Below are 72,089 nucleotides of genomic sequence, written 5' to 3'. Positions count from 1 at the left end.
TGTCTGGAGTGGGGCCTGCTCTGATCCGGTGGCGGTACCTCTAGAACCCTGCCCACCTTCTCCCCACAAGCCTAGGCCATGGCCACCCTCATCCCCACTAGAAAGGCATGGCACCAACACCAGCTTCTGCCTCTCCTCGTCCCTTCCCAAGAGGGCCATGTCCTTGTTCATCTGTAACTTTCAATTAACCAGGCACCAGGCTCCGGCTCAGAGGCTGAGCAAATGTTCCAAGGAGGGAAAGAAAATCCAGCCCAACAACTCCAGGAGGACGCTTCCTTTTAATTAAAGTGAGGATCACGGCAGCTCTAAAACCCCTTTCTGATGAAACGTGAAGTTGGCCAGGCAGGTGTCCTTGAGAGCAGCGCTGGGTAGGGCAGGGCGGCAAAGGTGTGGTGAGGGAGCCAGCCTCCCACCTCTGCATCCCTCATTAGACTCCTTCAGGGCTGGGGCCTTCTAGCTGCGCTGAGGAAGGGTGGCTGATGTCACAGGGCCCTGATAATTAGAATCCAGGACCTCCGAGAGGGCTGCCACAGGATGGCACTAGGATGGTCGCTAACATTAGCCGTTAGGGGTGTTACTGAGGGGAGAGCCTGTGCAGGGCAAGTCTGGAAACAAGGCTCTGGGCTTGGCCCGAGCAGAGCTCCAAGCTTCCTTGCTCCTCCTGCTCCCAGGGTCTGCCTGGCTTCTCTGGTTTTCTGTTTGAACAGAATGGAGGGAAGGAAGGACCGTGCTCACTTCTCTTGAGCCCATTTCTCAGAGGCCCGCAAAGGAAGGGTGTACCCAGCCCCAGCCCAGGGGAAAGAAGGCCCTTGCCTTTGTGTCTCACTCACATCATGCCCTGCAGCAGGGCCGGAGGTTCCCACAGGATGGTGAATGGTGGAGATGATGGTGGTTGCAGTCATACAGCCAAGGCCTGTGGAACATAACTACTGCTTCCGGGGGGCATCAATAAGATGGCAGATTTGGCCGCTCGGCCTTTGTGGGTTTGAATCCCAACTCTGCTACTCCCTAGCTGTATCACTGAGGGCAACTTAATTCCCCTCTCTGGGCCTCATCTTCCTCATCTGTAAAACAGAGCTGACCCTGATGCCTGCCTCACAGAGCTGTGTTGTGAGGATTAAATTAGTGAACATGTGTAAAGTGTAAGAACAGTGTCTGCTTTGCCTGCCCTCAATTAATGTCAGCTGTTACTAAGACATTTTACACTTATTCAGATTAACTCAATAATTCATCCCAATACCCAACGTGGTAGTCACTTTCATTATCCCTCTTAGTATATGCAAAAATAGGCACAGAGAGGCTAAGAAATTTGCCCAAGAGCCAGGATTCCAACCCAGGCCCTGTGGCTCCACAGCCCACATGCTTGGCTATCATTTTATTACATATTCTGCTCCTCATTGTGGATGTATAGATGTGGACTTGCAGGCATGGATGGTATTCTGTAGCAAATTTTTACAAGATGGCGAATATTAAGGGAGTGATTGGCAGAGTTGAATGGGCAGGGACTCTGGGATCAAGCCAGCTTGAGCTCAAGCCTCAGTTCTGTTGATTTCTGGGTGTGTTCCTTGGAGCAAGACACTCCTTCCTCATCTGTGAAATAAGACTCATAGTCAGGTCCCTTATGAGGGAGGCAATGGAGTAAGGAGGTGAGGAATGGTCTGCAGGAGGGGTTGTGGGAGGTAAGAAGGAGGAGGGGCACAGGAGAAGGGCCTGTCCCCTGTGGGTTCCAGACCCCTGCCCCTGAACAGGCTGCCTTTCCTCCTCCGCTCCCTGCCCCTGCAGCAGCCAGAGGCAGAGCCCCAAAGCCCCAACCAGCATATCACTCAAAGTGATGAACCCTGGCTTCAGATCCCAGCAAGGGCGCCGCTGGCAGTTGGACGGGGTGCTGCTAAGGACTGCTGGAATGGGAAGGGTCCAGTGAGAACACCTGTCACTGGACCATCTGGGTCCTGTCTGAGGATACTCCCAGGAACACACCTGTACCCAACGCCTCTTCTTCTTCACCAGGCTCCTCCCTGTCTTTCACTTCCTGGCCTGCCCCCTCCAGTCCAGCCTCTATACTGCAGTGGAGGGATTAGTCTAAAATGCAGACCTTATCAGGTTGTTTTCCGGCCTAAACCCTCCCATGGCTCCCCACCATCCAAGCTCTTTGCCTTGACCCATGAAGCCCCATCCACCTGTTCTGAGGTTGTCTGAGTCCCTCTTCCATCCTTTGGCCACTGTACTCTCCCCTCTCAAATGCTAAACTCTTACCACACTGGACATTTGTTTGTGCCATGTTCTTGCACTGCACTGGGGCATTTGATCTTATAGATCCCTCTGCAAGAAGCACCTTTCTCCCCTTCTGGCCACCACCACCCCCAACCAAAACACATCTTCTGGGTTTCCTCCTGTTTATTCTTCAAGGCTGCACTTAACACATTGCTTCCCTGAGGAAGCCCTTTCCATATTCCCCTGACCCAGCTGGGTCAGCTGCCCTGCTTCATGTTCCCACAATCTCCCAAGCTTCCCTCAGGGAGCATTTACCATAGTCTATTGTAATTATTTAAGAGTGTGTCTCTTCCACTGGACATAGGGAACCCCTTGAAGATAAGGACTGATTTTGAGTTGCTTATTATTGAAATTATGATGCTTGAGACAGAGAAGGGGCTAAAGGGTCTGCTGGGTGGGTGGATGGATGGATGGATGGATGAGACCATGACAGGTAGGTGGGTGGGTTGGTGGATGGATGGATGAATGGATGGGTAAGTGGATGAATAGGTGAGTAAGTGGATGGATGGATGGATGGATGGATGGATGGATGGATGGATGGAGGCATGGTAGGTAGGTAGGTGGGTGGGTGAGTTGGTGAATGGATGGGTGGGTGGATGGATGGATGGGTGGATAGGTGGATGGATTGATGGGTAGATGGATAAATGGATGGATGAATGGGAGCACGGCAGGTAGGTGAGTGGGTGGGTGGGTGGATGGATGGATGGGTGGTTGGATGAATGGGAGTTAAGCAGGTAGGTGGGTGGGTGCATGGATGGATGGGTAAGTGAGTAGACAGAGGGAATGATACATTGGTGGATGAATAATAAGAAAACAGATAATAAAATAAATGTTGGAAGAATGGAAGGGTGAGTAGGTGAATGGATGGATAGATGAATTATGGATGAACGCACAGACAGACAGATGGACGGATGCAGTCCTTCCTCAATCGTTAGAGAAAAGCTCCAGTCTTTGGATTTCAAGGTTTGGAAGGTCATTATACCTCTCCCAGCCCTTAACTTTAATGGTCACAATGGCAGTAACATAGTTTTAAATCACGTTTTTAAACATTAAGGTCAAATTTACATAACGTAGTCGGGCGCAGTGGCTCACGCCTGTAATCCCAGCACTTTGGGAGGCCAAGGCGGGCGGATCACTTGAACTCAGGAGTTCAAGACCAGCCTGGCTAACATGGTGAAACCCCGTCTCTACTAAAGATACAAAAATTAGCCGGGCGTGGCGGTAATCCTAGGGGAGGCTGAGGCAGGAGAATCGCGTGAACCCAGAAGATGGAGGTTGCAGTGAGCTGAGATCGCACCACTGCACTCCAGCCTGGGCGACAGAGTGAGAATCCATCAAAAGAAAAACAAAAAAAAATTCATAATGTGAAGTTAACATTTTAAAGTGAACAATCCAGTACATTCACAATGTTGTAAAATCACCACCTCTATCTAGTTCCAAAACATTTTCATCATCCACAGAAGATAAACCCATTAAGCAGTTTCTTCCCATCATCCCCTCCCTCAGCCCCTGGAAACCACTAATCTACCTTCTGTCTCTGAATTTGCCTTTTCTGGACATTTCAAAGAACGCAGTCATGCAATTTGTGACCTTTTGTGTCTGGTTTCTTAAATAAGACTTTTTGTAGGCAATAACAACTAGTTTCTGAGGGCGGAGAGGAATCTGTAAAGTGGGCATATGACACCTCCTGCCTGGTCACTCCTGCTTAGGAGACCAAAGTGCTCCTGGAAGCAGTAGGGGTTGACAAGCAGGTGGGGGAGGACCCCAGGGACGCAGGCTCTCCTGTGCCACCCACTAGCAGGCTTGACAGGGACTGAAGACACACTGACGTCCCTGGTTGCCTACACCTGGCTTAGGGTCTGGCGCACAGTGGAAACTTAGTAAGTAGGAGCTGGAGTGGCCTGCGCTGAGTGGCGTGAGGACGGATTGGCGTGAGGACGGATAAAGATTCCCCCACCTCCTGGCTGTGTCATGGTCCCGGAGGGAGCCTCTCTTTCCCGTGCATCAGTGCCCACAGAGCCTTGCCGTGTGCCAGGAGCCTCAGCAAGCCTCTTCACTTAGTCTCCCCAACAACTCTGCAGAGCGGCTATCAGAAGACCCATTAGCAGAAAGGTGGCCAAGCTAGGTTAAGTGTGTTCCCCAAGTATCCAGCAACTGCCCCTGTGCTCTTTTCACTGCAACATCCTATCCCTTCTCTTCTCTTCCTTCTCTCTGTAGGGTCCCTGCTATCTACACATGATTCAAACCCTGGGGGATTTAGGCCCCTGTGTCTCACCCACAGCACTCTTTTCTTAACCATTTCCTGCTGCCTCCGAGCCCCAGACAGGCTCCCTCTTTCCCGGCATCTCTCTCTGCTCCCCTCTGCAGGCAGCAGTCAAAGGCATCTCCATGGTACAAGTCGGCCATCTGGTGTCTACAGAGTATAGCAGCCACGGAGGGAAATGAAGACTGAGAACTTCCTGCCAGGGCAAGAGCTGGACCTCACCTCACAGCTCAGGGAGGAAGGTACAGGGGATGGGGCCCTAATTTAATCTGGGCTCTCCATCTGTGACTTGCCCTGTGCTAGGTGCTTTACCTGCATTGATCTCAGTTAATTCTCACATTAGTACTACAAGAACTACTCCTTACTGTATGTAGTAGGGGCTCCAAAATACTTGTGATGAAAGGACAAACACACTATGATTCTACTTACATGAGATCCCTAGAGCAGTCTAATTCATAGAGACAGAAAGTAGAATGCTGGTTTCCAGGGCCTGGGTGCGGGGAACAAGGAGTGAGGATTTCATGAGTGCAGAGTTTTAGCTGGGAAAGATGAAGAGTTCTGGAGATGGATGGTGGTGACACTGCACAGCAGTGTGAGTGGACTCAGTGCCACTGAGCCGTGCACCTAAAAATGGTCAAATGGTAAATTTTATGCTATACATATTTTACCTCAGTTTTTAAAATAACTATGTGAGTGAATCAACTAAGAAGAAATGAATAAATGCATACATGAATTGATGAATGCATAATGAAGATAATAATACCATTTATGGAATACTTAGTATGTACCAGTCATTGTGCAAAGTGTGTTTCAACTGAGAAGTGTTTTTATGAAGCCCCAACCCTGGAGGCCCTGCTTGTGGCTTTTGGGATACAGCAGTGAGCTAAGTTGCTACCCCGCTAGAGCTGACATTTTGTGGGCAAGACAGTAAACAAGGGATATTAAGATGTCAGATGGTGGTACGTGCTATAAAGGAAAAAAAAAAGGCAAAGCGAAAAGATGGAGAATGGCTTGGAAGGAGGTGGGAGAGTTCGTTCTGATGGGTGCCATTTCAGTTTCACAGATGAGGCATGGGAGGCTCGGGGGCTCGCCCAGGGTCACACAGCTAGGAAGTGGTCCAGGCAGGAACTGAACCCAGGGCTGTCAGAGCCCAGCCCTGGAGATCCTAACCACGCTGTGACCACGCGAGGGAACGGTGTTGTCTCTTGGCTCACATCCTGAGGCACGCACTTCAACCCTCTGAGGGCCTCAAAGCTGAGTTCCGGGATGTGAGCAGGGTCTCCCTCTCTCATAGCCCGCCGGCTCCTGGAGGCGCAGATGGATCGTGCGTCCAGCAGGTGGCGCCGCGGCCTGTCTCGGGCGCCCCAGCAGAACCAGCCTGCCAGTTGAGTCTGTGCCAGGCTGGAGAGTGGGGTGCGGGCAGGAGGTACCACCTGAAGCGAGGCTGTGTCCGAGGCTTCGGGCAGAGATGTGCTGCTGTCAGTCGGGCAGACCAGCTTTAGAGGCTCAGCCCTGCAGGTCACTTCCAGTTGTGGGACTTCCGCCCGCTGTGAGCTTCCCGCTCTGAATGGAGCCGGGCTGTTCATCCTTCCTCCAGGCTGCAGGAAGACAGCATGAGCCCATGCCTTCATCTCTTCAGGGGTGTTTCCTTGAGAACTTCCTGGATGCCAGGCCCCGCGGCCTCAGCAGGAAATAAAGCCCACAAACCCGCTGCCCTCCCCTCGGGGAGGCTCCATTCCGGTGGGGAGACAGACAGTAACCTAGAGGAACCAAGGGCGCATTTTGCTAGGGAAGGGGACATGGAGCAAATAATGAGACGGAGAAGGCAGATGGGAAGTGTGTGGTCACAGGTTAGACGTGTAGGTGGTCAGGCGCCAAGGAAGACCTGCTGAAAAGCGACCCTGGAGCAAGGGAGGTGAAGGAGGAGCCGCACGGATGCACAGGGAAAGGCACCCAGCAGAAGGAAGCCAAGGGGGTCAGTGGGCCTGGAACGCGCTGAGCCAGAAGAGTGCGGAGGGAGCGAGGGAGGTCACAGCAGGGGCGGGTGGTGCAGGGCTGCGGAGGTCATGGTGGGAGGAATTGGACTTGAACTCTGAAGGGGACAGGAAGCCAGTGGCATGATAACCCCGCATCTCAATAGCTTAAGCAACACAAGTTTGTTTCTTACTAACATTATCTATTAAGAGGGATTGGCCCGAATGGGCGGGGCCCTTCACTTAAGAGATCCAGATGATTTTATGAGGCTGATATTTTCTTACAAGGCATCAGCGTCCCAGCTAGGGGATGAGAGTGGTGAAAAGTGGAGCAGCACAACTAAATGCTTCGGAATGGAAGTGACATTTGTCACCGCCTCTCATATTTCATGCGCCAGAATTTGAGACAGGCCATGCCTCATGTCAAGGGAGAGGGGACGCATAAGCCTCCAGGCACTCAATATAGAGGAAATCAGATTAGTGACGGACAGCACCCTGCTAGTGCTATAATTTCCACCATGAGTCTACATTTCCGGCTCAATTTTACTTTTTTTTTTGAGATGGAGTCTCGCTCTGTCAGCCAGGCTGGAGTGCAGTGGCATGACTCTGCTCACTGCAGACTCTGCCTCCCGGGTTCACGCCATTCTCCTGCCTCAGCCTCCCGAGTAGCTGGGACTACAGGCACCCGCCACCATGCCTGGCTAATTTTTTGTATATTTTTTAATAGAGATGGTGTTTCACTGTGTTAGCCAGGATAGTCTCAATCTCCTAACCTCTTGATCCACCCGCTTTTGCCTCCCAAAGTACTGGGATTACAGATGTGAGCCACTGCACCCAGCTCATTTATTTTTTCTTAGAGAGGAGGTCTCACTGTTATCACCCAGGCTGGAGTGCAGTGCTGTAATCATAGCTCATATTGTGTACAGAGTTGGTTGAAGCTGCAGACCTTCACAGTGAGTGTTACAGCCCTTAAAGATGGCAGAGACCCAAAAGTGAGGGGTAGCAAAGTTTATTATGAAGAGCAAAAGAATAAAGCTTCCACAGCCTGGAAAACGACCCCAGCAGGTCGCCACTGCTGGCTGGGGTGGCCAGCTTTTATTCCCTTATTTGTCCCCTCCCATGTTCCATTTTTGTCCTATCAGAGTGCCCTTTTTTCAATCCTCCCTACGATTGGCTACTTTTAGGATCCTGCTAATTGGTGCGTTTTACAGAACACTTACCAGTGCATTTTACAGAGCACCAATTGGTGTGTTTTACAGAGTGCTGATTGGCACATTTTACAATCCTCTTGCTAGCTACAGAGTGCTGATTGGTGCGTTTTTACAGAGCACTGATTGGTGCATTTTACAATCCTCTTGTAAGACAAAAGTTTTCCAAGTCCCCACTGGACCCAAAAAGTCCAGTTGGCTTCACCTCTCAATATCCACCTCAAATTGCTGGGCTGTGGGGATCCTCCCACCTCAGCCTCCCCAGTGGCTGGGACTACAGGTGTGTGCCATCATGCCCAGCTAGTTTAAATATATATATATAGAGAGAGAGAGAGAGAGAGAGAGAGTCATAAAACCTCCCCCTCTGTATTTGGAGGGCTGGGGAACTACCTCTGCTTCCCAAGGAGAGAGGCTGAGCTGAAATTAGGTGAGGACCCTGAGGAAGGGCTGAATCAGAAACTGGCCCAAGAGTCCCATAGACTTTTTTGATAAACATAGAAATTGACCCTTCTAGACTTAAAGCTTGAAACTTGTATTTGTTTTATCTGAATTCCTTCTTCAGGAAAGGACCTTTAAGCCTCTCAAAAAAGCATCCAAGAACTGAAACTCACCAGATCATTGCACCAGATAGCACACCCCTCATTTGTCATGATGGCTTATTTGGCCTTCCCTAGTTCCTATTTTCTTACACATTGTTACATTTCCTCCCTGCTATATAAAGCCCCAGTTTTAGTCAGGCAGACGGATTTGAGGCTGAGCTCCCATCTCCTGGGCTGCAACACCCGATTAAAGCCTTCTTCCTTGGCAGTATTCACCATCTCAGTGATTGGCTTTCTGTGTGGTGAGCTCATGGTGTGGCTGCAGCAGACTGGGAGTCTCACAACCCCTCCTAAGCAGTTGCCCACCCAATTTTGGCTGGAGGTGAGTTTCAGTCTCTCTCCAGCTTTGCCACAGCCAGTCCCAATCATGTTCCTGATTGCCTTGGAAGAACTGTTTTTGAAATTTGACATCTGCATCCACATAGGTGAGTGTCCTTTGTGGGCCCAGAGAGTGGGATCTGCTCCTCTCAGTTTGGGATTTTTTTTTTTTTTTTTTAATTTTTTTTGAGACAGCATCTCACTCTGTCACCCTTACTAGAGTGCAGTGGCACTATCTCGGCTCACTGCAACTTCTGCCTCCCTAGTTCAAGTGGTTCTCCTGCCTCGGCCTCCTGAGTAGCTGGGAATACAGGCGTGTGCCACCATACCCAGCTAATTTTTGTATTTTTAGTAGAGACAGGGTTTCACCATATTGGCCAGGCTGGTCTCAAACTCCTGACCTCATGATCTGCCCTCCTCGGCCTCCCAAAGTGCTGGGATTACAGGCATGAGCCACTGTGCCTGGCCGGGAAATTTTTAAAAGAATTTCCATTTGCAGTTTGAAGGAGCCCAACTGGGAAAGGCAAGCATCCTGACTGTTTTGGTGTGGACACTTTGGGGGCTTGTCTGTTGCTGTAGCAATTGGATTGTGTTCTGGTGAGTGTGTGTGTGTGTGTGTGTGTGTGTGTGTGTGTGTGTGTCATGGGAAATTAGACTTTGGTAAACTTTATATTCTTTTGTAATACTTTTGGCCCCAATGTTGTTTGGAATTTGGAGTTTGCTGTTGAATGGGAGAGTGAGATGGAGTTCCATGTATCCAGGCTTTTGTGCTGCTGTTCTAAGTAGGGCTGGACTTGGTTAGTATGTGATGCTCTCCCTTGGTGCTGTTTGACCCCAGTGTTCTTTGGAGTCTGGGGAGGTTTGGCTTTTGAAAAGCAAACTGCCATGGAAACTGCTTTACCCAAAACTTGGTTCACAGCCTTCACTGGACTACCTACTGGGGCAAAAAAAGTATAACCATGTAAAACCAGTGAGTTTGTATTGCTACTTCATGGCTAGAGTTCCAAGGTGTTATAAAAACTGTTGAATCTGTGTGCGTGTGTATTCAGGTTAGATGTATTTATGTGTATGTAAGTTACATGTTGTATCTACCAAATTGGCTTATAAATAAAACAGCGCTCAAAAATTAAGAAAATAAATCCACATAAGTTCATATGACTTAAGTAAATGTTTGCTAAACAAGCTGGTTTTAAAATTGTTGGTAAAATGAGGCCTGGCTTGGTGGCCCATGCCTGTAATCCCAGCACTTTGGGAAGCCAAGGTGGGCAGATCACCTAAGGTCAGGAGTTCGAGACCAGCCTGGCCAATATGGTGAAAACCCATCTCTACTAAAAATACAAAAATTAGCTAGGCTTGGTGGCACATGCCTGTAGTCCCACCTACTTGGGAGGTTGAGGCAGGAGAATTGCTTGAACCTTGGAGGTGGAAGTTGCAGTGAGCCAAGGTGGTGCCATTGCACTCCAGCCTGGGCAACAGAGCAAGCCTCTGTCTTTAAAAAAAAAAAAAAAGATTATTGGTAAAATTGAATTGTTAGCATACATTTTTGTCTGGATTTTATATTTGTCTCTGACAGATATTTTGAGGCGTCAGGGTTTGGCATAGAAGCTTATAAAACTATAAACCCAGCCAAAACAAAATGATCTTGGTGCAAATTTTTGATAACTAAAACTAATTATGTTATTGGTTTAATGAAAACAGCTGCATCTTCTGAATTATTGTTGAAAATGCCCATGTAGTTAATTTTAAGATTCTTATTTTGATGAACACCTGATATTCCCAGATTATAAAATGGTTAATAAGGAAATAACTAACTTTAAATGATGGTGCCTAATATCTCAGTTTTCAGAAGTAATCTAGATAAACTGTTAAAAACGAAAGAATTGAGTATATGTAAATGGGATAAAGGTTTTAGATACATTTTTTGTGTAATTAAAAATCTTAAAATTATTTTTGATACGCATTGGATATCTGGGTCATCTTCAATTAAGAAACGGTTATGATATGGGGAAATATGTTTCTAAAATTGTGTAATTGTTATCTATAAAAGGCTAGTATCTGATTGTTCAGGATTTCTTCCTTCCTAGGGTTTCACTACAATTTTAGGGTAAGAATTCTAGTTGACATATAATTCTATATAACATGTACCCAAAAAGATATTATTAGTGAGAAAAAGCATAATTTTGTCTAATTCAGAAGTTATCTAAAATTACTTCAAGTTATGAACTTGAAAATGGTTATTTATGAAACAAGGTAGTAAGAAACCAGTGAGAGAGAGAGGTGTAAAGAAAGTTGAATATGAAGATGTACTTTTGGTCAAAAGGATTATAAAGAAAAGATAATAATTTTGTATGAGAGAGGATCTTATATAGTTAATTTTTCTCCTGGAGTAAAATGACTGTTTTTTAAGAAAAGAAGAATAAGAAGAAAGTCTGGGACTGAACAGAAAGCCCAGTCGTGTCATGGATGGTCTGTGTAAGTCAGATGTAGTTTTTCCCATTTCTCTGTGTGTTTATCTTCATACATATACAGAGAAAACAGAAAGTTGAAGAAGTTTAGATAATAAAATATTCTTTAAAACCTGATAGAGAACTGGAGAAATTTGGCTAATTAACATTTTCATAGTGAAAGCTCTTAGTCTTGATGATAGGGACAGAAGGCAGGGAAATATTAGGTTAAAAAAGGTTAGCAGGGTCCCTGGTGAGGGCTTCACCCTCAAGCCTGGACCCAGGGCACAAAGTGAGAACATCCATTCTTGTTTTCCTGCCCAAATGTTGCCTTTTCCAAAACCACTGTGGCCCTTCTCCCCACATCCTATACCCATAAAAACCCCAGTCTCCTCTGGCAGAGTGGTGCAGCAGAGAAGGAGAGAAGAAGCAACGTGACATTAGTGAGAAGCAGCTTGACTTCAGAGGTGGCTTGACAGTGGTGCCTTGGAGTCCCTGGCCAAACTCCAGGGGAAAACCACCTTTCCATTCCATCCCCTTTCCAGCTTCCCATCCCACTGAGAGCCACTTTCATCAGCAATAACATCCTCAGCATTTACCCTTTTCAATTCATTCCTGCAACCTGATTCCTCCTGGACGCTGGACAAGGACCCTGGTGCATGTGCAAGATGTTGTCACACTGACCCTCCACTGAGTTGTCTTAATACTTGAGCTGTCCATGAATGGCAAAACTAAAAGAGTACACTGTAACACATGGGGCTCTGGGTGTCGCGGGCAATCCCTAGATGCTGCTGCAGGCCTGCACAGAGTTCTGCTCCTGCCAGTTGCCCAGAAGCACTCCTCCTGACCTCTGCACCCGTTCACCTGGTGCTCCCTCTCCCATGAGGGGTTAAGAGCTGTGGGCTGAGTAAGCAAGTCACCCCTTCAGGAATCCCACAAAGGGGTCAAGGGAACTATCTCATTTCATTGATGAAGGTAAAATAAGAAATACTGTAAAGAAATGCATGGACAATTTGACAATTCTTTTGTGCTAGAATACTTAATAGTAATTACTAGTCATGTGTATAGAGTGAATTTCTTGATTGCACAGGATGTACAGTAATATTGGTGAACTTAAGAATACTGAATTTTGTATCAGGAATAAAATACGGGCCAGGCGCGGTGGCTCAAGCCTGTAATCCCAGCACTTTGGGAGGCCGAGGCAGGTGGATCACGAGGTCAGGAGATTGAGACCATCCTGGCTAACATGGTGAAACCCTGTCTCTACTAAAAATACAAAAAAAAATGAGCCAGGCGTGGTGGCGGGTGCCTATAGTCCCAGCTACTCGGAAGGCTGAGGCAGGAGACTGGGGTGAACCCAGGAGGCGGAGCTTTCAGTGAGCGGAGATCCGGCCACTGCACTCCAACCTGGGCGACAGAGGGAGATTCCATCTCAAAAAAAAAAAAAAAAAAAAAAATTCATCATGTGGGGTTTTGGGGCTCTGGGTAACACTGTAACCTCTGGGGTAGACCGAGGGGGGGAAAGGTTGGAAGTAGGTTTCTTAATTTGTTTTTGCTTTTTTTTTTTTTTTTTTTTTTGAGAAGCAGTCTTACTCTGTCCCCCAGGCTAGAAGTGCAGTGGTGCAATCTCAGCTCACTGTAACCTCCGCCACCCAGGTTCAAGCGATTCTCCTGCCTCAGCATCCCGAGTAGCTGGACTTACAGGCATGTGCCACCACACTCGGCTAATTTTTGTATATTTAGTAGAGATGGGGTTTCACTATGTTGTTTGTTGTTCTTTGGATTTTGTCTGTGTATGTGTATATACCATAGATATTTTTTAGCATCTAGTGGAAGGCTTTTATTTGGTTCTGTGAATAGTTATTTTGTTTCATACAAATTTCTAACAAGTTATCATTTATCCTATTTATCTGGAATGCCTAGGCTACCTTTGTTGGGCCCACAGGAATTGATGGAGCACACCAGCCATTTGGAATTTGGTTCGTTTTGCTTAACTCTGATGATGTTGAAATCTATGAGAGCTTTAAAGATCCTGGCAAAAATAAAAGACTTGTTTTTACAAGTTCTGAGCACAGATAGTACATTACATATTTTGTTATTTGGAAAAGTAGGTATGTTTAAATGTAATAAAGGAGGTATGTTTAAAAGTAGTAGAAATGTTTAAGTGATGTTTATTTCCAAGGTAATTCAGTTAAATCAATGATTTGAGTTGGTTTCAGATCTTTTCCTTTAATGAGGAAAAACTGTGATATGGGTACAGTTTTAACATTCAAGAAAGACTGGCTTTGTCCTTAAGGAAATTATATTGGTTGGGATTTCTCTCAAACGAATTGAGTTGTGTTGATCATTATTAAAATTAAGGAACATTCATTTGGATTAAGTAGTAATAACAAATTCTGAGACTTTCTAGTGATCTCTGATCCCAGGCCGTTTATCACTGATGGGCCTTCATGAGCGTAATTGAAAACAAAATACGTGCAGGCGTTGCACTGGTTTGAAGATTTTGGTGGTGAAAGTTACCTAATCAGTTGTCACTACTGTATCTAGAAACCAGTCTTGGAAATGTAGGATGATGCTCTTTTAAACAGCTGAAAAGAAATTATTGTGTACTTGTCCTTACTATGTCCTTGTTTTGTTGTGTGATATTTAAGTGAAAGATTATTTATCCTCTTAGGGAATTGACAAAACTGACATTTGCATTTATCATTTTTTTAATGATGGAGAGAAAAGGTAGCTGTCTTATTTTGCCATAGGACCTATCACTTTTGATGCTTTTGGTCACAGTTTTGTCACTAGAATACTAGCAATTAGATATATGCAGTGAGTAACCTAACTACTTAATACAGTGGTTTGAAGTGCTGCAGGCAGTAACTCCTAAATGCCAAATTTCAGTGTTTTAATTTTTAACGTTAGAATGATAGAACTTTCTGTAATATAAACATTGTATTGGCCAGGCGTGGTGGCGCACGACTGTGATCCCAGCACTTTGGGAGGCCAAGGCAGGAGAATCACGAGGTCAGGAGATCGAGACCATCCTGGATAACACAGTGAAACCTCATCTCTACTAAAAATACAAAAAATTATCTGGGCGTAGTGGCGGGCGCCTGTAATCCCAGCTACTCAAGAGGCTGAGGCAGGAGAATGACGTGAAACCGGGAGGCAGAGCTTGCAGTGAGCCGAGATCCCACCACTGCACTCCAGCCTGGGTGACAGAGCGAGACTCCATCTCAAAAAAAAAAAAAAAAAACATTGTATTAATGAATGCTTGTGCTGTTAAGTTAAAGGGCTTTGACTCTTGGGTCTGAAGAAGGCACCAGCCCCTGCTAAATTCTGGGCATTGACACTAGTTGAAGCCTCATCCTCATATTTGGAAGACGGTAACAGTAAGAATGAACTGTTTTTAACTGTTTTTGTGAGACACAGGCCAGAAATTAAAACTATTCAATCCCTCTAGGCCCAGGGACTATGGCAGAAGAGGTAGGTGTGTGAACTTATAAGGGCTGATTTTGAGGGATAAGATTAATTCAGAGTTTATCTATAAATTAAACATTAATATCAAAAGCTCACTGATGCAAGGCCAGCATCTGGGCCCATGTGTTGGAATAACAGGGTTTTCTTGGAACATTTATCTGTTCTTTAACAGAAAATTGGAAACAGTTATTAAAAGTTGATGGAAACCTTATCTTACGGTCAAACTGATTACAATTAGATTTTTACAAGGTTTTATTAAAATTAGCTTTAACATTAGTAATATACCATACAAAGTAAAATATGGTTTTCTCTTTTGAATAAAATGTTTGTGTAATACTGAGAGATAAAAGATTATGTTGACCTTCTGAGTACGCTGCAGGGAGAAAATGGAGTGGGGAGAGAGATTTAGTTGGCCTCATGCTGTCTTTATTAGGTCTTACTGTTTGGGAAACTAAATTTATCAAAAGGTAAACGTTTTTATTTTATCACTCCACTAAATGAATGACTATTTTTACAGTAACTTGTGATACTATTTTGTGCTTAAAACTTTTGATATTTGGAAGACTTTCTAAGAGCAAACTTTCAAGTTCTAAATTCAGTCTCTTGACCTTAAACTAACTTTCTTGGATATTAGGTTCCCTGAAGTCTGAGATAGACATATTGGGCTTATTTGTTATGTTAGGATTATGCAAGAAGCACTGCCAAATCTGAGATGATATTTAGCTTCCTTTGGGTTATATTTATATAGATGTATTGTTAGTATGTGCTCCAGGATTGTATGAGAGTCCTAAAATTCTGATATGTCTTAATATATGTTGTCAGCAGTAATTATTATTAAGTTTTTTTATGTCACAGAAATAATTGTTTCCTTGTCAACCATGTCTTTAACTATGGCTGCCTGCAGACTTTTGTCATCCACAATTGATGTTTTGCTGTGATCCTTCCCAAAAGAAAAAAAGTAACTTACAATCAGCTATAGTCTCAAGCTTCCTGCTTTGGAGAAGTTCATGAAAAGGACTCTTGAATGCAGGTTTCTGATAACTTTGGAGATTGTGCCACTAGATTACAGAGAAAATTTCCAGGGCACTAACTGAAAGCCTGATGTGCTCATAAAGATTCCCAATCCAATATGAGACAGAGCAGGAGGTGACTGCATGGACTGAACTAATGCAGGTCAGAAACAATTTCTTACGGCTTTTGTTGTTTGAAATATTGCTGATTTTTTTTTGTTTTATTTTTCAGAGTCTGGAGAATCTTTTTCTTCTGAGCTATTTATTTATAGCCTTTAAGTGTATTTATAGCCTTAAAGTGTATATACCTCAAGGGTATTGAATGGAGTATGCTTTTATAAACAGAATTTGAGAGCTATTTCTTTCTCTGCTTAATTTATCCAGAATATGGAAACTCTTCGTGAATATTCTTTATTCATGGTAATGTGTTTGTTTGCATACAATTAATAACATGTTTTCTTTTGTAATGGGACACGGTTGGAGTAACTGGTTATTTTCTCAAGACTTTGACTAAAATGGCCTTGTAAGAGATTCCAGCAAAGCCAGTTTGGGAGAGTCTATATGGACAATGATTCTTGTTGCACTTTGTGGGTTATCAGGCCAAGTATATGGAACTGAAGCTTATTTTGCAGGTAGATTGGTCCTGCTGTGATTTGTCTTTGGTGGAAGTGGGGAACTGGAGAGAGAAAGATTGGGTGTCAGAAGAAAACTCTGTATTAGATTAACCTTTGATTCCTGGGTGGCCACATGGTCACCCGTGGTATGGAGCTGCCTAGGACACCCACCCTCAGAATGAAACAGCCAGAAATACTAAGACCAGATTCCTCATGATTGAGGAATTGATAAATAGAAAGGGGAGACTGAAACCAGCCCAACTGCCCCATAGACTGTTCTTTTGGATAACTATAGAAATTGATCCTTCTGGGCTTAAAGCTTGAAACTTACATTTGTTTTATGTGAGTTCCTTCCTCAGGAAAGGAACTTCTGGCCTCTCAAATAGTATCAAAGAACTGAAACTCACCAGATCACTGTACCAGATAGTACCCCTCATTCTCATGATTGCTTCCTTGCCCCTCCCTACTTCCTGTTTTCTTACACATAGTTATTTCTTCCCCACTATATAAAGCCCCAGTTTTAGTAGGTCAGGGAGATGGATTTGAGGCTGAGCTCCCATCTCCTGGACTGCAGCACCTGATTTTAAAGCCTTCTTCCTTGGCAGTACTCATCATCTCAGTCACTGGCTTTCTTTGTGGCAAACAACAGGACCTACACCAAACCCTTGGTGTTTTGGTAACCAATTGAGGAACCTGATACCAGTGAGCAGCTTCCCCTCCAAGCCAGCTTCCCACCTTAGGGACCCAGGCACCAGGGTGGACGCTTCCACATCCTCTCTCCCCTTATACAGTCATTAGCTCCTGTTTATTTTACCTCCTAAAACACTTCCCAAGTGTATCCATATCTCACAACCCCAACCAGAAACCACCACCCAACTCCCATGACTGCCATCCCTTGCTGCAAAGCAGGTGAGCCTTCCACTGGCCTCTCCACCCACATTGCTGCTGTGGTCTTGTGTCCAGAATTGGTTCCTTCCGGTGGGTTCTTGGTCTTGCTGACTTCAAGAATGAAGCCACAGACCCTTGCAATGAGTGTTACAGTTCTTAAAGATGGCGTGCCCAATTTGTTCCTTCAGATGTTCAGATGTGTCCAGAGTTTCTTCCTTCCAGTAGGTTCATGGTCTGGCTTGACTTAAGGAGTGAAGCCACAGACCTTCGCAGTGAGTGTTACAGCTTTCAAAGGTGGTGCATCCAGAGTTGTTTGTTCCTCCTGGTGGGTTCATGGACTGGCTGACTTCAGGAGCGAAGCCGGAGACCTTCGCAGTGAGTGTTACAGCTCATAAACGTAGTGTGGACCCAAAGAGTGAGCAGCAACAAGATTTATTGTGAAAACCAAAACAACAAAACTTCCAGGGTGTAGAACCAGACCGGGGTAGCCTCTGCTGGCTGGGGGTGGCCAGCTTTTATTCACTTATTTGGCCCCCTTCCACGTCCTGCTGATTGGTTCATTTTACAGAGCGCCAATTGGTTCATTTTACAGAGTGCTGATTGGTCTGTTTTCATAGAGTGCTGATTGGTGCATTTTTACAGAGTGCTGACTGGTGCGTTTACAAACCCTTAGCTAGACACAGAGCGCTGATTGGCGTGTTTACAATCCTTTAGCTAGACAGAAAGTTCTCCAACTCCCCACCCGACCCAGAAGTCCAGCCAGTTTCACTTCTCAGTCTTTTTAAAATGCCACTCTGGCCATGTCATGCCTCTACTTTTTCTCCAGTGGCTCTACACAATACAACCCAGTGCTTTCCCTGGCACCCAAGGCCCTTTAGGATCCAGCCTCTCACCCTCCAGCCTCCCCGCCCATGCTCCAGACCCACCAGTCACCTAGCTTCTCTCTGCTTTCCCGCCTCTGTGCCTTTGCACATGCTATTCCTTCTGCCTGTGGTCGCTTTCCACTGTCTTTAGTGGGAAAACTCCTGCACATTTTCAAGCCCCCAGCTCAAATGCTCTTTCTGTGTGAAGCTCCCCCCGCTGTCGCCTGGCAGAGGGACTGAGCTCCACCAACACCCCCAGCACATCTTCACTGTAGCACCTAGCATGTACTATTGGCATCTGCTTCTGTGCCTGCTGTCCCCAGCACTCTGCTCAGAGATACACCGCACGTTGAGATCCCTTTCCCACACTCACATGCACAGTGGATACAAAGGTTTCCCAAACATCATTTTCCCCTGCTGCTTGCTATGTACACTAATATCTTCTATTATAGTCTATTCTGTTTCTTTTTTAAAAAACATGTTAGTCCATCCATTAAATTCATTTTGCTACAGTTTGAAAAATATTGCCCTGGAACCTCCTGTAGGGCAGCAGGGACTGTGTCTGTAATTATCTCTCCATCTCTCAGAGCTTAGGACAGTAATAAATGTTTGTTCTAATAAATGAGTAAATAAATGAGGGAGTGATTATTTAAATGTGAGTGGATTACTTAAACAATTATTAAATGTGGTTTGATGTAAGGGAATACAATGACAAGTGAGTAGGTGAATGAATGAGTGAGTGAATAAATAAATGAGGGAGACGGTTATGTTGTGAGGACTGGCAGCTAAGTCAGCGGGTTGCCTCGGGCTCTATACTGCTAGTGCATGGTTTCTCCAAGTGTGGTTCCTGGATTTCCTCCATCAGAATGTCCTGGAGAGTATAGTGAAAACCCTGGTGCCTGGTACCCACCTCAGACCTACTGAATCAGACTTTCTGAGTGGGGCACAGAAGTCTTCATTTTTTGAAGCTGCTCAGGTGATTTGGGTGTGTGTTAATGTCTGAATGGCTGCCTCAGGACCTCCCTAAGCTGCTGTTGGAGGGGGCATGGTAAGAGGAGCAGAGCAACAACAACAAAGACAGGTAACAGCCCCCCACATCCTCCCTTCCTCCCTGACCTGCTTCAGAAGGAAATGGACTTCGGGTGAGCCTGCTCCTCCTCCACCTCGCCCTGGGCCCAGCAGTGAGAGGACACCAGAGCCCTGTCCAGCACTGCTGACAGAAGAGCAGAAGGCAGTGATTGCCATGGCAACGCATTAAGAGATGCAGAGCCACCTCCAGTTTTAGCATCTGGAAAGGGGTCAAGCCTTTGGGGCACAGAGTGGGAAGGGAAATTCACTCCTCCGGTGTCTTCATAGCTAACAAAGCCATGGCACAGTGCATGTTACGAAGCCTTTTCACACAAGAAAACTAGGAAGTGGCGTCCCCATTTTACAGATCAGAAAACTAGGGTGGGAATTTGCTGCCAAGCCAGTCAGTGGCAGAGCTGGTGTTTGAATCCAGCCTTCCTGATTTCAAAGTCCACACTCTTGCTTCTCTAATAGTTGCCTGTCTTGGGTAAATGACAGACAAGGACCCGGAGACCCCAGAATCCTACTGGTGTGGGGGTTTGGGAGCACATGGGTTGGCCCACTCTACTTGACACAATCCATGGCTCACTACACTTGGCACCTATCTGGGAAGGCTCACACCTGCACAGATACACAAGCAGAAAAGCTTCCAAAATTGTTCATTCATCCTTGCATGTAGGACATGTAGATACATCCAAAGGAAGTGTACACACAAACAGCCTCACATGCACACACAGATGCCTGAACACACTTATATTCACCATTATAGACACATATATCTGCAAACACATACATAAGCACACACTGGTATATACATGGAAGCAGATGTAAAATTAATTATCTTCATGGTCCTGAGTCATTACCCCTCCACATACCCACTTCTTTTGACAAGTGCCTTTGCAGTTCCTCTCTTCTGAGAGGGAAGATCTATTTCCCCATCCACTGAATCCGGGCTTGGCCATGTGACTTGCTCTAACCAATGCAATATTATCAAATATGATGCAAACAGAACCTTGAAAAAGTGTTTGTGTGGTTCTGCCTCTGTTTCTTGGTCCTTGCCATCACTGTGAAAACATACCAGGGATGTAAAGGAGGAGACACTTGGGGCAAGGCACCTCATTTGCCCCAGCTGAGGCCATCCTAGATCAGACAGCCCATGGGGCCATGGCCAACCATCGGAAGTGGGAGATGAAGCCAAGCGCAGTGGTTCACGCCTGTAATCCCAGCATTTTGGGAGTCGAAGGCGGGCGGATCACAAGGTCAAGAGATCAAGACCATCCTGGCCAACGTGGTGAAACCCTGTCTCTACTAAAAATATAAAGATTAGCTGGGTGTGGTGGCATGTACCTATAGTCCCAGCTACTCGGGAAGCTGAGGCAGGAGAATTGCTTGAACCCAGGAGGCAGAGGTTGCAGTGAGCCAAGATTGTGCCACTGTACTCCAGCCTGGGTGACACAGTGAAACTCCATCTCAAAAGAAAAAAAAAAAGTGGGAGACTAGCTAAAACCAGAAGAACTGCCCAGCAGAGCCCAGCTGATTTGTGAGCCAAACAAATACTTACAGTAGTGGGCCACTGAGGTTTTGTGCCACTAAAGTTCTGTAGTCGGTTGTTACATAGTATCTACTAATAGATAACTGATACACATCCCCAAGCTGATACATCCCCAAAGGGGAATTTATCATGGGAGAAGGCCCTAGCTATGTGTTTACCTGGTCACGTGGTTTTGTAAAACTCACAAAAGTAAAAATCTTTAAAATAATAGCTTGATTGAAATGTAGTTCACATATTATAAGATTCACCCTTTTAACATGTACAATGCAGTGATTTTTAGTATATTCACAGAGTTGTACAACCATCACCATTATCTAAGTCCAGAACACTTTAATCATTCTTAAAATCAACCATTAGCAGTCACTCCCTCCCCATTTCCCTCCTCCCTGGCAACCACTAGTCTTACTTTCTGACTCAATACATTTGCCTGTTCTGGGCATTTCATAAGAATGCAATCATACAGTTTGTGGCCTTTTGTGTCTGTCTCATTTCACATATGTTTTCAAGATACATATATGTAGTAGCAAGTGTCAGTGTTTCATTCCTTTTTTGTAGCCAAAGAATAATCCATAGTTTGGATACGCCACATTTTGTTTGTCCATGCATCAAATGATGAACATTTAGGAAAAGCAACACATTCTATCCACAACCGGTTAAGACTCCTAGCTCATTCTACTCACACTTCCCCTCATGACAGGTGGCATTTGGGGAAGCTGACTTGGCGATACATTTAGTTTGAGATCAGAGCATAGATGGATATGGTTCACCACCTCTTCCATATATAGGCTATTTTTATTTATTGTGGTTCCTATGGTTTGAATATTTGTCCCCTCCAAAACTTGTAGTAAAACGTAATCCACAATGTGACAATATTAAAAAGTAGGACCTGCAAGAGGTGACTGGCTCATGAGGGCTCAGACCTCATGAATCCAGGGATTAGTGGATTAACGGTTTATTATGGGGGTGGCACTGGTGGTTTTCTAAGAAGAGGAAGAAAGACTTGAACTGGCACACTCAGCCCTTTTGCCATGTAATTAAAAAGTGGGACCTGTAAGAGGTGATTTTGTCATGAGGGCTCTGCCCTCATGAACTGATTACTCCATTCAGGGATTAGTGGATTAATGGATTATCATGGGGTGGGACTGGTGGTTTTCTAAGAAGAGGAAGACCTGAACTGGCACACTCAGCCCTTTTGCCATGTAATGCCCTGAGCCACTTTGGGACTCTGCAGAGAGTCACCAGCAGCAAGGCAGCCCTCACCAAATGCGGGTCCTTAACCTTGAATTTCTCAGCCTCCATAAATGTAAGAAATAAATGATTTTTCTTTCAGGTATTTTGTGATAAGCAACACAAAGTAGACTAAGACACTGGCATAGCAATGGCCTCCAGAATAGCCCTATTGCCCTCATGCCAACTTGCCCTACATCATGACATGAAGGATGAGGTCAATGGCTGTACCAAAATATCTCAGTGTGTGGTCTGGTGCCCAGTATCAGAAAGGTGTGGGCCAAAGAAGAGAAACAGGGTTGGAAATGGACATAGCCAGAAATTAGTCTTGGAAATGGAAATGGAAAATTATTCAGATCATCACAGATAGTATTATAATTGGATTCAGTTCTGACACCTAATCAAAAATATTTTTTTCCATTTGGGCATATGCTTGATAATGCAGCATATCCCCAATAAGGTAACATATAGCATTATAAATACACCATACAGTTTTCTTTTTGTGATGGAAAACACACAAAATTGAATTTATCAGAATTCTTGAGTCTGTAGGACCCAAACCCAAAGCTGTGCTGCAAGAAGCAAGTATGTATATGAAGTTACATCTTGTGTATCCTAACTCTTGGTGAAAAAACAAATTTCAATCGACTTGTGTCAGAGGAGAGGCTGACTTATTCTTTTCTCTATTAGAAAAGGTTATTAAAAATCATAAGCATATGAAAAGTATGTAGCAAAACTAGCATGAAATGCATTTCAGAGGGTATCAGGAAGTTGATTAATACATATGTCATTTTTCTAGATTTTGTGGTGTTTCTGACCCTTGTCAATTTTTAAAAATGTTGTAACATTGATTTATTTTTAAATTCTAAATATGCCTGTGCATACCTAAATTAGCATTGATAATTTTGAAATCTTTTCCTTAAGGAGGGTACCCTAAATTATATAAACTGAACCCCCTTCCCTGCAAAATGTGGCTCCCTGCTGATACACACACCAGTGCACACACACACACACCTATGCACCCCCAAGAGCTGACGCTGCCCAATGTCAGGGATGGAAGAGGAATTACAACTCTGCCCTTAGGCGGTGAGTGACTCCTTTGGTCACGGATAGAATCCCACTCTTGAGAAACCGCAGAGTAGCTCAGAGACACACCCTACCACCGGCTCATCTTGGACAAACAACACAATTGCTTTTGCAGGCTGTGGTTCTCTGCCCTACCCAGACACCTCCCACCCATAAGGCCAGCCTTCCCTCTCCCTCTGTCCTGGCTTTTGGAAATCTTCAGCAGCCCTGTCTGCCTCCAGAATGATCTCTTCAGCCACTCCATACTCAGGGTATACACTGAGGATGAAAAACTCTTCTCAGGGGAATATTTGTGAAAGCAATGCTTATCCCTAAGGAATAAGCCACTGATGGTGGAGTTTTGTCATGGTGAAGGATGACAAATGGAAATACTTGCGGGAACTGCAGCCTTCCCACCTCACATATTTATGGGGGCTCCTTCTCTCTCTCTCATTTTCTGTGTGCATTTTGGCTTCACTCTTCTTTCTGCTTCTGGCTGTTTGTATCTGCTTGGCCTCTACACCGGGGTCAGCACACTTTTTCTATAAAGAGCCAGACTGTAAGTATTTTAGGTTTCATAGGCGACACAGTCCCTGCTGCAACTACTCAACTCTGCCACAGAGTGAAATCAACCCTAGACAACACTCAAACAAATGAGCACAGCTGTGTTCCAAGCAGGCCAGAATCAGTCCACAGGCTGGACTTTACCAACCCCTATTCTAGACTTTAAGCTCCCTGAGGGCAGGACCTGAGTCTGTCTGTGACACCACTGAATTCCTACGGCCTAACAGCATGCCTGGCATGGATTGAATGCTCAGCACATATCAGCTGGCCGTGGCTCTCTGTGTCTGTCAGTCTGTCTTGTTTCCTTCTCCTCTGTCCCCTCCATCCATGAAAACTCACTAAGCCTCAGCTTTTCAGAAATGAACCACCTGCTTCCAAGCGAGTCAGACAATGAAAACAGCCTCGTGCTCTAGCAATCTGCTGCTTGGCACAGCTCTCACAGGGCATTTAGGCAGTGAAGGGAGCCTAGCACTTAATTCAGCCTCTCTCAAAAGGCTTAACACCAACCTGGGAGAAGACTGAAGATGGAGAGGCTGAGGGAACCTTTGGAGGGCAGGGCTAGATTCTGCCCCAGAGCAGGAAGCTGTGCCAAGGGCATGGGGTACTAGGCACATTAGAGATGGGGACACGAGGGCCAGTGGCAGAGTTGCCTGTCAGAATCTCACTACCACGATGTCTGTGAGGTGGACAGCCGCCTTGCAGGCACACCATGCTGCTGCTTCCCTTGCACACAGCCTCCAGTCCCTTTCTCCCCTCCTGTCATCCTTCATGCACTCATTTAATATTTACTGAGCTCCAACACTGTGCTAGAAAATCAGCCCTAGCACACACATGGAAATCCCTCCCCAAAATAACTTGTTAATAAATAAATGAATGATCAGTTGAACAAAAGAGTGTTTAGAGGTAAGGACTGGTTCTGCTGGCAGCAAGCAGGCACATTTTTCTTTTCTTTCTTTTTTTTCCAAGATAGAATCTTGCTCTGTCGCCCAGACTGCAGTGCAGTGGTGCAATCTCAGCTCACTACAACCTCCGCCTCCCAGGTTCAAGCAATTCTTCTGCCTCAGCCTCCTGAGTAGCTGGGATTACAGGCACACACCACCACGCGTGGCCAATTCCTGTATTTTTAATAGAGACAGGGTTTCACCATGTTGGCCAGGCTGGCCTCAAGCTCCTGACCTCATGATCCTCCTGCCTCAGCCTCCCAAAGTGCTGGGATTATAGGCATGAGCCACTGCACCCATACAGGCACATTTTTCTGAGGATAATCACCCTGAGATCTCTCAACGAAGGGAGGCATTAGAAAATGACCAGTGTCATCCCCAGTGTTGTCCATAGGGAGCCCAGAACAACATCACCCCAGATTCTGCCCCAGAGCAGGAGGCTGTGCCAAGGGCATGGGGTACTAGGCACATTAGAGATGGGGACATGAGGGCCAGTGGCAGAGTTGACTGTCAGAATCTCACCACCACGATGTCCAAAGTGAAGGTGAGAATGCTTCAGAGAAGATGATGTGATATAAACTTGTGTTCTTGATTTTTAGCTACGACTCCAGCGTAGTCTGTTGCCTCTTCTAAAATTCACAGTCGAGTGGCGGCCAGCTGCCATTTTCACTGCAGTGTCATCTTCACTGGCTCCAGAAGCCACAAGGACAAGGGTTTCGTTTGTCTTTAGTGCTGATCAACACCAGCGGCTGCTGATTAGCATAATGACTGTTAAAAATAAATGAGTTTTCAGAGGTGAAATCAGTGGCTTGTTAGCCAGCTTAATGGATGCTGGAAACAGGCACTTGTTGATAAAATTAGTGGGATTCAGAATACACAGCTCGGTTAAAATATTTTAGAGGCACTTCCTCCCCTGGCACAAACCAGGTATAAGAATCCAGCAAGCCCCAGAGATGGCACTTCAGGCTGCTCCCTGGTAGTCCTGGGTCCAGCCACCGGTTAAGAGTGATTCTGGGCCTGGAACAGTGGCTCACGCCTGTAATCCCAACACTTTGGAAGGCCGAGACGATCAGATCACTTGAGGTCAGGAGTTTGAGACCAGCCTAGCCAACATGGTGAAACTCTGTCTCTACTAAAAATACAAAACTTAGCAGGGCATGGTAGCATGCACCTGTAATCCCAGATACTCTGGAGGCTGAAGCAGGAGAATCTCTTGAACCAGAGAGGTGGAGGTTGCAGTGAACCAAGATTGTGCCACTGCACTCCAATCTGGGCAACAGAGCAAGACTCCATCTCAAAAAAGTGATTCTGGTTGCCTGATGTGGCCTGTAACAGTCACAGAATGTGACTATGGAATATTCTTATGTCTGCCTCGAATCTGCTGAGGCATGTTTAATAAATACATGTTGCATGAACTGTCTGGGACCTGCTTGCTCATAACAGTTGCCTACTAAATGTCTTTGTGGGAGCAGAATTCTGTGCACAACTTGCTTTCATGTGAACCTGGTAGCAAGACTGGGGGAAGCGGCAGGTCCTCATTCACTCCTAACAGTTGACTAACACCGCTAGCCACCAAGAAGAGCCTAGAGTTGTGCATTTCAGACTGGCTTAGGTCTTTTTGCAATAATGGTTCAAGGAATCACTGGGCCTGGAACCAGATCTCCTCACTCCCAGCCACTGCTCTGTCTGTGTCATTTGGGATGGACCAAAATGCAGCTTACCACCTCCCTGCAGGCATCTTCCCTCCAGCCCCTGGACAGTTTAGGGAGAGTAGACAAGGGTGGGGAATGCCTCGGGCTTCCTAAATTTCATTAGAGTTATGCCATACATTCTTTTTCTTTGGGTTTCTGTGGGCACCAAAAGGCTTTCTAGAGCTGACTCACATGACCCAAACCCCAGGCCCAGGTAGGCTTCTGTCTTCCATAGGTGGTCTGGAGATTTCCTGCCTTCCGAAGCTTGTCTGGGAGGCAGGAAGACCACGATGGAGGAGAAAGAAGCGCATCTGCTTACCTGCTTCTCATTGACACCCCTGCCTGCCTTTGAGAGACCTTCGGAGGAGGCACTTGGTGGAGAAAGTGCTCCAGCTGACACTGAGTCGTGCAGCTTGGGGTGGGGTCTGGATAATGTACGCTTCCACTCCAAGACGGGGGGCCAGCAGAATCGCCCGGGCCAGGCTGTGGCAGATGAGCTGTCCCTCTTACAGGCAGGTGAATCGGGAGCTGTCTCTCTGCCTGGAATACTCCCCTAAGGCCCTCCAAGCTGCATGGAGAATGTCACCTGCTGCAGCCAACTCATCTGGGCCTGAACTCTGGATGTGCTGGACGGCTGACCTGAGGTTCGTCTGACTGGAAGGACACTGGGAGAGCTGCCTGGGCCTCCCTTGGTGATGTCCCTTGTCCCTTTGCATGGACACTGCCAGGAGGCCCTCTGTCCCCTCCTCAGGTGGTCCCAGACATAGCCGGTCCTGCTGCCCACAGGAACGACCCTGATCGCAACCTTTATGTTGGCTTTCCTCCTGCCCGGTCTCACCTCCCCACTCTTCCCCTGCTGCTCCCCGGGTCCGCTCCCAAATAAACCCCCACACCTAAGTCTCTGCTCTAGGCTCTGCTCTCAGGGGAGCTCAAGATGAGCCTCCACAGGGAGGTCTTCCCTGACCACTTAGAGGAGGCTGGGTCACCCTGTTGGACACTGGCCACTCCCTGCACTTCCCATTCTCAGCACTTAAAGGCCTTGTGATTAAGAAAGTTTTGGTGTCGTTATTTATTCCTCTCTCTCTCTCGACTAGGCTATAAACTCCCAAGGCAGAGAAGAGTCTGTCCTGTTAACCATTTTTGCTCAGAGCGCATAGTAGGTGCTGAAAACTAAAAATCAAATCCTAAGCCCTCCAACAGACTGAACAGACCCACTCTTGGCCAAGGGGACCTAGGAGAAACCTTAAAAACCGAGTTCCTGGCCATGATGGGACAGGAGGCCAAACACATCTCACTATGCCCCTTCCTTATTAACTTTTAACCAGAATTCCTTCCCAAGGAGTAAACAGATTTGGAAAACAAGAAACAGACGACTCATTCCTTTATCACCTTTAGCCAGTCGTCTGAGGCCATGATCAGACTCCCTCTTCCTCTTTGCAGTTTTGACATGACAGCTCACCAGTTTCATAATGGTATCCCTTCTTAAAAACTGACCACCCTCCAGCTTAAAAACAAAAAAAAGAAACAAACGTCCAGTGACCATCTCTGGACCAGTTTTGGCCAACCTGTGGAGGCTGTGCAGTGAGGGTTTTCACATCCTTTGCTTCACCTTTTGATGTCTGAGGACCAAAAATTCCACGCTCATGGATAATACTAACACTGTCATTTTTTGAACATGCAACCCACGGAAAGGCATGAAGCTGGACCATGCATGTACACGTTTCTCCTTTCATCAGTATTCATGGCTCCTCTGGTCGCTGGTTACGTGTGTATATTCAGCCTTCTCACTCAGCATAAGTTCCTGTTCCCTTTACCCCTCCCTCAAACTGCTTGCTCTCTGCAGAGCCAGAGGCCATGCTGCCCAGCCTATGGGATGGCTGGCCTGCAGGCTGCCTCCGTTTATGATAAATAAAGATCTCCTTTCCGATTGTGTGAACCTCATCATTCTTCAGTTGAGGGTGCTTAAGAATATTCCTTGAATGAATGAATGATGGATGGGAAATAGACAGAGTGGACAGAGTTGCTGTCGTATACCAGCTCTGCCACATTGGTGAAGCCACTGAAAGTCTCCCTAGTAAGTCTCCTTCTCTGCATGTTTGGAACAAGGTGACCTAGGCCACAATGAAGGTTGAAGGAGACCATGAGCCCTTAAATTTCCTACAGGACTGAGCAGAAGAAAATGATGACTGCCATGCTCAAAGAAGTTCTGAGGTCTTCTCAGGCCTGCCTGTGCGAGGTTGGGGGAGCAGGAATAATCATTTATCGAGCATCTACTACTTGCCAAGTACTTGATTGACATCATGAGATGTCAATGTTAACTCACATCCTACTCCACTCCCCAGAGCCTGGTGAAGAACTATGAGAGGGAAGTCTTGGCTCTGCTCACTCTGCTGGGGCATTCATTATTCGGCCAATAAACCATGTCAGGCCCATCTTTATCTCTAGCAGTAATAATAAACGACAACACTTACTGGGCACAAACACAGTGCCCTAGTAACCCTTAGAGGTAAACGCCGTTGTTATCTTGTTATTGAGGATCAAAGGGATTGCCCAATGGCATGCATATTTAAAAGAACAAGACTGAGATCAAGCCCAGGTCTGTCTGACACCAAAGCCCAGACGCCTTGCCTTTCCCTGGAGCAGGCCTCCTTTGCCAGGTTTCCTGATGGCTGGAGGAGCCAGGAATCCTGATGGTTTCCTGCAACCCAGCCCCGCTCCCAGTCCTCGTCCTTAGGTCCAGGTGCAGACAGCCAGAAGAATAAGCACACACCAACTTTGCATTAATGGCAACGAGTTGTCATAATGCCCTGTAGCCAGAATTTTCCTACCATGGCAACTGTAGAGCACAGTGGCAAGCCAGGAAATCACAGTGTGTGGGAAGCAGATCCTCGGCCGGAGGGTGAGCTGGGAGTTGGGCCCCCAGTGTCCTATCTCACCCTCAGAGGAACCCCACAAGGTTGGCATAATTATCCCAATTTTACAGAGGAGGGAAGTGAGGTCCACAGAGAGGAAGTGACTTGCTCAGGTTCACATGGCCGTTCTACAACTGTATTGGGACGCAACAGTTTAAATCTTTTCAGTGGCCGGGCGCAGTGGCTCACGCCTGTAATTCCAGCACTTTGGGAGACCAAGAGGGGCGAATCACGAGGTCAGGAGATCAAGACCATCTGGGCCATCATGGCGAAACCCTGTCTCTACAAAAATACAAAAATTAACCGGGTGTGGTGGCGCATGCCTGTAGTACCAGCTACTCGGGAGGCTGAGGCAGGAGAATTGCTTGAACCCGGGAGGCAGAGGCTGCAGTGAGCTGAGATCACTCCACTGCACTCCAGCCTGGGCAAAAGAGCAAGACTCTGTCTCAAAAAAAAAAAAAAAAAAAAAAATTCAGTTACCATATTCCAGAAAGAATAATTTTAAAAAGAAAAAAGAGGCTGCTATGGTATTACTGAAATTCAATTCTATTGCTATAACTGATTAAAACTCAATGATATTGCTCTGACTGATAAGACAGCAAAATTGAAGAATAGGGAATTCTTAACCATTGTCACCCACACAGATGATGTCTGCATCCCACCACTTAACAAACTTTTGGTTAGCTTCCAGTCATTTTATTTTTTCACATCTGTTATTTCAGTGCTATCCAACCACTCTATAAAATGGATTCCAGTCATATTCATAGTTTTCAGCTAAGGAAATGGAGGCCCAAAACTTAAGCAGTTTCCCAAGTTAACACAGCCAGGAAATGGTAGAGGCGGGACTTGAACCCAGCCTGAATCCTGGGCCCATTCTCTTAACTACTGCACTTAACCAGGCTCTGTTCAGTGCTTTGCAATCATTACTCCATTTAATCCTTACAATAATCTTCTAATACTTGTGCTTTTATCATCCCATTTAAAGTTAAAGCAACAGAAACTCAGAGAGGGGAAGGCATGGTTCAGGACTCTCAGCAAACAATATCTGGCCACGAGGAAAGTCCCAGAGAGAAAAGTCACCAGGAAATTCCCAAAGTCATTTCGCATGGGAGAACAACAGCCATGTTCTTCCATCACCTGTGCTGAGCTTGTCGCCTTGTGCTGGGGCTGGACAGGAGGTGAATTATGGGGATACCTATGGAAACTGCCTGGCTTGCCCAGGATCTGGGATTGGGGGGGCTTCAGTAACTTAACAGGTCAATGAGTTGTGGCTGGTGACTTCTCAGCCATCAGCTAGACCAGGGGAAAGGACTCTTCACCATGCTCCCATTGTTGTCCCATTGGATCCTTGAAATCTCCCAAAAGAAATGACTCTGCATTTTGCAGAGGAAGAAACTGAGGCTCAGGGGGTGAAAACGACTCACTCAAGGCCACACAGCTAGTTGATGAGGAAGCAGGGATCTCAACCCAGGCTTGCCCAGTGAGCCCACTCCATCCCCTGCTCCAGACACCCCGAATCTTGAGGCCCCATTCTATCGGGTCTCCCGAGGCCTTGAAAAGTCCATGGAAACACGGCAGTTACCTACTTAGGCCTTTCCCTTTTTCTTGTGGCTCAGCCCTCCACAGGCTCAGCACCAGGCTGGGGCTCCACTACAAGGCCGTGTGACCACCAAGGCCCAGCTCCGTGACCTCCGGACCACATAAGCCTTGCCCTTTTCCTGGCCTTCGTTTCTGAGATAGGACCCCAGGGAAATCTAATCAGACAGACAAGGCCAGGCGCCAGAGACCCGAAAGGCACGAGGCTCTTGCCAAGGAAAATTTCAAACTTCATAGGAAGAAAATGGTCTCCCACACACCTCAACCCAGACTCTCACTTCCCTACCTTTGCTTCTGCCAGAGCCACCCCCTGTCTTCAAGCCACTCTAGGCTGCAAATCCAAATTTATAACCAAGAAGGATGTATTAAGTATCCACTGCATGCCAGGAAATGTATTCCCCAACACCATTATAAGACAGATGCTATTATCATCTTCAATTTACAGAGGGGGAAACTGAGGCTCAGAGAAGCAGTCACTTGTCCAAGGCGACACAGCTACAAAAGGTCTGAGGCAAGATTTGAACCCAGATCCATCTGAATTTATGTGGCTTTTCTATTGCAGTAAAAAGATAGAAATAAAGCAAATCACTCCTGGAATGATATCTGGGGGCTGGTAGACTTCTAGCATCTCCGCAAGGCTGCCTGAAAAATACTTAACCCTATACTGTGTTTTCTGGCATGTCCGATCTTGTTGCAAACAGATTGTTTCTTGTGAATCTTATTTTTCTCTTTTATGAACATTTATAAATCCATCTCACTTCATAACAGACAAGTTTTTGCCACCTTGGAAGTAAATTGTATTATATACTCTTGGGGGATTGTATACATAGAAAAACTGTAAGTTTGGGCAACACAGCGAAACCCCATCTCTACTAAAAATACGGAAAATTAGCCAGGCGTGGTGGTGCACACCTGTGGTCCCAGCTACTCGGTAGGCTAAGAATGGGAGGATCATCTAAGCCCAGGCTACAGTAAGCTGTGATTGCACCACTGCACTCCAGCCTGGGCGACAGGAGTGAGACCCCATCTCAAAAAAAGAAAAGAAAAACTGTAGAAATCCTTTTAGGAAGTAAAGGATTAACTTCTTCACATCTGATTAAGAGATACAGTGAGATATGGAGAGGGGGAGATAAATAGCCCCAACTGGGCAGAGAAGTAGAAGACTTGATTTGGCCTTAGTTCTGACCTGACAAACCTGTGTGACTTTGGACTAGTCACTTTCCTTCTCCGAGCCTCATGTGCAAAATAAGAAAGTTTAGACAGATGATCTCTAAGTTTCCCTCCATTCATCCCTGACATTGTGTTTACTGAAATTCAATACTCCCTATGTCTATTATGCTTAAACTAAATTGGCTCTTGTCCATCAATGGGAAACTGTATAAACAAATTGTGGTATAGTCATATAATCCAATACTATTCCAGCAATAAAAAAAGAGTGGCTACTGAAAAACGCAACATCATGGATGAATTTCAAGTAACGTTATTGATGAGTGAAAGAAACTAGACACAGGCTATCCATGGTGGCTCATGCCTGTAGTCCCAGCACTTTGGGAGGCTGAGACAGGCAAATCACTTGAGCCCAGGAGTTTGAAACCAGCCTGGACAATGTGGTGAAACCTTGCCTCTACAAAAAAACAAAAAGCAAAAATTAGTCAGGTGTGGTGGCACATGCCTATGGTCCTAGTTACTCAGGAGGCTGAGGTAGGAGGATCTCCTGGGCCTAGGAGGTCAAGTCTGCAGTGAACCATGATCAGGACACTGCACTCCAGCCTGGGCAACAGAGTGAGAGCCTGTCTCTAAATAAACAAACAAACAAACTAGACACAAAAGACTTTAGACTATGATCCCATCACGCAAATTTCAAAAACAGGCAAAACTGAATTGCAGTGATAAAAGCCAGATGGCAGTTGCTTTGTAGTAGGTGGTGGGTAATGGCTATTTACTACAAAGTTGCACAGGGAACTTTCTGGGGAGATGGAAATGTTCTATTCCTTGATCTTGGCAGGAGTTACAGCAGTATAAACAGAGGTAAAACTTCATCAAGCCATACACCTAAGATTTACTCATTTCATTGTACTGTAATCATAATTCAATAAGATACTATGAATATACAATTATATATAAATCCTTATAGATATGTAAATGTTTATATGTTTGTACGTGTATGTGTGTGTGTTGCTTCCCCAACTACACACAATAAAAACCATTAGGAAGTATCCAAATGCCAAGTTTTCACAAAACAATTAACGAAGTCTATCCCCTGGGTGTGATCGTGCTCTAAAAGGAAGAAAAATGATCTGATCCCTCCTGATAAGAACTGGTTTTGATGTGACCAAGCTTTGGAAAATGCCACCTTGTCCAAGAGACAGCAGAAAAGCAAGCTTCCGGTGGGAGGATGTCTATTTACAGCTCGGGGAAGCTATGACAGCACAATGTGGTGTGGACACATGCCGGAAAGTGGCTGGCTGTCCCCACGGGCTGCCAGAACTGTTTTCCAGATGTGGCAGCATCCCTACCAAGCCCTGCCCATCTCAGCACAGCCAAAAGCCCAGACGGGGAGCCTGCATGTCTGGCCTCAAGCCCTGACCAGCCTCAGGCCTCCAAGCGCCTCCTGAGGCATCTGCCCTTCACCCCCAGGCCACGACCCACCCTGTGTCCACTACATTCTTGTCCCACCGGCCCCTTTGAAGTCTGCATCTCTGACAGCAGGTTCCAAGTAAGGCTCCTCACCAACCCTTCAGGATTCCAAAGAAAGGACAGAGCTTACTGGCAAAGGCCATCCCATGGCCAGGTCATCTTTCCAAGAGAGGGGCAGCCGAATGGGGCACAAAGAGGGCGCTCATCTAATAGTGACAGCCGTGGCGGGCCATCTGGAGCAGCCGCTGCTGTCACGCTGGCTGCAGCAGGGAGGCATGGGTGGTGGCAGCAGGAGCAGCTGCTAGAACAGCAGTGGTGTGCTCTGTGTCCCCAAGGCAGCCGACTGTGCCACTCGCACCCTCACACAGCTGGACAGGACCTGCTCCCACAGGGAGCTTCCACTACGGCCTCAACCTCACTCCCTGCCATGTCTTGCGAGCCTGCGAGCACCCAGTGGAAGGCGCAGCCGGGACTCGTGGAGCCGGCCCCAAGAGCATTGGGTTCATTTGTGCAGGATTGACCAGGGCCACCGTGCCACCTGCACCTCGCCCACCACCCATGGGAAAAGGTGGAGAGGAGGCAGGCAGTCGCCAGAGCCTGCCCCCAGGAGCCTCCCGGAGCCCGCCACCCTGGGAGCTGCCACAATGGAGCTAGTCTGAGTGACCTACTGGCAGGGGAGCAGTGTGGTTGGGCACTGAGGGGTAGACAGAGAGGGGCCCCGAGGCAGAGCTGGGTCTGGGGCAGTGCTGCTAGTCCATGGAGCCATAGGGAGCCAGGATCAGGCAGGAGCACTGCCCTCCTGGGCACAGCTGCAGGCTCCTAGCAACGGCTGCAAACCCAGGCATCTCTGCACTCTCTGTCACCTCTGTCCCTGTAGGCTCAGAGATGTCTGCTCCTACTGCCTACTCCCAGCACCTACTCCGATCTCGGAATAAGTATGAGGCCTAGCTAGGGCACTGTCGGGCTTGTTCACCTTGGAACAAACAGCCTGGGCACTATGAATGGCAGCAGCAGGCAGACAGGCTCCAGCGTGGAGGGGGTGGGTCCCTGGTGAAGCCCCACCCTCAAGCTGGGAAGGGTCTGATGCCTGCAGGCCAGACCTCCAGTCTTATGGACTGGAGTGGGAACTTGTGGTGCCTTTTCTGGACCCACCTGTGGCCTCCCATGTACCAATCAGCACACACATCCTCCCCTCTGAGGCCCATAGAAACCTCGGTCTCAGCCAGACCCAAGAGACAACAGTACAGCCAGCTACAGAGAGGAGCTACTCACTCCAGGGTCCCCTCTCTGCTGAGAGCTGAACACTGGTTGGGATGACCTGCCTGCAAAGAACAGCCACCCTCTCTGCTAAGAGCTGAACACTCTTCTGGATGACCTGCCTGCAGAGAGCAGCAACTCTCTCTGCTAGGAGCTGAACACTTGTCAGGACACTCTGGCTATAAAGAGGAACTACCCACTGCAGGTCTCCTCTGAGTGAGTCTCCTCTAAGCTGTTCCATCACTCAATAAAACTCCTTTTCATCTTGCTCCTCCACTTGTCTGTGTACCTCATTCTTCTTGGACACAAGACAAGAACTGGGGACCCGCCAAATGGCAGGGCTAAAAGAGCTGTAATACAAATAGGGCTGAAACATGCCTCTTGCTCGCCACATTGTGCATGACAAGAAGGAGAGAAGAGAAGAGCTGTGACTCTTTGGGGAGCTTAGACCTAGGAGCTCCCTGAGCCAGAGCTGTGACCCCCTCTTTAGGGCTCTGAGGTTCCTGGTGTCTCCAAGCTTCCAGCCACCACCACCACATTCCCCAGTGTCAGCCATGGGAGCTGCTTATGGTATACCTGGTCCAGCTGCAGTCTCACAGGTACCCAGCATGCCGGCACCTGGGGCTGCCTACCCCACCACAGTGGGTATGCACAGTGGCCATACTCCACACTCGCTCACACACCCCTCACCGTTCCACACCTGGCTCACCCTTGAGATGTAGGCCGGTAGTGCGAGCCAAGCGCAGTCCCCCAGGCTCAGTGGGCCAGAGCAATACGCAGGCAAAGGCACCACACTGGCCACAGAGGTTTCCAGCTGGTGAAGGGGCACCCCAAGGATCCTGTAACAATAGTTATGTCTATTTCTTAGGAAGTAATTAAGCCTCTGTGGTGCAATTCCTGGAACTGGGGCCTGAAACTGACAGGATAAGTTATTCCTCCCCAGAGATTAAAAGGGTCCATTAGGATCTAGAAGCAGGATAAGCCTGCCTCTCTAGTGTGAGTGGTGAACCTATGAAAGTGAAATCACTTCAGAAAAGAAAAAATGGGGTTTTGAAAAGCTAACTTTTATCAAGGCCCACAAATGGCAGAGCTGGATTCAAACCCAGGTCTGTCTGACTCCAAAGTCAGTGTTCTTTCCTTCCATGAAGTACAGTGGGCTTTTAGAAGGAGATACTGACATCCCAGGGACATTTCTAACTCAGTTTCTGGAAAATCCCATCAAAAACAGAGTACTGTGTTGGATAGACCAGGTAATGCCCAGTGGCCAATTCTCAAGTTGCACATAATAGAGAGACATCAGTGTAGGCAGGTGACCAGATGTCCCTTGAGATACATGGCCTGGCTCAGGATAGGTGTGAACAAACATTTCCAGGTGCATGGACGTAAGGCAGAATGATGGACAAGCTGGTAACACTAGATGGTAGGCAGCCACTGTCCCAAGTCCCTAAGGGCCTCCCACCACTACCCCAACCACCTTCCTTGGTCACCCCAAACTTTCTTATGATCCAGGAACTAAAGGGAGCCTCCAGGCCTCAGCTGCTCTGCCAGATGCTGGCTCTTAAGTATGCTTGATATTGCTCCTGCTTAGGCACATAGACTAGATTCTCAGCCTGCCCTGGGTCCAGCCATGTTCAGTCTACAGTAGGCAGGGCACACGCATTTATGTTCCTAGGTCTTCTTTCTCATGTAGCTGAAATAGTTACTATGTCTTCACTGCCTATTTTGTGAACTCACATAAGTTCTGGGCAGTGGGTATTTTACCCCCTGTAGGAGTCGCCGTTGGGGCTGCTGAACCAAGCCAGCGTGCCTACCTTCCAGTTGTGTTAACAGCTTGCAGCTGTCCCCATTCTCCTGTCTGTTAACAGGAGCAGATACGGTTGGGCACCTCCAAGAGCATCCCACAATAATGACTGACATGGGGGTGCAAAAGGTTGCCCCATCTCAGCTGGGCCAGGAACAACTTTGTAGGGTATGACCAATTCTGTAGCCCCCAGTGAGTCAGACCAAAGCCAGACCTACTTGAGGCTGCTTCAATGCTCAGCCAACTTCCCTTCCATATCCTGCTTTCCCACCCCTTCACACCTTTTCCTAAAGAGCAACCTTCCAATAACTGACATGTACCCAAAGCCCTAAGGTGCCTCCACTCCATTTTACAGATGTGGAATCTGAGGCTTGCACAGGATGTCCTCCAGCTTGGTCTGTCCCTAAAATTCAAGCCCTTTCTGTTCCTTCATCCTGCCTGGATGGAATAGAAAGCAGACAATTTGGGAGCGGAAACCCCACATCCCCACAGGGATGGGCAGCTTTTCCTCCCACAGCTGCAGCCGACCTCCCTGGGCAGAGCAGGCGCCTCTCTCCTCCTCCCACGCAGTGAGTCATCACCCACGCTGAGCGAGGAGAAAGCCTGAGCCGGCACTGGGCTGGTGGCTAACACTCCAAATGAGATTTATCAGAAGCCTCCGTCGCGCTCTGCTTAGGAAAGCAGGGGCTGTGGCTGTGGGGGCGGCTCTTCACTCCTGGTTCCCCAGGGGCTGGGGACGGTTGGGGGAAGAGGGGTGCCAAGGGTGCCCTGCCTCCAGCTGAGCCTCTCCTCAGAGACAAGCTTTCCAAGGTGTTGCAGGAAGGAGGAGGCAGATGAGAAAGCCCAGACACTGGGGGCTAAGCTGACTCAGCCACCAAACAGCAGAGCTGAGCTGACAGAGCCACAGTGTGCCCGGAACACATGGCAATACTGAGCCAGGTCCTCCTGCAACCTGTTTTAACACCTCCCATGGCTCCCCAGGGCCCTAGAACACCAGAGTCAAACCCTTTAGCCCCGAAATCCTGGCTCTTCTGATTGGGCTCCAGACACTGTCCCTTCAGTCATCATATCTGCCCCTCACTTTTTACGTTTGTTTTAATTGAAGTGAAATTTACATATATTGAGATGCATGAATCTTAGGACACAGATAAAAGTATTTTGATAAGTGTGTACACCTGTGTACTCAACACAGTTCTCAGGATATAGGACATCGCTGCCACTCCAGAGGGTTTTCTCATGTTTCTTTCCGGTTAACCCTCTTAGGCAATCGCTCTCCTGATTTCTATCAACATGAATTGGATGTACCTGCTGTGGAACGTGATATAAATGGAACTAAACAGTAAGTACTTTCCGGGGCTGGCTTCTTTCACTCAACATCATGTGTATGAAATTCACCCACGTAGGGCTGGTCACAGTAGCTTCTTCCATTTTATTTATTTATTTAGAGACGGAGTATCGCTCTTTTGCCAGGCTGGAGTGCCGTAGTGCAATCTCGGCTCGCTGCAACCTCCACCTCCCGTGTTCAAGCAACTCTCATGCCTCAGCCTCCCAAGTAGCCGGGATTACAGGCACCTGTTACCACACCCAGCTAATTTTTGTATAGTAGAGATGGGATTTCACCATGTTGGCCAGAAAGGTCTCGATCTCTTGACCTTGTGATCTGCCCGCCTTGGCCTCCCAAAGTGTTGGGATTACAGGCGTGAGCCACTATGCCCAGACAGCTTCTTCCTTTTTATTACTCAGCGATATTCCATTGTATAATATGTCACAATTTGTTTATCCATTCTCCTGAGGTAGACGTTGGGTCGTTTCTACTTTTAGCTGTTATGAATAAGGCTGCTCTGAACATTCTTGAGCAAGTCTTTCTGTGGGCATATTTTCATTTCTAACAGATTAATAGCTAGGAGGGGAATGGTGGATCATAGGGCAGGTGTTGTTGAATTTCATAAGAGACTAACAAACTGTCCTCCAAAATGGGTCTATCATTTTCTACTCCTACCAGCAATATTTGATTATTTGAGCTGCTTTATATCCTCAAAACAATTGGCTTTTCAATGCTTTTGCTGTCAGAAATGCTATTTCCACGATGACTTATGAAGTTGAACACTTCACATGCTCAGGGGCCATTGATGTATATCATTCAATGAAGCATCTGTTCAAGTCCTTTGCCCATTTAAAAATAGTCTTGTGGTTTATTTGTACTTTTTGTTAACTTTTTTTTTTTTTTTTTTTTACTAATGAACAGGAGTAAAATATTCTATAAGTCAAGCTTTCTTAACTCATTCTTGCTGCTGAGCTACACATAATGCAATTCCAAGGTGGGATTCCCCTTGTTCTGAGCTAACATGTTTGCTAGATCCAGTGATTGGAGGAGGGAACCTCCCTGGAGAATCTCTGGCAGGGAAGATGGCGGTCATGGTGCATCTTTGGTTGGTACTCTTTCATCTTAAATCTCCCTGGAGAACACTGGATTTAACATTGTCCATGTACTTCCTTCTAGTTCATTGAATACATTGATATGAGGTAAAATACATAAAAATTGAATTAATCCTATGCTATTGAGATTACTTAATAAAGGTATTGCCTTCCTATCCAGCATCTATTTCTCCCTATCCTTCCTACTTCTTACTTTGTTCAGTTTCCATCCCCTTCTTCATCCAGTCGCTGCAGTGAAAGTGGACTGATATCACCCTAAGATCTAGGTTAGGCCTCAACGGTCTGAAATTAATCCCATTCCTGTTTGCAATGGTTATCTTAGGATGGGCACATGAATCAGTTCTGGTCATGAGATGTAAGTCCCAATCTGTTGGGGGCTTTGGGGAAAATTTTCCTCCTTCTTAAGAGAACAGCTCAGGCAGATGAACTCTTTTCTTCCTAAGGACTTTGTTTTGTCCAGATGTGATGTCTGGAATCATTTGATGTATCTCACTGTCAGTCCAAACATGAAACTGACCCTGATAACTACAGAGCAGAGAGATTTTTTAAAATCAGGGTTTTGAGTCTCACTCTGTCACCCAGGCTGGAGTGCAGTGCCAAATATCGGCTCACTGCAACCTCTGCCTCCTGAGTTCAAATAATTCTTCTGCCTCAGCCTCCCAAGCAGCTGGAATTACAGGCGCCTGCCACCACACCTGGCTAATTTTTGTATTTTTAGTAGAGACGGGGTTTCACCATGTTGGACAGGCTGGTCTCGAATTCCCAACCTTAGGTGATCCACCCGCCTCAGCCTCCCAAAGTGCTGGGATTACAGGTGTGAGCCACTGCACTCAGCCTATTGCTACATTTTGTGTATCCATTCATCAGTTGGTGGACATCTGAGTTATTTCTGCTCTTTAGCTCTTGTAAATAATGCCACTATGAACATTCGTGTACAAGTGTTTTTGTGAACATATGCTTTCAATTCTCTTGGGTACATACCTCGGAGCAGAATTGTTGGGTCATATGGTAATTCTACGTGTAACTTTTGGAGAACTCTTCTACAGCAGCTGCACCATCTTACGTTCCCAGTAGCAATGTATAAGAGTTTCACATTCTCCACATCCTTGCCAGCACGCATTATTGATGTTTTCTTTTGATTGTAGCCATCATAGTATATCATAGTACATCATAGTAGGTGTGACATGGTATCTCATGTTTTTGATTTGTATTTCCCCAATGATTAATAATGTTAAGCATATTTTCACGTGTTTACTGTCTGTTTATATATCTTCTTTGGAGAAATGGCTATTCAAAGCCTTGTCTGTTTTTAAAATGGGTTACATATCTTTTTATGATTGAGTTGCAAAAGTTCTTTATGTTCTAGATACTAGGATATATGATTTGCAAATATTTCTCTCATTCTGCATGTTTTATTTTCACTTCTTTGATAGTGTCCTTTAAAGCACAAGTTTTTAATTTTTAAGAGGTTTTAGTTTTTAATTTTTTTAAATTGAGACAGAGTCTTGCTCTGTCACCTAGGCTGGAGTGCAGTGGTGTGATCTCAGCTCACTGCAACCTCCACCTCCCGGGTTCAAGCGATTCTCCTGCCTCAGCCTCCTGGGTAGCTGGGACTACAGGTACGTGCTACCACTCTGGGCTAATTTTTTGTATTTTTAGTAGAGACGGAGTTTCACCATGTTAGCCAGGATGGGCTTCCTCTGACCTCGTGATCCACCTGCCTCAGCCTCCCAAAGTGCGGGGATTACAGGAGTGAGCCTCTACACCTGGCCTTAGTTTTTAATTTTTAAATAATTCCAACTTATGTTTTCTTTTGTTGCTTGTACTTTTGGTGTCATATATAGGAAACCAATGTCTAGTCCAATGTCATGAAGATTAATACCTGTTTCCTTTAAAAGTTTTATGGTTCTAGCTCTTACACAGGTTTATGATCTATTTTGACATAATTCATATATGGTATGAGGTAGGATCATTCTTTTGCCTACAGCTGTTCAGTTCTCTCAGTAGCTTTTATTGAAAAGACTTCTTTTCCCATTGAATTGTCTTGGCTCCCTGTTGAAAATCAATTAATCTAAATGTGGGGCAGTATTCTGGATTCTCAATTCTAACTCATTTATTTACATGTCTGTACCTATGCCAGTAACATGTAATCTTGGTTACTGTCATTTTGAAGTAAGTTTTGAAATTAGGAAGTGCAATTTATCCAACTTTGTTCTTTTTCAAGACTTTTTTTTGGCTATTCTGTGTCTCTTGCATTTTCATATGAATTTTAGGATCACCTTGTCAGTTTTCTGCAAAAAAAAAAAAAAAAAAAAAAACATAAAAACACAAAAACAGGCAGCTATAATTTTGATAGGGAATGCATTGAATCTGTGAATAAATTTGGGCAGTCTTACTGTCTTTACAATGCTAAGCCCTCCAAACCATAAACACATATGTCTTTCCACTTATTTAGGTATTCCTTAATTGCTTTCAAAAACACTTTGTAATTTTCTGTGTACAAGGCTTTTGCCTCTTGTTAAATATAGTATTTTAATCTTTTCATTATAAATGGAATTGTTATTTATTTTCATTTTTGGGTCTTTGTTATTAGTATATAGAAGCACAGCTGATTTTTGATATATTGTATATTGATCTCATATCCTGAAACCTCCCTGAATTCATTTATTAGCCCTAGTTTCTTCCTTCCTATTTCTTCCTTTCTTCCCTCCTTCCTCTTTTCTTCCTTGATGATAGAATTTTCTATATACAAGATGATGTCTTCTGCAAATAGTGTCCTTCCTTCCTTCCTTCTTTATTTCTTCCTTCCTTCCCTCCTTTCTCTCTTTCTTCCTTGATGACAGAATTTTTTATATGCAAGACCATGTCTTCTGCAAATATAGTGTCCTTCCTTCCTTCCCTTCTTCCTTTTTTCTTTCCTCTGTCTTTTCTTTCTTTCTTTCTCTCTCTCTTTCTTTTCCATTCATCTTTCTGGATGCCTTTTATTTATTTTTCTTGCCTCATTTTCCTGGTTAGAACTTATAGCACACTGTAGAAGTCATGAAGGCAAACACCCTCGTCTTGTTCACAAACTTGGGGGAAAGCTTTCAGTCTTTACCAATAAGTATACTGTTAGCTATGTTTTTTTTTTTCATCAATGCCCTTTATCAAGGTATGTTCATTTTTATTCCTAGTGTATTATTTTTTAGCATGCAGGGGTGTTTGATTTTGTCAAATATTTTTTCTGCATCTATTGAGATGATCCTGTGACTTTTTTATTCTGTTAATTTTTTTTTTTTTTTTGAGACGGAGTCTCTCTCTGTCGCCCAGGCTGGAGTGCAGTGGCCAGATCTCAGCTCACTGCAAGCTCCGCCTCCCGGGTTTACGCCATTCTCCTGCCTCAGCCTCCTGAGTAGCTGGGACTACAGGCGCCTGCCACCTCGCCTGGCTAGTTTTTTGTATTTTTTTAGTAGAGACGGGGTTTCTTACTCTCTACTGTTAAGCCAGGCTGGTCTCGATCTCCTGACCTCGTGATCCGCCCGTCTCGGCCTCCCCAAGTGTTGGGATTAAAGGCTTGAGCCACCGCGCCCAGCCTATTCTATTCATATTCGTTCTATTCTACTTTTGTTTTTATTATGATGGTATTCTATTAGTTGACTGTCAGATGTTGAACTAACCTTTCATTCCTGGAATAAATACTACTTTGCTATAATGTATAATCCTTTTCATAGGTTGCTGGATTCTGCTTACTTGTATTTTGTTGAAGATTTTGCATTGATATTCACAAAGGTTGTTGGTCTGTAGCTTTCTTTTCTTTTTTTACCCTTTGACTAGCATTTTCCCAACTCCCAACCTGTGGTAACCACCATTCATTCTCTACTTATATGAGTTCAACTTTTTTATTTTTATTTATTTATTTCATTTTATTTTGAGATAGAGTTTCGCTCTGTCACCCAGGTTGGAGTGCAGTGGCGCGATCTCAGCTCACTGCAACCTTCGCCTCCCAGGTTCAAGCAATTCTCCTGCCTCAGCCTCCCAAGTAGCTGGGACTACAGAAGGCACCACACCCAGCTAATTTTTTGTATTTTTAATAGAGACGGGGTTTCACCATGTGGGCCAGGCTGGCCTTGAACTCCTGACCTCAGGGAATCCGCCTGCCTTGGCCTTCCAAAGTGCTGGGATTACAGGCGTGAGCTACCACCCTCAGCCTGAGTTCTTTTTTAGATTTCGCATATAAGTGAGAACATATAGTATTTGTCTTCTGGTGCCCGGTCTATTTCATTTAACAATGTCCTCCAGGTTCATCTATGTTACCACAAATAACAGGATTTCCTTCTTTTGTAAGACTGAATAATATTCCACTATGTATATAGACCACATTTTCTTTATCCATTCATCTGTTGATAAACACTTAGTTTGATTCCCTATTTTGGCTACAGTGAATAACGTTACAATTAACATGGGAGTGCGGATGTATTTTTGACATATTGATTTCATTTCCTTTGGGTATGTACCCAGTAGTGGAATTGGTGGATCATATGATAAATATTTATTTATTTATTTACTTATTTAGAGACGGAGTCTCGCTCTGTCGCCCAGGCTGGAGTGCAGTGGTGTGATCTCGGCTCACTGCAAGCTCCGCCTCCAGGGTTCATGCCATTCTCCTGCCTCAGCCTCTCAAGTAGCTGGGACTACAGGCACCCACCACCACACCCAGCTAATTTTTTTGTTTTTAGTAGAGACAGGGTTTCACCGTGTTAGCCAGATGGTCTCGACCTCCTGATCTTGTGATCCTCCCGCCTCAGCCTCCCAAAGTGCTGGGATTACAGGTGTGAGCCAGTGCACCTGACCCCTTAATTTTTAATTTCCTGAGGAACCTCCATTTTATTTTCCCTAATGGTTGTACTAATTTACATTCCCACCAACAGTGTGCAAGAGTTTTTTCTCTACAACCTTGCCAACACTTGTTGTCTTTGGTCTTTTTGATAACCATTCTTATAGGTGTGAGGCGATATCTCATTGCAGTTTAAATTTGCATTTCTCTGATAATTAGTGATTTTGAGCATTTTTTATATAACAGCTGGTCGTTTATATGACTTTTTTGGAGATACATCTATTCAGATCTTTGCTTTTTTTTTTTTTTGGAGATGGAGTCTTGCTGTCTCGTCCAGGCTGGAGTGCAGTGGCGCAATCTCGGCTCACTGCAAGCTCCCCCTTCTGGGTTCACACCATTCTCGTGCCTCAGCCTCCCGAGTAGCTGGGACTACAGGTGCCTGCCACCATGCCCGGCTAATTTTTTGTGTTTTTAGTACAGACAGGATTTCACCGTGCTAGCCAGGATGGTCTTGATCTCCTGACCTCATGATCCACCTGCCTCAGCCTCCCAAAGTGCTGGGATTACAGGCATGAGCCACCACGCTCAGCCCTTTTGCCCATTTTTTTAATCAAACTTTTTTTCTTACTGAGTTGAGTTCCTATTTGGATACCAACCCGCTATCAGATATGTGGTTTGCAAATATTTTCTCCCATTCTGTAGAATGTCTGTTTATTTTGTTGACCGCTTCCTTGGCTGTGCTGAAGATTTCTACTTTGATGTAACTTCATTTATCTATCTTTTTTGTCTAGGTTTTTGGGTTCGTATCCGTGATGGTTAATATTGTCAACTAGACTGGATTGAAGGATGTGAAGTATTGTTCCTGGGTGTGTCTGTGAGGCTGTTGCCTTCATCTTTCTCATGTGCTGGATGCCTCCTGCCCTTGAACATCAGACTCCAAGTTCTTCGGTTTCTGGACTCTTGGACTGGGGCTCTCAGGCCTTTCACCACAGACTGAAGGCTTAACTATGGTCTTCCCTACTTTTGAGGTTTTGGGACTCAAACTGATCTACTACTGGCAACCTTGCTCCTCAACTTGCAGACGGCCTATCAGGGGACTTTACCACTTTACCTTGTGATTGTGCGAGTCAATTCTCCTTAATAAACTCCCTTTGATATATACATATATCCTATTAGTTCTGTCCCTTTAAAGAACCCTAATACAATATCCAGATCATTACCCAGATCTATCCTCTATGACTGATTGTTGTATATGGTATAAGGATCTAATTTCATTCTTCTGCAAGTGGATATCCAGTTGTCCCAATATCATTTACTGAAGAGACGACCCTTTCCCCATGGTGTGATCTTGGCACCTTTGTTGAAAATTGATTTACCATAAATATGTGGATTTATTTCTATGTTCTCTGTGTTCCACTGAGCTATATGTTTGTTATTATGCAAGTACCATGCTATTTTGATTATTATAGCTTTGTAGTATATTTTGAAGTTAGGTAGTGTGATGCCTTCAGCTTTGTTCTTTTTGCTCAAGATTACTTCGGCTGTTTGGGGATTTTTATGTTTCTATACAAATTTTAGGATTTTTTTTTACATATCTGTAAAAAAATCATTGGAATTTTAATAGAGATTGCATTGAATCTATATATCACTTTGGGTAGTAATTCATAAACCTGGGATATGTTTTCACTTTTTGCATCATCTTTAATTTTTCATCAACTTTGTTTTGTTTTGTAAGAGACAGGGTCTCACTATGTTGCCCAGGCTGGAATGCAGTTGCTATTCATAGGTATGATCATAGCACACCACATGGCCTTGCACTCCTGGGCCCAAGTGATTCTCCTGCATCAGGTCCTGAGTAGCTGGGACTACAGATGTGTGCCACCACATCCAGCTATATTAATGTTTTATAGTTTCAAGTAAAGATCTTTCAACTCCTTGGTTAAATTTGTTTCTATTTTTTGTAGCTGTGCAAATGGATTTCTTCTTTAAATCATTGTTGGTGTATAGAAAGACTACTGATTTTTGCATGTTGATTTTATATCTTACAACCTTACTGAATTTGTTTATTGGTTCTAACAGCTTTTGGGTGGAGTCTTTAGGTCTTTCTACATATAAAGAATACTTTAACTTCTTCCTTTCCAATTTGGATGCCTCATTGCTCCTTTCCAGTTTCTCTTGCCTAATTGTTCTGACTAGGACTCCCAGTATTATGTTCAATACAAGTCGCTAAAGTGGGCATCCTTGTTCTGTACCTGAACTTAGAGGAAAAGCTTTCAACTTTTCACCATTGAGCATGATGTTAGCTATGGGTTTGTCATATATGGCCTTTTTTGTGTTGAAGTACATTCCTTCTATACCTAATTAGTGAGAACTTTTATCATATGGTTTTCTTTTCTTACTATGCATTTCTCTGGGTTTTGGTGTCAAAGTAATACCAGCCCTTTATAGTAATTTTTATTTCTGTAAAGTTGGTAGTAATGGTTCATCTTTCATTCCTGATTTTAGTCATTTGAACCTTCTCTCTTTTTTTCTGGTCATCTAACCAAAGGTTTGTCAATTTTGTTGAGCTTTTCAAAGAAACAACTTTGATTTTTGTTGATATTCTCTATCGTTTTTCTATACTTTATTTCATTTATTTCTACTGTAATCTTATTTCTTTACTTCTGCTCGCTTTCACTTCAACTTGCTTTTCTTTTTGTAGTTGCTTAAGGTATAGAGTTAGGATTTGGATTTACAATCTTTCTTCTCTTTAACGGGCGTTTATAGCTGTAAATTTCCCTCTGAGCACTGCTTTGCTGCATCCCATAAGTTTGGTGTGATGTGCATACATTTCCATTTATTTCAAAATGTCTTCTAATTTCCCTTGTGATTCTACTTTGACCATTTGACCATTTTGGGAGGAGTGTATTGTTTAATTTCCGTATTTGTTAATTCTCTAAATTTTCTTCTGTTATCGGTTTCTGATTTTATTCTTCTTTTCAGAAAGCATGTTTTATGTGATTTTAATCCTTTAAAATTTATCGATTTGTTTTAAGCCTTAATATATTCTATTCAAGAGAATGTTCTATGCACACTTGAGAACATGTGCAGCCTGCTGTTGCTAAGTTCTATTGTTGTTCTACAAACAAGTTCTGTTGTTGTTCCATAAATATGTGTTAGGCCTAATTGGTTCATAATATGGTCCAAGTCTTCTATTTCCTTTCTAGTTGTTCTATCCATTATTGGCAGTGCAGTATTGAAGTCTCCAACATTATTGTTGAATTGTCTTATTTCCTCCTTCAATTCTGCCAGGTTTTGTTTCATCTATTTTGGGTCTCTGTTGTTAGGTGTATACATGTTTATAATTGTTGTCTTCTTGATGCGTTGACCCTTTTACCATTATAAAATGTCCTTCTTTGTCTCTAGATTTTTAAAGTCTACTTTCTCTCCAGTAGCTTTGTGGTTTTAGTTTTACATATAGCTTGGTAAGTCATCTCAAATTAATTTTTCTGTATGGTGTGAGAGATTAAGGTTCACTTTTTCCATAGGATTATCCAGTTGTTCCAACACTATTTTTTAAAGTATCTTCTCCATTGACATTCCTTATCTGGTGTCAAAAATCAATTATTTTTATATGTGAGCCTATGTCTAGACTGTCTAGTCTATTTTATTAATTTGTTAGTCTATCACTGTGCCAATACTACACTGTTTTGACGACAGGCTTTATAGAAAGTCTTGAAATGAAGCAGTAAGAATCCTCTGATTACACTCTTTCAAGATTGTCTTGTTTATTCAAGACCTTTTGTATGTTCACATGCATTTTGGAATCACTTCGTCAATTTATATACTTTTTAAAAGCCTGCTGAAATGTTTGGTTGGTATTGAGTGAAATGCATTAATCAATTTTGAGAGAATTGACATTTTAACACTACTATTTCCCAGTTCATGAGCATGGTATTAGGCTCCTGTAAATGTAATTGTGGTTTTTCTGCAATTAACCATGAACCATTAACCATTATTTTAATGGCAAAAATTGCAATTACTTTTGCACCAATCTAATGTATCTGTTTTTTATATTTTATGGTTTTCAAGGTAGCGGTCTTACAAATCCTTAATTACATTTGTTCCTAAGGCCAGGTATGGTGGCTCATGCCTGCAGTCTCAGAGCTTTTGAAAGCCGAAGCAGGAAGATCATTTGAAGCCAGGAGTTTGAGACAGCCTGGGCAACAAAGCAAAACCCCATCTCTACAAATAACAACATTTTAAAAAAATAAGCAGGAGTGGTGGTGTATGCCTGCAGTCCCAGCTACTCTATAGGCTGAGGCAGGAAGATTGCTTGAGCCCAAGAGTTCAAGGCTACAGTGAGCTATGCATACCACTGCACTCCAACTTGGGTGACGTTGTGAGGCCCTATCTCTAAAAATAAAACACATTGTTCCTAAATATTTTAATCTTTCTGATGCTATGATAAATGATACTGCTTTTAATTTTTATTTTTCTATTTTTGCTAATATATTGAAGTATGATTGATTTGTACACATGAATGTTGTACTCCGCAAACTTGTTACATTCACTTAATATTTCTGATAGATTTTCAATAGTGTCCTTAGGATTTCCTCACAAACTATTACTTTTTCTGCAAACAGAAGTGGTCTTTTTTCTAATATTTGTGCTTTTGATTGCCTCTTCTTGCCTTATTACACTGAACAGAAAACCTCCAATACAATGTTAAAAGAGCTAAGACTGGACATCCTTGCCTTGTGCTTAATCTCCAGGGATAGTGTTCAGTATTTCACCATTAACTGTGATGTGAACTGTAGGTTTCTCATAGCTGTATCAATCAAATTGAGGAAACACTCATCTATTTCTAGTTGCTGAGAGTTTTTAAAACATTAATGTGTATTGAATTTTGTCAGTGCTTTTTCTGCATCTGTTGAAATGATTATATTGTCTTTTTTATTTTGTTAATGTATAAATACACATTGACTTTCGAAGGCTAAATAAATCTTGCATTCCCTGGGACAAATCCCAGCATACCAAATAAATATATTATCCTTTTTCTATATTGCTGAATTCAATTTGTTAATACTTTGTTGAAGATTTCAAATCTTCAAACAAATTATATTGTCCTTTTTCTATACTGCTAAATTCGGTTTGTTAATATTTTGTCAAAGATATCTGTGTCTTATTCGTAATGGACACTGGCCTCATACAACAAGATAGAAAATATTCCTCTGTCTTCTAATCTCTGAGATCATTTGTATAAGGTTGATATTATTTCTTCTTTTAAATGATTAATGAAATTTACTTCTGAAAATATTTGGACCTGAGTTTGTTGTGGGAAGGTTTTTGAGGATCAATGCAATTTCTTTTATAGATACAGATTTTTCTGTTGCTTCTTGAGAAATTTTTACAAGTATTTTTCTCAGTTTCTCAACTTTAAGTTCTCAAATGAACTGGAATAAAGTTCATAATGTTTCTACTTTATCTTTTTGATACCAGTAGAATCTCTACTACTATCCTTTTCTGTGTCCCTGACGTTAACAATTTTCGTTTTCTTTTTTCTTAAGTTTATCAATTTTGTTAATATTTACAACAAACCAACTTTTGGCTCTGTTTTCTCTTTATCTGTTTTTTAAATCATTAAATTTATGTTGCACTTAGTTTTCTCTTTCCTACTTGCTTCTGCTTATTTTTTCCTTTCTTCTACCTTCTTTGGGTTTTTCTCTTTTTTGATAGCTTCTTAAAATGAAAACATTAATTTTTGTTTGCATAGTAAAATTTACTTTTTGAAGTTGTGAAACCACGATCACAATTTATACACAAAAAATTACCTTTTGCTACCCTTTTGTAGTTAACACTTCTCCCTTTCTCCAACTCCTAGCAACCATTGATCTATTCTCTGTCCCTTTAGTTTTACCTTTTCCAAAATGTCATGTAAATGGAATCATATACTATGTAAACTTTTAATTCTGACTTACTCAACTTACCATAATGCCTTTGAAATTCATTCTTATTGTATTTCTATTTTCTTTCTTTGTTCTTGCTAAGTAGTAATGCTCTGCATATGTGCCACAGATTGTTTATCTCTTTCCCATTTGAGGAACATTTAATTGCTTCTAGATGTTGGCAATGAATAAAGCCAATATAAATATCCACAGGTAAGATTTCTGTGTGAATATCGGTTTCCACTTCACTTAAATACCTAAGAGTAGGATGGCTGGGTCATATAGAAAGTGTTATGTTTAACTGTATAAGACATTGCTGAACTATTTCCCAAAGGGCTGTACCATTTTTTTTATTCCCATCAGCAATGTATGACAATTTCAGTTGCTCTGCATCCTTGGCAGCACTTGTCAATTATTCTTATCTTAGCCATTCCTATAGATATGTAATGGTATCTCATTGGGGTTTTAACTTTCATTTCCATAAAAACTGCTGATGTTGAGCATATTTTCATATGCTTATTTATCATCTACATGTCTTCTTTGGTGAAGAGCTTGTTCACATTGTTTCTCCATTTTTAAATTCAGTTGTTTCCTTTTTTATTGTTGAGTTTTGAGAGTTCTTTGTATATTCTGCTCACAAGTCCTCTGTGAGATTTGTGATTTGCAAATATCTTCTATCAGTCTGTGGCTTATCTGTTCATTATCTTACTAACGGCTTTCATGGAGCAAAAGTTTTTAATTTTCATGCAGCCTAGACAGTCTTTTATTTTCATTGCTCATGTTTTTGGTGACATACCTGAGAACTCCTTACCTTAAACCAAAGACAGCAATTTTTTTCTCCTGTGCTTTCTTCTCCAAATTCATGGGTTTTTTCCCTCCTGTTTTCCACAAATTTTAGAGTTTTATGTTTTCCATTTAGGTCTCTTTTCCATTTTGAGTTAATCTTTATAGAAGACTATCCTTTTTTTTCTTTTAGTGTCTTATGCTTTAAATTCTAGGATACATGTGCACAACACGCAGGTTTGTTACATATGTATGCATGCGCCATGTTGGTGTGCTACACCCATTAACTCGTCATTTACATCAGGTATATCTCCTAATGCTATTCCTCCCCGCTCCCCCCACCCCAGAACAGGCCCCAGTGTGTGATGTTCCCCTTCCTGTGTCCAGGTGTTCTCATTGTTCAATTCCCACCTATGAGTGAGAACATGCGGTGTTTGGTTTTCTGCTCTTGCGATAGTTTGCTGAGAATGATGGTTTCCAGCTGCATCCATGTCCCTACAAAGGACATGAACTCATCCTTTTTTATGCCTTCATAGTATTCCATGGTGTATATGTGCCACAATTCCTTAATCCAGTCTGTCATTGATGGACATTTAGGTTGGTTCCAAGTCTTTGCTATTGTGAATAGTGCCACAATAAACATGTGTGCATGTGGAAGACTATCCTTTCTCCATTGAATTATATTTGCACCTCTGCCAAAAATCAGTTGACCGTGCCTGTGGGTCTCTCTCTGGACTCTATTCTCTTTCATTCATCTATATATCATTTTGCAAATGCCTCAAGGTGTTGATTTCTGTAGCTGTATAATGAATCATGAAATCGGATGTTAGTCTTTCAATTTAATGATTTTTCAGAATTGCCTATTCTAGTTCCTTCACCTTTCCATACAAATTCTAGAATAAACTTGTCAACATCTACCAAAAAGAAATCTTGCTGGCATTCTAATGGGAATTGCATGCCATCTATATATAAAGTTACAGAAAACTGAAATCTTAACAATCGAGTCTTTTAATCCATGAACACAGTATGTCCCTCCAGTTAGATTATTCTAACACTTTTTGTTTCCTAATATTTAAAGCTATAAATTTAAATATTTATAGTTGCAGCATATAAATTTTGATAAATTTTGCCTATAAAAAAATTACCATTTAGTTCAAGAAATGTTCTTAGTTTCCTTGTGGTTTCTTCTTTGACCATGGCTTATTTAGAATTCTTGTTTAATTCCGAGATTTATAAATTTTTCTAGTTTTCAATCTTCTGAAATTTATCAGGACATTTTAAGGCCCAGTTTATGGTCTATCCTGGTAAATGTTCTATGCACCTGGAATAAATAGGTATTCTGCAGTTATTTTGTGTAGGTTCTATAAATGTCAATTAGATCAAGGTGACTGATAGTGTTCAAAGTTTCTATATCCTTGCTGATTTTTGTCTACTTTTTCATTAGTTACCGAGAGAGTTGTTAAACTGCCAAACATGATGGTAGATTTATCTATTTTTCCCTTAAGCATGGGGGCTTTGCTTCATTTATCAAGAAATTATGTTATTAGGTGCATAATACATTTGGGATTGAACTCTTTTATTCTTATGAAAAGTATCTCTGGTAGTACTCTTTGTCTTAATGTCTGCTTTGATATTTACAGAGTAACACCAGCTTTCTTTTGTTTTGTTTTTTGAGATGGGAGTCTCACTCCATCGCCCAGGCTGGAGTGCAGTGGCGCGATCTCAGCTCACTGCAACCTCTGCCTCCCAGATTCAAGCAATTCTCCTGCCTCAGCCTCCCAAGTAGCTGGGATTACAGGCACACGCCACCACACTAGGCTAATTTTTGTATTTTTAGTACAGATAGGGTTTTACCATGTTGGTCAGGCTGGTCTCAAACTCCTGACCTCGTGATCCACCTGCCTTGGCCTCCCAAAGTGCTCAGATTACAGGTGTAAGCCACTGTGCCTGGCCAAGTAACACCAGCTTTCTCTGGCTTACAGTTTATGTGGTATATATTCTTTCATCCTTTGACTTCCAGCCTATCTGTGTATTTATATTTTAATACTACTACTTGTAACAGGATATAATTAGGTCTTACCTTTCTTTAATATAGTTTGACCATCTCATCTTTTAACTGGGATGTTTAGTCCCTTTACACATAATGTAATTATTGATAGTCAAGTTTTAGTCTACCGATTTGCTATTATTTTACACTTTTCTGCTTTTTGTTCTTCTGTTCCTGCTTTCATACCTTCTTTTGGGTTAATCAAATATTTTTTCTATATTCCATTGTAGTTTATCCACTGTCTGCTGTACCTTTTTGTATTATATTTTAATGGAACTACAATGAGTATCACAGTCTACTTAGAATGTTGTATCATTTCATGTAAAATATAAGATCCTTTAAACAGTGTGTCTTCTTACAACAGCATGGGTATGTGTACGCAAATACATATAAACACACACACCATTCCATCCCTTGGAGGATTAGTGTTTTATATTTTACTTCTACATATATAATCCAATAATATAATCTTAGTATTTTTGCATTTATCAGTTGTCTTCTAAAGAAACTAAGATAATTTTTAAATATTGTCCTTTATATTTACCCCCACCCCTTTTGTTAAAGTCCTAGGGCAGGGTTTTGAGTGATAAGAGTGTGCTGGGCAGTAGTGGTTAGGAGGAGTTGGAAAGGGAGAAAGAGCTGACTGGTCAGGATACTGTGGGCCTATGCCTGATGCAGGAGATGAAGACATGATATAGTGGATATTGAGAGAGGAAATAGGCTTTCCCAAGGAAGAACTGATGGGACAGTTTAGCCACCACCTCTGAGTGTCATATCCAGTTTTAGATAACACATTTTAAGATGTCTGTAAACGAGAGGTTGCATACTCCTGCCCAAAGGTTTTTGCTTGTCTGCATAGTGTTAACGCATATAGTTCTGTCGTTATTAATTAGCAATCAACTTAAATTATACGGACATTTTAAATACAAATCCGAATTCCTTGTTTCTACTGGAAAGTGAGATCTGACAATGTTGAGTCCTCACTTCTGCATGGCAACAATTGGCTGAAACTCCTTTTGGCCGCATTCCCCACCCTCCCTGTTGTTATACTACACCCACCTCACTCACTGATGTCACTTGCTTGGCCCCCATAAGCATTTAAGTTTGCAATACCTGATTTAGATAAACTGGAGCATGTTTGAAGGAAAAGCCAGACTGGCTAGTGACCTAAAACCAGTTTATATGAAGACCAGCCAGAGCAATGGGGGATATTTACCTTCTGGGGGCATGAACATAGCCTTCACATTTAAAGAACTAAGATGAAGAAGGGGGACAGGTCCATTCCATGAAACCCCAGGGTGGGCAGGAAGTGGGGAAACTAGAACCAGAGAAAATGCATGGAATGGGGATGACACAGGGTGAGGAGGCAACAGTATTTACCCACACACTTACCATTTTAATGGGTCTTCATTTCTTCCTGTGGATCTAAGTTTGCATCCAGTATCATTTACCATCAGCCTAAAGAATCTCGGTAGCAATTCGTATGGCCAAGTTCTGCTTGCAAGTAATTCTCCTAGGATTTTTTAATCTGAAAATGTCTTTTTTAAACTCATTTTTGATGGATATTTTCCATCCAAAAAAAGTTTGATAGCTTTTCTTTCAGCACTTTAAATACGTCATCTGCTGTGGTTTGGATATTGTTTGACCCTGCCAAATCTCATGGTGACATTGGATCACTGGTGTTGGAAGTGGAGCCTCGTGGGTGTTTGCATCAGGGGGCAGATCCCTCCTGAATAACTTGGTGCCATTCTTAAGGTAATGAGTGTGTTCTTTATTCATTCCCATGAGAACTAAGTGTTAACAAGAGCCTGGCACCTCCCTCCCCTCTCTCTTGCTTCCTTCCTCTTGCTACATGATGCCTGCTCCTGCCATGAGTGGAAGCTCCTTGAAGCCCTCGCTAAAAGCAGATGCCAGTATCATGCTTCTTGTATAGCTGCAGAACTGTGAGCCAATTAAACCTCTTTTCTTTATAAATTATCCAGCCTCAGATATTCCTTTATCTGCAAGGCAAACTAATACATCATCATACTGTCTTCTCACCCTATTTGTTTTTAGTAGAAACACAGCCATCATTCATACCATGATTCCCCTGTAGGCAATGTCTTTATTTCTCAGACCACCTTTAAGATTTTCCTCCTATCCTTGATTTCCAGCAGTGTGACTATGATGGACCAAGGTGAGGTGCTCTGTATATTATCCTGAGCTGCTTGGATTATTAAGTTGAATTTTTATTGTGGCTTTTTTTTTTTAACAATTAGGTTAATTTCAGCCATTATCTCTTGAAATGTTTTTCTGCCACTTTTTTTTTTTTTTTTTGGAGACAGAGTCTCGCTCTGTCACCCAGGCTGGAGTGCAGTGGCATGATTTTGGCTCACTGTAACCTCTGCCTCCCAGGTTCAACTGATTCTCCCACTCAACCTCCCGAGTAGCTGGGACTACAGGCATGCACCACCACACCTGGTTAATTTTTGCATTTTTAGTAGAGACAGGGTTTCACGTTGGCCAGGTTGGTCTCAAACTCCTGGCCTACAAGCGATCCTCCCATCTCAGCCTCCCAAAATGCTGGGTTATAGACCTGAGCCACTATGCCCAGCCTTTTCCTGACACATTCTGTCTTTTCCTACTAAAGTTTCAATTACATGCATATTAGACTGGTCACTGTGTCTCTGTTTGTTTTATTTTGCTATCTTGTTATTCAATTTTTTTACTTATTTTTAATTGACAAATAATAATTGTGTATATTTATGGGGTACAATATGTTTTAATCTATGTATATATACCCTGTAAAAAGATTCAATCAAGCTAACTTTTTCTCCTGTTCTTCAGATTGGAAAATTTCTATTCATTAGTCTTCAAGCTCATTGACCCTTTTTCCTGTAGTCTCCAATATATTGTTAGATTCATCCAGTGAATTTCTTATTTATCATATTGTATTTTCCACTTCTACAATTTCCATTTAATTCTCTTAGCTATTTTCCATTTATTTCATTTATTTACTGAATTTCTATATGTTCTCTCTAAAGTTCATCTTTTAAGTTTATGGACATATTGATAATGGCTAGTTTAAGGTCTTTATCTGCTAATTCCAACATCCTGATCATTTGGGGATGTCTGTATCTCTTAACTGCTTTTTATTTTGATACGGATCAGAATTTCCTGTTCCTCACATGTCTAGTGATTTTATTTTATTCTTCACATTGTTGATAATATTGTAGGAATTTTAGATCAGGTTTTCTTCCTTTAGAGAGTATTGAGTTTTGTTCTGACAGGCAGTTAAATTGCCGGCACATCCTCTTGGCCCTGTCAGGTTTGGTTTTGTTCTTGATTATTGCCAGGGTTTTTTGGTTTTGTCCTCTGTGCTAGAAAGTGGACCTAATGCTTAATCCTTCTGCCTAATGTGTGGCCTCTCTGAAGTGTCAACTCGATGTCCCAGCTATTCAGTGAGGCCTCTTCACTCTGGCTGGGATGAAGTTGCATCATGTGACCACCAGGCTCTCCACTCAGCTCTCGGTGACAGCGTTCCCGTCTGCTGGGCTTCACGGAGTCTCACCCCGTACATGTGCATACCAGCCCTTGACCAAGATCCTACTAGAAACCTCCCTGCAGACTTCTTCTCCCCCTGCCTCCCTCCCCTGCATAACTCCCTAATCCCTGGTATTCTGCCCTGCAGATGTCACCTGCTCCAGTGGTTTCAAACTCCAATCTCTGCCACCACTCCACACTGTGGTCTGGACAGTGTCTCCAGGCTAGACATCCAGGGACCTGGTGCTTCCCTCATGCCCTCAGGTGCCTCTCTTCTTTCAAAGGTCACTCTTCCATGAATGAGAGTAAAACTCCCATCATTTTTTAACTTCATAAATTAAAACACACAGTAAAAAAATAAAAGTATACAGAGAGTTACACAGTGAAGAATGTCTCAACCATCTTGACCCTAAATATTATTCTTCTTCTCCCCAGAGGCAACACCAGAATGCTATTTGTCCCTTCAGAATTTTTCTCTATATCCATATAAAGATCCATTCCTTGGTGAAGATGGAAATGGCAGTGCACAATAAGCACTGCATAACAGACACCAGCAAGGTCCCCCTCCCAGTCACCATTTTCATCAACACCAACCCTGCTTCAAACCCCAGTGCCTGAGATCCATTGCACCAAGGCAGTCTGAAGTACCAGAAAGTTAGTGCTCCCCTCTAAGAGCCAATCTCAACCAGCAATTCGTGGGAGTTGGTATAATTGCACCATTCTCCTGCCTCTCCTATTGGGACAACTTGGAGACACATCCTACACCATCTCCCAGCGCTCCCCACAAGGATTGAGCCCAAGTTTTGCATAGCAGTAACCTGCTGAATAACACACCTTTACTGGCCTCCTTCTCTCCCTGTCTTCCATCCCTCTCCCTTCCCAGTGCTTCCTGGGATAAACTGTTCTCATTCCTTTCCTCTCAAGGTCTGCTTCTGGGAAAATGTGGCCTAACACATTGTCCTTTACATCTTGATTTGTCGGTTTAACAGTATGACTCAGATCCTTCCACATCAGTTCATATTGATCTGCCTCATTTCTGTATCCAGCAGCCACCCACTTCTCACCACTACCATCTGGCGCAAGCCACCGTCATCTCCATCTCCCACCGGGATGACTGCAGTGGCATCCTAACAGGCTTCCTGTCCCCCACCTATCCCTACCAGAGCAGGAGGGATCCTGATATCTCATACAATGTCACTCCTCGGCTCAGAGATCCCCCAGTGTCTCCCGTCTTTCAACCTCAAAATGAAGGCTGAAGTTCTTCCTGGCTCTCAGGGCCCTACCCTCTCGTCCTTACTCACTTCATTCCAGCCACACCAGCCTCCGCGCTGTTTCTGGAACAAGCCAAACACGCTTCAGTCTTGGGCCTTTCAATTCACTGTTGCGTTTGCTTGGGGAACTCTTTCGTGGGTATCCACGTAGCTCCTTCATCATTTCCTTCAAGACTGTTGATACGGACCATCCCGGTGAGGCCTCCCCTAGAAACAAGCTAAATTCAACACCCCTCCCTCACCATTCCTGCTCTCCTTCCCTGCTTTATCATTTTTTTTCTTTATCACATCTGACTAGGACACATGCCCTGGGATACTATGATCTCCTCACTAGCCAAATAGGAAACAATCCCAGTACGGTCTGTTTGTTAGTATCACCGTCACCGGCATCACCATCCCTGTTCAGATCTGGTTCATAACCTGGGCACACCACACTGCAGTTACTCTCATGTCTGTCTTCTTCAAAACACCAGATCTTCCTCCCAGGTTTGGCCAAGCGCTGTTCCAGCTCCGTGTCCCCCTGCCCAAGACAGAGATGAACAAAACAAAGGCCCTCAGAGTGTTTGCTTAATGAAACCAGGAGGCCCTTTTCTGGCGCCAAATCAGATAGGACTCAGATAACCATACCAAAGATGAAACTGGAAGGAGAAAGCTTTCTTGGGACACCCGGGATTGACCTGGCTGCCCTCAGGGTAGCAGAAGGAAGGCTCCGATTCCCCAGGCTTAGCTGGTGAAGTCCTGAGCACACACATCAGGACTGCTGGGTGCCAGGCAGACACAGGGCGGGGGACTCAAGAGGAGCTGGATTTAAACCCAGATCTGAGCCCAGCGGTGTGACTGTGGACAAGTTTCCATAGCATCATTGCCTCATCTGTAAAGTGGGCATCATAACACTCACCTCAGAGTGGCTGTGTGCATGCAGGAGCCACTGTGGCACCTGACACAAAACAGATGCTAAGCAAATGTCGGTAAGAATGGGCAAAGTTGACTGAGCCCCTGCCATGCACCAGGCACCACAAAACAGCACTGTACAAACATGGTTTCCTTTAATCCTCACATCATCCCTCATCAGGGAGAAGCAGTGTTATCCCTGGTAAGGTTCTATTGTCATCCCCATTTCACAAATGGGGAAACCAAGGCTCAAGAAGTAATCTGATTTTGCTGAAAGTGATGCAGCTAATTCATCACAGAGACTTGAGCCCAGATCTGCCCAATGCTCTTAGCCAGCACCACGCTGGTAAGTCAGCAAGCACACCCTGCGACTCTCCTTACCCTCGGCCACTCCACCGCCACTCTCAGGATCCTCCTCCCCTCCTGCCCCTCAAGGAACAGAGGGCAGCACTGCCTCCTCTGCATCCCAGCTCTGTCACTTACAGGTGTGTGGCACTGGGCAAGCTGCATGCCCATTCCGACCTTCAGTTTCTGTACGAGTCTCCCAGGGCTACTGTGATGAATCACCACAGACTGGGTGGCTTAAAACACGGGCTTGCTGTCGCCCAGTTCTGCAGGTCAGAGGCCCAGGGCGCTCAGTCAGCTACTCAGGTGTAGGGCTGAGGTCCATTTCGCTGCCAGCCATCAGCTGGGACCAGTCTTTGATTCTATGGCTGCCCACATTCCTCTTCTGCTTCCATGTGCCCTGTCCAACCACAACCGGTCAAATCTCTCTCAGACTTTCACAAACGAAGTCTTCAACTTCTCCTTCTGCTGCATCTTTCTGACTCTAGTTGGAGAAACTTCTCTGCATTTAGCAGCTCATGTAATTAGACTGGGGCCACCAGATAATTTTGGTTAACGCCCTTATTTTAAGACACGTAAGTTTAATTATATCTGCAGTCTCTTTCCGTGCAACACAACATATTCACAAGTCATTGGGATTAGGGCATCAATATATTGGGGAGGCCATTCTGCCTATCACAGTATCTTTTCCTTTGCTCGTTCTTTCAACAAGTATCCATTAGCTTTGTAGCAGATACCATGGGTGCCGCGCTACACGTCTCCCTCTAAGTCCTTCAGTACCCACCCAGTTCCCCACTGCCACACCGACATCATCTGGCCCGAGACTTTCTGACTTTGCAAAACCTACATAGTCAGACAGAAGTGCTGAGGAATTCAGCCCCACCTAAGAGCAGCCCTCAACCTAAGACTGATGCGATTCGGTGGATAAATACCCCAGCTCCATCACCCTTTCAGGGTACGTAACTAGAGGTTGCGCCTACACTGGCTCCTAGCAAGGTGCCAGTGGTAGCAACTCAATTCCTAAAGCACCCCTATTGGTGACTTTCCCTTCCTTACCTCAAATCACCCCACACAAAACACTTACACTAGCATCCTTGTCTCAGGGACTGCTTCTAGGGTAACCAAGACAAGCACTTGCTCTATGACAGACACTGCTCTAGGCACTGTTATTATCTCCATTTTACAGATGAGGACACTGAGGCATGGATAAATTAAGTAACTTGCCTGTGTGGTTAGCATTTGGCCGAACTAGGATTCAAACACAGGCAGTCTGGCTCCTGGGTTCCTGCTCTAAAATAAAATAAGTTTTTTCCTTCGCTGCAATTTGAAGGTAATATTCCCTATTTCATAGTGTCGCTGTGAGGATTAAATGAGATAGTGCTTGCAAAGGGTTATTTGGGATATGGTACACAGGGAGCATTCAATAAATAACAGCTTAAAACAACACTACAGCTACTATTACCCTACTGCCAGTGAGAGCTGAAACCAAACTCCGAAGCCAAAGGCTGGGCTAGTGGCCTGCCAGCTTAAGGGGACCGGTCACTCGGAAGGCAGATCCATTATCTAAAAGGGAACAGACAGCTAAGGGCAGAAGAAGGTGGTGGGTGTTGTTATAGCAACTGGTGAGCCTTTTTGTGACCTCATAGCCAAGGTGGTGGTGGACCAGGGAAGGAAGAAGCTTCTGCCAGCAACCAAAGGAAGCCAACGGGAAGTTAAGCAGGGAGACCCCCTCCCAGTGAGACAAGCTCCATCTCTCTGCCCTGTCCTGGGCTGGGATCAGCAAGGGGCCAGGCACGTGCTTCCCCACTGAGACTCGGGGAGACAGATGCTCAGAGGTCAGGCAAGAACAAAGAACAGGGCAAGCCATAGCCCCCAGGTCTCAGCTGTAGACAACCACAAGCAGTAAGCTTTGCAGGCCAAGGAAAGCACATTATTTACCCTGTGTGGAACGAGGGCTCCAAAAGCACGGTCCAAGCCCAAGGTCTGGCAGCTCCATGAAGGCACAGTCTGGCCCTCATGGACTTGGAGAGAAGAGCCTGCCAATGGCTAACAGCATAACCACCCAAGCTGAGAAACCAAGTCACCTCCCTTCTCGCTCCCTATCTTGTATGGTACTGATTTATATCTATGCATTGTCTTCCTCCATGACTATGAGTTCCTCATCCATGCAGCCAGCCAGCCATTGATTCATCCACCTTCCTATCCAACCTTCCATGCATCCTTTAATCCATCCACCTACCTATTGATTCACCCATCTATCCATATATTGAGCTCTAATATATGCCAGGACCTAAGCTAGTCATGCAAGATTTGGCTGTAAGCAAAAGAATCATGATCTCAGCCCTCGCAAAGCTCACAGTGTTATGAGAAAAGCAAATAGGCAGACAGGCATTGACCACACTGAGAAGGAAGCACAGTGTCAGTGGTAGGCTGGGAGTTTCAAACTGATGGCCTATGGGATAGATTTACCACAAATGTATTTTATTTGCCCTTCAGACTGAATGAAAACAAAGAAAACTTTAAATCATGTACAAAAATTTACACAAAATTAACTCATTTAAATAAATTTAAGTTTTCAAATTTTCATGAAAATCTAGGATATCTAGCCACACTGAGCTTTCATTCTTACACAGCAACAAGCACTAGAACCTAACAGCAGAAAAACTTTCAAGTTTTTCCCATTCACCACCAGTCCCTACTGCCCTACACCTGGCCAGACCCCTCCAGACATTTTAGCGAGCCTGTCCAGGAATAAATTCAAGAAAGCTTAATATGGCAAAAGAAAAAGAAAAAAAAACCCTGAACCTCAAAGGTTTTTCTTCAGAATGGCAAACAAGGCTGAGCCACGGTGGAAGAACCACCAGCCCTCAACTCTGGAGATGTCATGGACAGTGATATGTAAACTGGGATGGGAGAGACTGGACTAGTGTGTTCAGTGAGCTTCAGCCTACACACTGGCTCTGGGGCCCTCAGGCTGAAAACTACCAGCTATGGAGCCTCAGGAACAAAAATCACCCCAGCTATACCTCCCACAGTGTCCTGGCTGCCTCTCCAAGACCACCTCCCACCTCTCCAGCTTGCCTGACTCAGCATTCTCACAGCTCACTTCTCCCCCAGAATGGTTCTGGACTCTCCTAGAACTCTAGGCTTGCTTTATCAGACTCAGCATAATTATTCAGTTTGTGGCTAAAGATCTACACTTCAGTTAAAGGTCTTAAGGTGCAACAGAAGTGGACTCAGGATAATATATGCCAAAGGGAACTTACTGGATTCATACTAGGTGGTCAGAACCAAGTGAAGACTATACAACCTGGTTGGAACCAAAGCAAGCAGCAGCAAAGAAACGTCCAAGGACTGACTGATGGCTTGGCCGGAATTGGTGGGTTCTTCGTCTCGCTGACTTTGAGAATGAAGCTGTGGACCCTCCTGGTGTTACAGTTCTTAAACATGGTATGTCCAGCATCTGTTCCTTCTGCTGTTGGGACATGTCCGGATTTTCTTCCTACTGGTGGGTTACGTTGTCTCCCTGACTTCAGGAAGAAGCCAGTCGCCTTCCCGGTATTACAACTCATAAAAATAACAGCGCGTATTCGTTTTTCCCGCGGGTTTAGTGATCTCGCTGACCTCAGGAGCGAAGCTACATACCCTTCGCAGTGTGTTTTACGGTTCATAAAGGGGGTGTGTTTAAAGTTGTTCACCCCTCCCGGTAAGTCCAAGGTGTCGCTAGTTTCACCAGAGATGTCGCACACCTTCCCGGGCAGTACCACAGCGCTTACTTCCAAGAGCAAAACAACAAACGCCCCACAGTGTAGAAAGAGACCGCAGCAAGCCAGCTTTACAGGCTCCGGTGGCCTCCTTTTATTGCCTTATCTGGCCCCCAGCCACATCCTGCTGATTGGTCCATTTTGTAGAGAGCTGATTGGTCCACTTTACAGAGAGTTGATTGGTCCGTTTTACAGAGAGTTGATTGGTCCATTTTGACAGAGCGCTGATTGGTGAGTTTACAAACCTTTAGCTAGACACAGAGCGCTGACGGTGCATTTACAAACCTTTAGCTAGACACAGAGTGTTGATTGGTGCGTTTATAAACCTTTAGCTAGACAGAAAAGTTCTCCAGGTCCCTACCGGACCCAGAAGCCTAGCCAGTTTCACCTCTCAGTGGCACTTCCGGCGGGACTGCGCCACGTATCCCGGTCGCTTCTGCAGTCCAGAGGGAGCTCGTCCCCTGATCAAGCCCAGCAGGCACTGGCGGGCCAGGCCGAGTGCAGGGCCCGCTGAGCCCGCGCCCACTGCGCCCGCCCGCGAGCGCCACATGCAGCCCCTGGCTCCCGCCGGCGCCTCTCCCTCCACATCTCCCCCCGAGCAGAGGGAGCCGGCTCCGGCCTCAGCCAGCCCCAGAGAGGGGCCCCCACAGCTCAATGGCGGGCTGAAGGGACCCCCACAGAGCAGCTGCTTCCCACAGTGGACGCTGAGGCCGAGGAGACGCCGAGAGCGAGCGAGGGCTGCTGGCACGTTGTCACCTTTCAGTGGGCCATGGGTCAGCCCGTCAGGAAAGAAAGAGGGTCCTAGGCTTTACTCCCATTAGCTGTAGCCGAAGAGTGGAGGTAAGCCCTCAAAGGGAAATTGTCAGGGAATTAATCTGGATGTGCCCTGGTATAGATTTCACTTGGGAAGTATCCATCCAAGTATCTTATACAAATGTAAGACAAAACCAAAATTAAAAAAAAAAAAAGAAAAAGAAACAAAGTAAAAAGTAAAATGAAACAAACCTACAAAAACCAACCACACAAATCATTTTTTTAAAAAAGTAATTTGATTATACATCCTTGGTAAGATATACCCTGAAATCCTTAAGAACAAAAATAACTGCAAAAAAGGAGAAAGGTACTTAGTACCCACCATGCATCATGTCTCTGTAGATGCTATGAAATAGTGATAAATAAGCCAGGGATCTCTACCCTCCTCTCTACCTTCCACTATCCGTATCCCTTTCCAATAGCATCCCAATTTCCTTAAAAACGTTATTATGGAAAATCTGAAACACATACAAAAGTAGACAGAATCGTATAACAAACACTTATGTATCCACTTCTCAGCATCCCCCATTACCCATCTTACTTCATTTTACCCCACCCACTTTTCCCCCCCATATAATTCTGAAGCAAATTCCAGAAAATATAATTTCAGTATGCCTTCATAAATATTTCAATATGTCTCTCTAAATGATGACTTATAAAAACAAACACAATACCATTATCACACCTAAAACAAATCCTTAATATCATCAAATATTCAGTCAGCATTCAGATTTCCAATTATTTCATAAACATTATAAAATATCTTACAGATGGTTTGTTTCAACCAGAAAACAAACAAGGTTCACACTCTGACTGCTCGATATGTGTCTGAAGACTCTATTAATTCATAGGTTCTCTCTCCAGTACTTTCTCCACCTTATAAAGTATGCCTCAAAAAAAAAAAAAAAAAAAGTGCGGTGGTTCTTGCCTATAATTTCAATACGTTGGGAGGCTGAAGTAGGAGGATTGCTGGAAGCCGGGAGTTCAAGACCAGTGTGAGCAATACAGTGAGATCCTAGTCTACAAAAAATTAGTTGGGCATGGTAGCACACCTGTAGTCCTACCTACTTTGGAGGCTGAGGTGAGAAGATCGCTTGAGCCCAGGAGTTTGAGGCTGTGGTGAGATATCATGGCACTCCAGCATGGGTAACAGAGTAATACCCTGTCTGGGAGGAAAAAAAAAGGCTGGCTGTAGAGTTTCCCAATCTAGATTTTGCTGATTGCATCCCTGTGGTGGTGTTTACCATGTTCCTCTGTCCTCTGAATTTCCTGGAAGTTGGTAGCTGATCTAGAGCTGTGCTGTGCAGTGCCATGGCCACCAGCCATATGTGGCTACTGAGCACATGAAATGCAGTTGGTCCAAGTTTCAATGTGCTGGAATTGTAAAATACAGCCCAGATTAAAGACTTCATATGAGAAAAGAACAGAAACTATTTCATTGATCACTTTTTCTACTGATTATATCCTAGAATGCTAATATTTTTGATATATTGAGTTAAATAAAATATATTACTAAAATCAATTTCACATCTTTCTTTGTACTTTTACAAATGTGGTTTCTAGAGAATTCCAAATTACAGGCATGGCATGTGTGACTCCCACTGATGCATTTCATTGGATAGTGCTGGGCTAGAGGCTTCATCAGATTTAAGTTCCATTTTCTGGCAAGACTCCCTTCAAGGTGATGTTGTGTTCTTCCACCAGGAGCCACAGAGTGTCTCCTGGCCTCTCATTCTGTGAGGTTTGCAGTCACTGGTGCCCAAAGCCTGGATCCATTAATCCAATGAAGACTACAACATTATGATATTCTCCTACTATTTTATATTTATTAGCACTTTTCTATAAAGAACAACTTCTTGTGACCTTAGGGAAATTAAGTCGCCTCCTCAGAAATGTCTTTCCTGATGTCTCAGTTGAAGGGAATCCACAGTAGTTCCTTTCAGTGTACTATTTGTCTCCTTCATGGCCCTCTCTCCTATTGGCCATTACCAATGTATTTGCTTGCTCGCCTGTTGATCAATGGCATCCTCCACTGTAGTGGAAGCTCCGTAAGAGGAGGGTCTTCCTCTGGCTTGGTCATCCTTGAGGGCTTAACCTCCCAGCCCGAGATGCCAGGTATCTATGTGTGGAAGGGATAGAGGGATTCTGAAACGGACAGAACCCCAGACCCTAACATGAGAAACCTGTGTTCTAATCTTGACTCTGCCGTTTACTGAGGGACCCTGGGTCAGGCCCAACTTCTGTGGGCCTTGGTTTCCTCAAATGGAGCAGTCAGGTGGGCAGTCTGGTTGCTGAAGCATGGTTGCAGCTCTGAGGGGCTCTCCTGCAAGACTGGCCTTCTATTAGCTCATGCTTCTAGAGGCCTCTCTCCCACCAGGGCTGCACATGGGCCAGGTGGCAGATGATTAAAGAGACACCCTGCAGCTAAGAAATCCAAAAGCTAATTAACCCCAGTTCGGCCGATTCAAGAGAAGTCAGTCTGGCACTGCACTGATGGCGGGTGGCATTAATACCTAATGGTTCATAAATTGCCCTCCTTCCCGAAATTCCTCCTGTTTCCAAAAGCACTTTCAATCAAGCAAAAAGCATCCACAAAGTGCCTCTGAGCCCTGTCCCCTGGGAGAAAGAAGGCCATGAAACAGAAAGCCACCCCACCAGGAGCTAATGAGGGAGCTGAACAGACAGGATTTAACATTTACACACACACCAAGCAGAGTAGGGTGAGGAGTTTACTTGCCCCCATCTCACAAAGTTGTTGGAAAAATTCAGGGAAATAAGGGATGTGAAAGCTTTAACACTCTGTCTGGAGCACTCTAACTGCTTACAACCAGTCTTGGTCTCTCACAGTTCTGCATGGTCATCTCAGTAGACAGCAATATCCCTACCTGGCCTTTTGGGAAACTGAGGTTCAAGATAAAAACTGACTTTGGCCGGGTGCGGGGGCTCACACCTGTAATCCCAGCACTTTGGTAGACCAAGGGGTGGCGGATCACAAGGTCAGGAGATCGAGACCATCCTGGCTAACACGGTGAAACCCCGTCTCTACTAAAAATACAAAAAAAATTAGCCAAGCGTGGTGGCAGGCGCCTGTGGTCCCAGCTACTTGGGAGGCTGAGGCAGGAGAATGGCATGAACCCAGGAGGCAGAGCTTGCAGTGAGCCAAGATCATACCACTGCACTCCAGCCTGGGTGACAGAGTGAGACTCCATCTCAAAAAAAAAAAAAAAAAAAAAAAACCGACTTGGCCAAGGTTATGCAGCTACTGGGTGGCAGAGCCCAGATCATGCTGACTTATTCATTTGCTAAGAAATACTGGGCATCTGCTGGACCCTATGCCAGGCATTGAGGACACACGGGTGTGAGTCAGGGACTGAGTTGGTCCCACTGAGAGGCAAAGAGGCAGGATTGGTATCCCATGTCAGTGGCTGGCCACAGTTTGTCCTGGGTATGAAAGGTAGGACCTCCCAAATGAGGGGTGTATTAGTCCGTTTTCACATTGCTGATAAAGACATTACCTGAGACTGGGTAATTTATAAGGAAAAAGAGGTTTAGTGGACTCAGTTCCATGTGACTGGGGAAGCCTCACAATCATGGTGGGAGGTGCAAGGCACCTCTTACATGGTGGCAGACAAGAGAAGAGAACTTGTGCAGGGAAACTCCCCTTTATAAAATCATCAGATCTCTTGAGACTTATTCACTCTCATGAGAACAGCACAGGAAAGACTCGCCCCCATGATTCAATTACCTCCCACCAGGTCCCTCCCACAGCAGGTGGGAATTGTGAGAACTACAATTCAAGATGACATTTGGGTGGGGACACAGCCAAACCATATCTAGGGGGCTCCCATTTGGCTGAGGACAATTCTCAAAACTGGCAGGGGGCACCAATAGCACCCACCACAGATGATAAACAAGACAAGATGTATCTTCTACTCCCAGGGGCCTCACAGCATCAAAAGAAACCCTCAGAAAAGTCACTGAGGCCTCTTATACCAACTTATCAAGGTTGTCCCTTTTTATGGGAAGCAAGAGGGATTAACAATCCTTAAAGACAACTTTGTGAGAACTATTACATGCCGAACACTGTTGTAAGCCCTTGAGAGACAGAAGTGACAAAAGGGAAAAAGCAGAGCTTATATTCCAGTGGAGGGCAGGGCCACCCTGTTGTCCAACTCCAGGAGTTGCCATTGCTCTAATACATTGTAGTCAATGTGCGTGGTGACCTCTGTGGCTGTACAGTGCACAGCCTGTGCAGCAGGACATGACTGTCCCAGTTGGGAGAGGCAAGTAACAAACAACATAGATAAGCATAAGATAGCATATTAGGTGGTGATAAATGTTGAAGAACACAAAGCAGGGACTCCAGAGAGGATATGGGCATGGGTAAGGGCGCTATTTTAGATAGGATGACCAGGGACAGTTCACTGAGAAGATCACTGCATCAGTCAGGGCCCAACAGAAAGTGGGTTGTTGGAGGAGAGTTAGCAAAGGGACTATTTACAGCGATGTGGGCAGGATGGAGGGAAACTACAGGGAGAGTGGGGCTATTCTCCCCTTGTGGCAGAAAGGGGAGGACACGTGACAAACCACAAAGAAAGAGGGCAGTATGGAGAAGCCACTTGACAGTCGCGTCTGGAGAGCAAGCCTGGGAATAAATGTCCTGGCTTAGCTCCTCTCTTCCTTCAGTCAGTCTTTACACAGTGCCCCCATGGGCCAAACCCAGTGGAAGCCAGAGGGCCAAGAAGGATGTTGATTTCATCCTAGTCCACTCCTGGGGACCCAGCAGAGTAGACACCAGTATTGAGTGGATCCGGATGGATGGACTACAGGACACTGAGCAAAGCCCAGAAGGAGGCAGGGAGCAAGCCAGTGACGCCTGCAGGAGAGAACTCCACGCAGAAGGGCGGCATAGGTGGGTCAGTGGATGCCTGCAGGAGAGTGCCCCGGGCAGAGGGGACACCCTGGGCAGGTCAGTGGATGCCTGCAGGAGAGTGCTCCAGGCAGAGGGGACACCCTGGGCGGGTCAGTGATGCCAGCAGGAGAGCACCCCTGGCAGAAGGGATGCCACTGAGGTGGCAGAGTGCCTGCTGCATCTACGCAATAGCAATAGCATACAGGTCTCTGTGGCCATGGCAGAGTAAGAGAGGGGTGGAGGAAATCAGAAGGGAGCGGGGTGCTTGGCGGGGCTGATCATCCTGGCTTTTGAATGAGATGAGAAGCCCTGGAAGGATGCTGAGATGGGGAGGGGCATGGTCTGACAGGTTTAAGGGCTCCCTCTGGCTGAGAACAGAGGGTACCAGGGCAGAGGTGGAGGCAGGGAAGTCAGGGAAGAGGCTGTTGCAGAAGTCCAGGAGAGAGATGGTGGGGGAGGTGCTGGAACAAGAGTGAGAGGAGTGAGGTGGTCACACATGGTTGGATAGTGATTCTACTTGAAAGTAGAGCAGCAAGATTGGGCTGTAGGGTGTTGCTGTGCTTTGAATGTTTGTCCCCCACAAAACTCATGGTGAAATTTCATCCCCAGTGTGGCAGTATTGACAGGTGGGGCCTTTAAGAGGTGACTGGATCATGAGGGCTCTGACCTCATGAATGGATTAATTCATTCATGCAATAGTGAATGAATAGGTTAATGAATTAATGAGTTATCACGGGAGTGGGACTAGTGGCTTTATAAGAAGAGGAAGACAGACCTGAGCTGGCATGCTCAGCCCCCTTACCATGTGACACCCTGAGCTGTCTCAGGACTCTACAGAGAATCCCCACCAGCAAGAAGGCCCTCACCAGATGCAACCCCTCAACCTTGGACTTCTCAGCCTCCATAACTGTAAAAAATAAATTCCTATTCTTTATAAATTACCCCATTTCAGCTATTCTTCTGTAAGCAACAGAAAACAGACTAAGACAGGTGTGAAAGAAAAAGAAATTGTGACTCTCAGCTGGCATCCTTAAGCAACTTATCTGCAGCCTGTGTGTGCCCCTTTTCAGACATGGCTTGCTTGTCATTGGTGGAGAAGGAGAACCTCTAATGTCTGCAAATTCCCTGTAAAGTCTCTGGAGATGACTGTTGGCTGCGTGTAGGGGAAGGAGCATAATATTAGTGTTATGGTTCTGCTTAAAAGAGGATGCCCTTGTCTCTTAGAGTTACATTCTGAAATACTTGCAGCTGAAATGATGAAAAGATATACTGCAAAACTATCTTTGCAAGCTGTACTGCAAAATGTTATAAGGGTAGGTGAGGCTATAGAGGAAACAAAATTAGACATGGAGAGTTTTGAAGCTGGGTGATGGTATATGGTTGCTTATTATACTATGCTCTTTACTTTTGTGTAGTTTAAATTTTTCCCAAATAAAAGTTTGGGCCAGGCGAGATGGCTGGTTAGGCGCAGTGGCTCATGCCTGTAATCCCAGCACTTTGAGAGGCCAAGGCGGGTGGATCACCTGAGGTCAGGAGTTTGAGACCAGCCTGGCCAACATGGTGAAACCTCGTCTCTACTAAAAATACAAAAATTAGCCAGGCATGGTGGTGATGGGCGCCTGTAATCCCAGCTACTCAGGAGGCTGAGGCATGAGAATCTATTGAACCTAGGAGGCGGAGATTGCAGTGGGTCAAGATTGCACCACTGTACTCTCACCTGGGCAACAGAGCGAGACACTCTCTCAAAGAAAAAAAAAGAATAGGTAAGATGGCAAATTTTATGTCACATATATTTACCATTGAAAAAAAGATTAGGGGAAAACAAGTCCACCAGTTTCTCAAAAAAATAAAAGTGGGTTATAATTGGATGCCACCAGGGCCCCTTGTTTTCTGCCCTGAATGACACAATAAAAGGCAGAGGGAAAGCCTTTGACAGACTCTCTGGGTGCCCTGCATTTCTATTTCAGTGCCACATAAAGAATCCCAGACAGCGCTCTCTCAGACAAGGGCGACATCCCTGATGTGGGAGTCCCTATAACAGTGAGGAATCAATTGTCAAACAGTCAGCCCACGCTGTGGTGACAGCCCTCCAAGACAGGTCCTTCCGCTATGAGAACATGTAAAGGGAGCCTGAGCAACCAGCTAACTGCTACACAGCCTCCAGATCCTAGCTCCAATGCCACTTTCTCAAGAAAACCTGTGATTTTCAGAACTAGGTCATATTTCTATATCTCAGGATCCCTGTATATCCCAATTCTCCAGGAGAATCCCAGTTTATGCCAGTTGTCCAGGTATAATTATTAATGGTACCCAATTCCACTCTCAAAGGGTCCAGGCTTAGTAAGTAAATCATATGGTCACCCCAGCTATTATAGACTTACAGAGCGGCTCATAATTGACTAAGAAGGTGTAATGTCTGTCTCCCTGGGTCCTAAAGGACAGGGACATGCCTGTCTTCTTCACTGTCACATGTGCAAGGCCTAGCACAGAGCTCTGTGTATAGCACTACATGTACTATAGCATACAATAGCTCTCCCAGTAAATCCCCTGCACGACTGCTGTCTCAGCGTCTGTGCCTGAAAGGATCTGAACTGGCGTCCCAGCCGCTGCAATAGCACTGCAAGGTGGGAACCCAAGTCTGTTTCTCCCCAGCCGGCCAAGGCGCCCTGCTTCCCTTGGTAAGGAGGTGAGACCCACCTAGCCCCCTCCTCCAGTGCTCACAGCCAGCAGTGGAGAAATGCAGTCTCTGGCTAGTGCCCTTGTACCTTCACAGATTTTTCTTTTCCATTTCTCCACCTTGACCAGTTAACTCAGGAAAATATCATTCTCTCTCTCTCTCTCTCTCCCTCTCTCTCCCCCACCTTCTCTCTGGGTCTCAACCTTTGAGAGTTTCTCGCCAACTCCTGTGTCCTCCCCCGCACCCACATTTAAATCTCCCATCCAAAATCAGCCTTATAAACATGAGTTTCATCCATGGCATAAGCTAAATCGAGAACAGATATAACAAGAATTACACGACATGTGAAGCTCTTGAATGTATCCAGACATTGTCATCTGCATCTTCACAAATGTCTGGCCTCCACTAATTAAATTTGCCTTTCTCCAGCTGCAATATTCAAGATCAATTAAATAGAAAAGAGCATTGATTAAACTGCTCTAGCTCTAGTGGTGCATAAGCCTGGCTGCACATTAGAATCCCCAGGAAACTTCTAAAAAACAGCAATGCCCGGGCCCCACCCCAAGAGATTTAGATTTAATTGCTCAGAGGTGGGGCCTAGACATCAACTTCCCTGGAGTATGAGAGTGTGTGACCAAGCCAAGAACCACGGTTGCAAGAAGCTTTCTACATGCTTTAGCTAATTCTGTCAGGTGAGTGCTAGGATCTCATTTTAAAACATGAGGAAACTGGTGCCTAGCGACCTGGAAGGAAGTAGAACTCAGATGTCCCAAGTCTGTGCCCAGTGCTAGCCAGAGGCAGCCTGGGAGCAAGGAAGAAAGCACCAAGGAAAGCACTTCCCCTCTCCCTCCCCAGTCTCCTCTACCCAGCAAATTCTCCAGCTGTAGATTACGACATTATTCTTTATCTTCAGATGCCAGTCCCCAGGTTGGATTGGGTTTTCTTATGCAAACATCCTGGAACAGTTATTTGTCTAAGTACACTTTGTAAGATATTGCTTAGTTGTCATGTCTGTCTTCCCCATCCCAGAGATCTGCGTCTTACTGTCAGGGATTTGACTGTAGAACTCAGCACAATGCTTGGCTCACAGTAGATGCTCCAAGAATGTTTGTTAAAGATTGTTTTGACACATGTTGAATGGGACAGACGGATAGATGGGCAGTCACACAGGCAGGAATGGATGCTGGGGTGGGTGATAAACAGATGAATACAGAGGAATTCATGGCAATCAATCGGACAAGTGGATGGGTGGATGAAAGAATGAATTTGTCTATGCCCTGGTTTGTGTCACAAAGGATTTGAGATGCTTATAGTACAATTTAAAAATAAAATTTTAGCCCTCTCTCTGTACCTGGCTCTGTTCTAGGCACTTGGAATACATCAGTGAGCAAAAGATAAAGATTATTCCCCTTGCAAAGCTTATATTTTAGCTGAATGAGATAGACAATGAACAATAACCATAATAAATAAGTAGATCATGAACTATGTTAGAAGGTTAAGGGCTAAGAAAAAAGAGAAAAGTGCAAGGAAGAGAGAGTGGGAAAGGTGAGGAGGTGGGGGTGGGATACAAGTCTAAATGGGGAGGTCAGGGAAGGTCTCGTTGAGAAACTGAGCAAAGAATTGAAGGAGGTGAGGGAGGTGCCTGCAGAGAGCGG

At 44.7% G+C, this 72,089-nt stretch overlaps 1 long non-coding RNA gene across 1 annotated transcript; it reads left to right on the top strand.

Annotated features, from left to right (window-relative positions):
• Positions 1 to 14,354: 14,354 nt before the first annotated feature.
• On the top strand, positions 14,355 to 27,537 carry LOC111546895. The gene is made up of 2 exons (XR_002732963.2): positions 14,355 to 14,453; positions 26,266 to 27,537. It is a non-coding gene; the product is annotated as an uncharacterized LOC111546895 (long non-coding RNA).
• The last annotated feature ends 44,552 nt before the right edge of the window (positions 27,538 to 72,089 follow it).

This window comes from Piliocolobus tephrosceles, chromosome 2 (genome assembly GCF_002776525.5).
Source record: "Piliocolobus tephrosceles isolate RC106 chromosome 2, ASM277652v3, whole genome shotgun sequence".
Taxonomy (NCBI): domain Eukaryota; kingdom Metazoa; phylum Chordata; class Mammalia; order Primates; family Cercopithecidae; genus Piliocolobus; species Piliocolobus tephrosceles.
This window is presented reverse-complemented; position numbering and strand designations above follow the sequence as displayed.